The 72,089-nt window shown below is 48.0% G+C and overlaps 1 protein-coding gene across 3 annotated transcripts; it reads left to right on the forward strand.

Moving 5' to 3' along the window:
- The first annotated feature begins 16,227 nt into the window (after positions 1 to 16,227).
- On the forward strand, positions 16,228 to 29,827 carry LOC141084945 (RNA-binding protein FXR1-like). 3 transcript variants are annotated; one of them, XM_073569893.1, is made up of 3 exons: positions 16,228 to 23,801; positions 25,728 to 27,023; positions 27,208 to 29,827. In XM_073569893.1, the coding sequence occupies exon 1, from the start codon at positions 19,215 to 19,217 to the stop codon at positions 20,259 to 20,261; it is 1,047 nt and encodes a 348-aa protein (XP_073425994.1). In that variant the 5' UTR covers positions 16,228 to 19,214; the 3' UTR covers positions 20,262 to 23,801; positions 25,728 to 27,023; positions 27,208 to 29,827. The 3 variants fall into 3 exon arrangements, with proteins under 3 accessions (XP_073425994.1, XP_073425991.1, XP_073425999.1); XM_073569890.1 differs by having other exon boundaries at positions 25,728 to 26,134; positions 26,884 to 29,827; XM_073569898.1 differs by having other exon boundaries at positions 25,728 to 29,827.
- The last annotated feature ends 42,262 nt before the right edge of the window (positions 29,828 to 72,089 follow it).

The following is a 72,089-nucleotide window of genomic DNA, read 5'->3' on the forward strand; positions in this document are numbered from 1 at the left end:
TAATCTTTGGGCAGTCAACCACTCCAATCTCTCCAAACCTCTAGTTTGATCAGATATGTAAGCGGCCTCTGAATCTTTCAAACGTTTCTCCATCTCATCATCCTCCCCCGACGTCACCCGTTTGATGTAGGAGATCGTAGAAGGCAAGCAACCTCTCAAGTACGCCTTAAGGGTGTCCCAAAATAAGTTAACATTCCGGGGTTGGAGGAGATGAAGCTGTGTAATTGGTCAATTGTTCTGTCAGGTGACTTTACCAACTTCAACCAGAAAGGATTTAATTTCCATACCATCCTACCACTTGGTGGGCCATATTTAAGTTTAAGAATGATCGGACTATGATCTGAAATCCCTCTACTACCATGCTCAATGTTATCTACCCACATTGCCAGACCGCTAGATCCAAAAATGCAATCAATGCGGGATAAGGAACGCTTAGTGGATGAATGGCAAGTATATTCCCTTATCTCAGGGTGGCGCGTTCTCCATATGTCTAGCCATCCACTACCTTCTATAAACTGTGACAATTGGGATGTAGCTGTCGCCGGGATCCCACTTTGTATCCCATCATCCAGTCTCAACCTATCAAGGCGACTATTCATAACCAAATTAAAGTCCCCCATGCAAATGACATCTGCATCTGGATAATGCAGAGCAAAACGCAATGCCTTCTGGAGAATTGACGTACCAGCTGGAGGGGGATTATAAACACATAAAATAACATTTCCTAGAGTTGATCAGTGCATACACAAATACGAAACATCCCTCAGAGTCTCTCCGGGCCTCCCGAACCTCCCATCTAACGTCCTTGTGTATCAGTAGTGAGACTCCCCTGGAATAGCTGGTATGAAATGCGTGTATAGACCACTGAACCCATGGTTTTTGTACGCTCCGGACTGTATCTCTGGTCAGGTGTGTCTCGACCAGAGCCACAATGTGAGGGTGATAGTGCCTGATTTGTGAGAATACGTTAATCTTTTTCTGGGGGTTTTGATACCCCTCACATTCTATGTCATGCATATTAATTCAGAACCCATCTCTATTCATCTGGGCATGTTGCGCACCGATGCCCGGGCAGAATTCAGGGACACCACATAAATAGCAGGACTTCCATTGGCTGCAACTTTTACCTAAGTAACACTTAAAGCTAAAACTAAAGCTTTTGAAAAAAGAAGAAAAAAGCAGAACGTAAATCTAATGACATAGGAGCAAGGTCCTACGCCCCTATTGAAAAATAAACAAGGGGATCACTGAACGCAGTGTCCGGTATTGTAGTTATCTGGGTGCTCGCCAGGAGAGCTCCAATTAAGCCTGTAATTAAAGGATCCAGATGAAAGTAGGCACATTAGGATTCCTTCGCAGGAGATCCTCTATGGGACCGCAGCCACTCGGTAGCCTCCATTGGATCCGTGAAAAACACGGAGGAACCCCTGTGGACAATCCGAAGTCGAGCCGGATAAATCATCGAATATACAATGTTCCTTTCCCTGAGCCGCTTCTTGATGTCGATGAATGGTGCACGTTGCTTCTGAAGTTCCATGGAGAAATCCGGGAAGATTGAGATCACAGCATTGTTGAACTTGATGGGACTCTTTTGTCGTGCAAGGCGTAGAATGGTGTCTCTGTCTTTACAGTTGAGGAGACGTGCCAGGAAGGGTCGAGGTGGGCCTCCCGGAGGTAGAGGCTTTGTGGCAACTCTGTGGGCTCTCTCAACAGTGAACACCGACGAGAATTCGTCTCCCAGAGAGGCCTTAAGCCAGCCCTCCAGGAATTGCTCAGGGTGCTGACCTTCAGCTCGTTCTGGCAGACAGATGACTTGGATGTTATTCTGATGCATTCTGTTCTCTATGTCGTCTGCTTTCTGCTTCCAGGCGTTCATAGAGCCCGCTACCTTGGTTAACTTGGCCTCCATAGGCGTAATAGTATCCTCCACCTGGGACACTCTTGTCTCCACCTCTGTGATGCATCCCCTCATGGCCTGCATATCATGACGGAGTCTCCCCACCTCATTGTAGACATCTTCTATTTTCTCCGTCAGAGATGTCCTAGTGAGGGAGATAGCCTGCATCAACTGTTCAGATGCCTGCTTAAGAGTCATTTCTTCCTGTTCAGTCTCCTCTCCGCTCCCTGAGGGACGATTTTTACGCTGAGGCTGTGAAGAGGTATTCCTCAGAGAACGTGCACTCTCAGCATGGTCGGGTCTGACAAATTCCTTTAATTTTTCTGCTGCCGTCGATCCTTTAGATCGATTCATGGTTAAGAGCAGTGAGATACACTGGTGTAACTAGAAATGTACAGTCCAGGATTCCTTCCACAGCAGTTGTATATACAGCAGGGACCAGGTTAACTATTTATGGCCCAGGAGCAGTATCCGTACACACGGAAACACCGTATCACTGAGGCTTCTTATGGCAGGGGGAGAGAAATCCGCCCTCAGAGACAGTAGCAGTGAGAGGGAGAGAAAGTTCTCCCACAGTAGTGCCACCAACAGGCCAGCGGTACAGTTAATAAGAGGGAGGGAGTAATGCAGGGCCCATCTTTCAGGGCACTCACCGCATATCCCTCTGATTCTGTAGGATACAGGTCGCTGCCTGGTGATGTTGCAACGCTGGAAGCTGAACGCCGCCGCTCCTTCTGATAGAGCGCGCGTCCAAGATGGCCGCCGTCTCGTGTGGGCCCCGCCGTCCACCCCGGCTTTTCAGGCTTCACGCTCACCGGAGCCGTCCTACGCCCTCCCGCGGAGTTCCTGGGGGGTCCCGGTACCTAGAGACACCAAGCGCTGCCAGATATGCAGCGATAGACAAGCGATATTTGCAGGATAGATGCAGGATGGGCAGGAGCTCTTGCAGCGCGCGTCTGCCCTCCGCCACTACATAGCCACGCCCCTACCACAATAAATTTTAAACAAAACAATTCAGATGCAGTTGAAGTTCAGGCTTTCAGCTTTCATTTGAGGATTTTCACATTAAAATTGGATGAAGGGTTTAGGAGTTTCAGCTCCTTAACATGTGCCACCCTGTTTTTAAAGGGACCAAAAGTAATTGGACAAATGACTCCAAGGCTATTTCATGGACAGGTGTGGGCAATCCCTTCGTTATGTCATTCTCAAGCTGATAAAAAGCCTGGAGTTGATTTGAGGTGTGGTGCTTGCATTTGGAAGGTTTTGCTGTGAAGGAAATGCGGTCAAAGGAGCTCTCCATGCAGGTGAAACAAGCCATCCTTAAACTGCAAAAGCAGAAAAAAACCATCCGAGAAATTGTTACATTAGGAGTGGAAAAATCTACAGTTTGGTACATCCTGAGAAAGAAAGAAAGCACTGGTGAACTCATTAATACAAAAAGACCTGGGCGCCCACGGAAGACAGCAGTTGTGGATGATCACAGAATAATCTCCATGGTAAAGAGAAACCCCTTCACAACAGCCAACCAAGTGAACAACACTCTCCAGGAGGTAGGCGTATCAATATCCAAATCTACCATAAAGAGAAGACTGCATGAAAGTAAATACAGAGGGTTCACTGCACGGTGCAAGCCACTCATAAAGCATCAAGAATAAAAAGGCTAGACTGGACTTTGTTAAAAAAAAACATCTAAAAAAGCCAGCACAGTTCTGGAAGAACATTCTTTGGACAGATGAAACCAAGATCAACCTCTACCAGAATGATGGAAAGAGAAAAGTATGGCAAAGGCGTGGTACAGCTCATGATCCAAAGCATACCACATCATCTGTAAAACACGGCGAAGGCAGTGTGATGGCTTGGGCATGCATGGCTGCCAGTGGCACGGGGTCACTAGTGTTTATTGATAATGTGACACAGGACAGAGGCAGCCGATTGAATTCTTAGGTATTCAGAGCCATTGTCATGATCCATGCTGGATCATGACTGATATAATGCAAAGTAACCTTTTTTTTTCCTTGAGCTGTGTGATCGGAGTTGGGTTTGCCCCCGGTGGCCATTAGGATTATTACACGGTGGTGTCTTTTGTTCTGTTTGCCCCGGTGGCCAGTATGGTGATTGCACTGGTGTTTTTAGAGATAGTTTTCCCCCGGTGGTGGTTAGTGTAATTGCACGGTGTGTTTTCTCAATAAAGGTGTGTCAGTTGTTCTGACTCACGTTGGTGATATTGTTTGTCTTTTCCAACCATGCTGGGTGAAGGAAGGAGCTGAGGAGAGTCCAGGACAGCTCAGTCAGAGTCCTGGAGTGGCAGCTATGGTGTCAGTGAGGAGTTCGTGTTAAGCATGGTGGAGTGGCAGCTATGGTGTCAGTGAAGAATTCTTGCAAAGCTTGGTGGAGTGGCAGCTATGGTGTAGAGCTGCACTCAGTTGCTGACTCTTTTGCTGGAAGCTGCACTCAGGTGCTGGACTCCGTTGCTGGACAGCTGCACTCAGGTGCTGGACTCCGTTGCTGGACAGCTGCACCCAGGTGTTGGACACGGTGGGAGGAAGATGCACTCTGGTGTTGGACTCTGTTGCCTGGAGCAAGTGCATCAGAGCAAAGCTAAGTATTTCCCTGTTTGTCACTTTTCCTCATGTTGGTGTTTGAACAGCGGTGGGGCCAGTGCCTGCACCACCGAGCTCCCTAGTAAGGAATAGGTGTAGGGTGTGCTAGGGTGAACAGGTATCCTGATCAGCGACAGGTGAGGAGCCTGTATAGGGAACGTTAGGAGTGTTAGGGACACTGACTCGGGAGTGCAGGAGGTCCCAACATCCCCCGTTCCCTATCGCAGGGCCCACCATTGTAAATGTTTCCCTATCCCCTGTGTCTTGTATTAGTTACCAGCCTGCGGGCCGCATCACACTGGACAATTACACGTGCCGTGTCCAGTTGTATTAGTTACCGGACCGCTGGCCGTGTCACACAGGACGGGGCGCGTGACAGCCATACTGTGTGCTCAGATCCAGCCAAATGCAGCCAAACTGATTGGTCGTCGTTTCATACTACAGATGGACAATGACCCAAAACATAAAGCAAAAGCAACCCTGGAGTTTATTAAAGCAAAGAAGTGGAATATTCTTGAATGGCCAAGTCAGTCACCTGATCTCAACCCAATTGAGCATGCATTTCACTTGTTAAAGACTAAACTTCAGACAGAGAGGCCCACAAACAAACAGCAACTGAAATCCACCGCAGTGAAGGCCTGACAGAGCATCAAAAAGGAGGAAACAGCGTCTGGTGATGTCCATGAGTTCAAGACTTCAGGGAGTCATTGCCAACAAAGGGTTTTCAACCAAGTACTAGAAATGAACATTTTATTTACAATTATTTAATCTGTCCAATTACTTTTAGTCCCTTTAAAAACAGGGTGGCACATGTTAAGGAGCTGAAACTCCTAAGCCCTTCATCCAATTTTAATGTGGATACCCTCAAATGAAAGCTGAAAGTCTGAACTTCAACTGCATCTGAATTGTGTTGTTTAAAATTCATTGTGGTAGTGTCTAGAACCAAAATTAGAAAAATGTTGTCTCTGTCCAAATATATATGGACCTAACTGTATATAGAAGGAAAGAAGGAGTCAGCTTAATAGGCAGTCATATTTACACTCACCCAGTAAAGCCTGCAACATGGTACCGGTTCTGGAGGTGGTGACAAAGCTCCGGTTCTGGGTAGATCATCCTTTCTACCACAATGACCCTTGTTTGTGGATCCCAACTCTCTAGAGCGTCCATTGCTGCTCCGATTGCTGCTGTGCGGCTGCACCTCCTCCGCAGGTGGGTGTACTTCACGCCCTGGGGACGACATTCTTAGCACAGTGGCAGCTAAGCGCCTCCGACTTTTTAACCCCTTCATGACCCAGCCTATTTTGACCTTAATGACCTGGCCATTTTTTGCAATTCTGACCAATGTCCATTTATGAGGTAATAACTCAGGAATAGTGTTGAGCATTCCGATACCGCAAGTATCGGGTATCGGCCGATATTCACTGTATCGGAATTCCGATACTGAGTTCCGATACTTTTATCATATCGAATACCGGAATCGGAAGTTCCCATAATGCTATGAGCCAGTTTGATTTGATTCAGCCAATGACAATCCTCAGAAGTGTGGGCACATCCTGTTAGGCATGTAGGCATGTTAACTAATGGCATGGCTGTGATTGGCTGCTGAAATGATGTCATGATGCACTATAAAAGCCGCCGCAGCCGCCATTTCTGGTTCACTCTGCTGTAATTCAGTTAGGGACAGGCTGCTGTTCAAGACTGTGAGGGACAGTTAGTGATTTTACCAAGGCTACATTCTCAATAAGTGTAGCTTTCTTTTGCCTTGCAGTAGTGTTCACAGCTGTCTGCAAGGTCTGTGTGAGTGCAGCTCACGCTGAGTAGTGTGTCCTGCAGCCACGTCTGGTTGTGGTTGTAGGATGCTCAGTGTGTCACTGCCTCATACATATTTTTCATTTTTTGCTGCTCATTTTTCATTCTATTAGTGTGCACTGTGCATCCATCCGTATCCATATACGTTGGCTGCAAACACTATAGGAGTAGACAGCGGAGCCTCTCTGCAGCCTTTCAGTGCTAGTGCCCAGTTTGCTGCACTGTTCACGGCTGTCTGAGAGGTCTCTGACTGTGTGTGAGTGCAGCTCACGCTGAATATTGTGTCCTTCAGCTACGTCTGGTTGTAGGCCGCTCAGCGTGCGTCACTGCCTCACACATATTTTTCTTTTATTGCAGCTCATTTTTTATTCTCCTATTAGTGTGCATCCATCCGTATCCATATACAGTGGTTGCAAACACTATAGGAGTAGACAGCGGAGCATCTCTGCAGCCTTTCAGTGCTAGTGCCCAGTTTGCTGCACTGTTCACGGCTGTCTGAGAGGTCTCTGACTGTGTGAGAGCAGCTCACGCTGAGTAGTGTGTCCTTCAGCTACGTCTGGTTGTAGGCCGCTCAGCGTGCGTCACTGCCTCACTCATATTTTTCTTTTATTGCAGCTCATTTTTATTCTCCTATTAGTGTGCATCCATCCATATCCATCTAAATTGGTTGGTTGAAAACACTATAGAGGAGTCTTTTTTCTGGCTTGTGCCCTTCATCTGCAGCCAGATTAGTATTACCCTATTTTTTGGAGCCTCATCTTTTGCATTGTAGGTTACCTTCCTGCATTGTAATAGCTCCAAAAAGTTAGTGATACTATCGCTTTCAAATCTTCGGTCACATCCTTTTAGTTTTTTTTTTAAAAAATTAAAAAAAATAAAGTTCACCAAACACTCCATTTCACAGTTGTGTAGGCCACATTAGCTCCTATTAAAGTGTAGTCCACACACACACTTCATAAAATTAGTGTTTCTTATATCTGTTACCAGCTGTTCAGAAATAAGCACACTAAGCCCCCCCTTTGTACTTTTCTGCCTATCTTTATCAGTCTACCAAGATGAAGAAGGCAGGGAGTAAGGGGCGTGGGCGTGGAGTTTCAGCAGGGAGAGGACGTGGGGATTCTGCAGGAAGAGAACGTGGGGATTCTGCAGGGAGAGGACGTGGGGATTCTGTGCCTGCTGCTGGCACAAGTGAGTCAGCATCCCCCAGTTTCACCAGGCAACAGTCCTTTATGCGCAGCTTTGTAGGACCTCGCTGTACCCCACTGCTGCGGGAGGAACAAATTGAAGCCGTTGTCGGATGGATGGCAGCTAACGCATCGACTTCAATGACTTCCACGTCCTCTCAGGGCCAGAGCACTGAAGAGCAACCATCTGTCTCTTCACCACCTGCCAAAGTGCCCAGGCAGTCAGAGAGCCCTGGACAGGAGCCATCACAGTCTGTAATTCTGTTCTCTGAATCTGTTGGCTTGGAAAGAGGCGGCCAGCCAAGCATCATTCAAGAATGTGAAGAAGAGGGAGTATGCAGTGATGCGCAACTTCTTTGTCCCTCTGAATCAGAAGAGGCGGGTGGGCCAGTGCCTATGGTCAGCACACCTCAGTACGCATCAGATGACTCAGGTGCCACTTTCTGGTGCATACGGTGCTGGCGAGACAACCCAGGAGAAGCAGGTGTTTGAAGAGGGGAGTGTAGATGATGAGGTCCTTGACCCATCATGGCGTGAGGAACAGGAAGGTGGTGGGAGCAGCTCTGAGGAAGAGATTCCCCGAACGGCCAAAACAGGCCTTCGATTCCACGCAGATGGCGAGTGCAGATGATGCACTAGTCAGCATGACTGTCCCCCTTATCTGCCTGCTTCAAAAACACTGCAAGCACTAAGGAAGGAGGTTTTGGAAGAGGTGGAGGATGAGGAGTCACAAATGCCATCTGCTTCTGGACAGTCTGCGCTACGTGGTTCCTCACAAAGGCCTAGGCAGGGGACACTTTGTGAGGAGGATGAGGAGGAGTCAATGGAGGAGGAAGACATCTCTCCAGAGGAGGAAGGTACACAATGCTCTAGTCAGTACGTACAGCGAGGGTGGGGTGATGCAGAGCAGGCAGAGATGACGACTCAAGCAGGGGACAGTAGTGGGAATGTGGACAGAGCTGGAGACCTTGCCGGACACACATCAGGGGATCAACTGACGTGACTGAGCCCCAGTAACTCAGGAACAAGTGTGGATTGTGCAGACACCACTTCAGAGCAGTAAATGGCAGGGTTGGAGGCCAGGGGAAATACTAGAGACAGTGGAGCCAGAGGCCATGGTGGAGCACGGTTACAATCAGTAGTAGTCTACAACCTATATAAAACTTGCTGCAAGTTGGACTCCGCCTGCTGCATGATTTGATCCTGGGCTTCAACACAGCCAGTTGTCGCTCGGAAGTGCTGTCCGCACAGAGAAAAACACTATCTCCTGTGTTAGTGGGGTTCAGTAACGTCAGCTGTTCCCCTGCTGAGTGGACGACAAAGTCTCCTGCTGCCTCCACATTCACAAACCATCAGGCCTCAGCCTGATCCATGCTTAATCCTGGGCTCCAACAACACCAGTTGGTGTTCAGAAGTGCCGTCTTCACAGAAAAACACACTAGCTTCTGTGTTAGTGGGGTTCAGTAACGTCAGCTGTTCCCCTGCTGTGTGGACGACAAAGTCTCCTGCTGCCTCCACATTCACAAACCATCATGCCTCAGCCTGCTCCATGCTTAATCCTGGGCTCCAACAACGCCAGTTGGTGTTCAGAAGTGCCGTCTTCACAGAGAAAAACACACTAGCTCCTGTGTTAGTGGGGTTCAGTAACGTCAGCTGTTCCCCTGCTGTGTGGACGACAAAGTCTCCTGCTGCCTCCACATTTACAAACCATCAGGCCTCAGCCTGCTTCATGCTTAATCCTGGGCTCCAACAACGCCAGTTGGTGTTCAGAAGTGCCGTCTTCACAGAGAAAAACACACTAGCTTCTGTGTTAGTGGGGTTCAGTAACGTCTTCTGTTCCCCTGCTGTGTGGACGACAAAGTCTCCTGCTGCCTCCACATTCACAAACCATCAGGCCTCAGCCTGCTCCATGCTTAATCCTGGGCTCCAACAACGCCAGTTGGTGTTCAGAAGTGCCGTCTTCACAGAGAAAAACACACTAGCTTCTGTGTTAGTGGGGTTCAGTAACGTCTTCTGTTCCCCTGCTGTGTGAACGACAAAGTCTCCTGCTGCCTCCACATTCACAAACCATCAGGCCTCAGCCTGCTCCATGCTTAATCCTGGGCTCCAACAACGCCAGTTGGTGTTCAGAAGTGCCGTCTTCACAGAGAAAAACACACTAGCTCCTGTGTTAGTGGGGTTCAGTAACGTCAGCTGTTCCCCTGCTGTGTGGATGACAAAGTCTCCTGCTGCCTCCACATTCACAAACCATCAGGTCTCAGCCTGCTCCATGCTTAATCCTGGGCTCCAACAACGCCAGTTGGTGTTCAGAAGTGCCGTCTTCACAGAGAAAAACACACTAGCTCCTGTGTTAGTGGGGTTCAGTAACGTCAGCTGTTCCCCTGCTGTGTGGATGACAAAGTCTCCTGCTGCCTCCACATTTACAAACCATCAGGCCTCAGCCTGCTCCATGCTTAATCCTGGGCTCCAACAACGCCAGTTGGTGTTCAGAAGTGCCGTCTTCACAGAGAAAAACACACTAGCTTCTGTGTTAGTGGGGTTCAGTAACGTCAGCTGTTCCCCTGCTGTGTGGACGACAAAGTCTCCTGCTTCCTCCACATTCACAAACCATCAGGCCTCAGCCTGCTCCATGCTTAATCCTGGGCTCCAACAACGCCAGTTGGTGTTCAGAAGTGCCGTCTTCACAGAGAAAAACACACTAGCTCCTGTGTTAGTGGGGTTCAGTAACGTCAGCTGTTCCCCTGCTGTGTGGACGACAAAGTCTCCTGCTGCCTCCACATTTGCAAACCATCAGGCCTCAGGCTGCCCCATGCTTAATCCTGGGCTCCAACAACGCCAGTTGGTGTTCAGAACTGCCGTCTTCACAGAGAAAAACACACTATCTCCTGTGTTAGTGGGGTTCAGTAACGTCAGCTGTTCCCCTGCTGTGTGGACGACAAAGTCTCCTGCTGCCTCCACATTCACAAACCATCATGCCTCAGCCTGCTCCATGCTTAATCCTGGGCTCCAACAACGCCATTTGGTTTTCAGAAGTGCCGTCTTCACAGAGAAAAACACACTAGTTTCTGTGTCAGTGGGGTTCAGTAACGCCAGCTGCTCCCCTGCTGTGTGGATGGCAAAGTCTCCTGCTGCCTACACAGTCACACTACTACTGATTTTTAACTGCGCTCCACTTAGGCCTCTGGCTCCACTGTCTATAGTATTTCCCCTGGCCTCCAACCTCGCCAGTTGCTGCTCCGAAGTGGTGTCTGCACAATCCACACTTGTTCCTGTGTTCCTGGGGCTCAGTCACGTCAGTTGATCCCCTGATGTGTGTCCGGCAAGGTCTCCTGCTCTGTCCACATTCCCATTACTAGTAGTGGGAATGTGGACAGAGCAGGAGACCTTGCCGGTCACACATCAGGGGATCAACTGACGTGACTAAGCCCCTGTAACCCAGGAACAAGTGTGGATTGTGCAGATGCCACTTCTGAGCAGCAACTGGCGGGGTTGGAGGCCAGGGGAAATACTAGAGACAGTGGAGCCAGAGGCCTAAGTGGAGCACGGTTACAATCAGTAGTAGTGTACAACCGATATAAAACTTGCTTCAAGTAGGCCTCAGCCTGCTCCATGATTGATTCTGGGCTTCAACACAGCCAGTTGGTGCTCGGTAGTGCCATCTGCACAGAGAAAAACACATGCTCTAGTGTTAGTGGGGTTCAGTAATGCCAGCTGCTCCCCTGCTGTGTGGACGACAAAGTCTCCTGCTGCCTCCAAAATCACACTACATCTTACTTTTAACTCGCTCCAAGAAGGCCTCAGCCTGCTGCATGATTGACCCTGGGCTCCAACATCGCCAGTTGCTGCTCAGAAGTTTTTTTGGCACGGGTACTCCCTCCTGCCCTGCCTGGTTCCAGCACGCCTGCTGTTTCCGGGTAGTGTCAACGTCACTTTGCCACCAATACATGGTCCTGTCGTGTTGCGGTCGGGTTAGCCGAGTCTATGGTGCCTGCAGTTTAGGTGTTTCCTATGTGGGCTGCGGGTTCTGGTAATAAAGGCTGGTTCCGTAGTGCCAATAGGACAAGCACCCCCTGTAGGACTGTGGGTTTCGGTAACTGCGGCCGGCTCGCGGCCTTGCAACGTTGTTTTTCAGGGGTAGCTTCTGCTACCTATCCGGTTCCAGCACCGTCAGCTGGTTCTCGGCAGTGCCTTTGGCCTAGGTGCCTCCTCGGTATCCGAGTTCCAGCAACGTCTGCTGGTCCTTCGTAGTGCTTTGTAGCACAGGTACCTCCTGCTTAGTAACCGTGTTCCAGCACTGTCAGCTGGTCCATGGTTGTGCCATTGGCTCTTGTTCCTTCTGCTGCCACTCTGGGTACCAGCACCGTCAGCTGGTTCACGGTAGTTCCATTGACTCTTGTAGCTTCTGCTACCCATCTGGGTTCCAGCACCGTCAGCTGGTTCTCGGTAGTTACATTGACTCTTGTAGCTTCTGCTACCCATCCGGGTTCCAGCACCGTCAGCTGGCTCTCGGCAGTGCCTTTGGCCTAGGTGCCTCCTTCTCGGTATCCGAGTTCCAGCAACGTCTGCTGGTCCTTGGTACTGCTTTATAGCACAGGTACCTCCTGCTTAGTAACCGTGTTCCAGCACTGTCAGCTGGTCCACGGTTGTGCCATTGGCTCTTGTTCCTTCTGTTGCCACTCTGGGTACCAGCACCATCAGCTGGATCTCGGTAATTCCATTGACTCTTGTAGCTTCTGCTACCCATCCGGGTTCCAGCACCGTCAGCTGGTCCTCGGCAGTATCTTTGGCACGGGTACTGCCTCCTGCCCAACCTGGTTCCAGCACGCCTGCTGTTTCCGGGTAGTGTCAACGTCACTTTGCCACCAATACATAGTCCTGTCGTGTTTGCGGTCGGGTTAGCCGAGTCTATGGTGCCTGCAGTTTAGGTGCTTCCTATGTGGGCTGTGGGTTCTGGTAGTAAAGGCTGGTTCCGTAGTGCCAATAGGACAAGCACCCCCTGTAGGACTGTGGGTTTCGGTAACTGCGGCCGGCTCACGGCCTTGCAACGTTGTTTTTCAGGGGTAGCTTCTGCTACTCATCTGGGTTCCAGCACCGTCAGCTGGTTCTCGGCAGTGCCTTTGGCCTAGGTGCCTCCTTCTCGGAATCCGAGTTCCAGCAACGTCTGCTGGTCCTTGGTAGTGCTTTATAGCACAGGTACCTCCTGCTTAGTAACCGTGTTCCAGCACTGTCAGCTGGTCCACGGTTGTGCCATTGGCTCTTGTTCCTTCTGCTGCCACTCTGGGTACCAGCACCGTCAGCTGGTTCTCGGTAGTTACATTGACTCTTGTAGCTTCTGCTACCCATCCGGGTTCCAACACCGTCAGCTGGTTCTCGGCAGTGCTTTTGGCCTAGGTGCCTCCTTCTCGGTATCCGAGTTCCAGCAACGTCTGCTGGTCCTTGGTAGTGCTTTATAGCACAGGTACCTCCTGCTTAGTAACCCTGTTCCAACACTGTCAGCTGGTCCACGGTTGTGCCATTGGCTCTTGTTCCTTCTGCTGCCCATCCGGGTTCCAGTACCAGCAGCTGGTTCTCGGCAGTTCCTCAGCCTTCTTGTACCTTCTGCTACTTTTCAAAGTTCTCGCTTGTGGAAATGGTTTTTGGTTCTCACTCTGGATCTCCCTGACGACGACCCTGAAGACGACGACCCTGAAGACCACACCGAAGAAGACCAAAAAGATGACCCTGAAGAAGATGACCAAGATGACAAAGAACATGAAGACAACCACCAAGATGCAGAACAACAAGCGACAGAAGACCAAGAAGCAGAAGAACAAAAAGCAGAAGGACCAAAAGCAGAAGAACATTAAGCATAAGACTAAAAATCAGAGCAAAAGATATTATCTAAATTCTAAGCAGAAGAAGACTAAGCAGTGTATGGGGGTGAGTCCGTTCCTCCTCGTGGTGCCCCTGGAAAATGCCTGCTGCTGCAGGCCAAACTGAACGCGGACAAATCCTGTTGTAAATCTTTTGTGACAGGCAGAACGGAAGGTGTAATCTTCAAACTTTTATAGATAACAACTACAGGAATGCCTGTCACAAATAAGAATATGATGAAGAAGAAGAATAGGAAGAAGATGAATAAGAAGAATATGAAGAATGTACAAAAAAAGAATAATAGGAAGAAGATGAAGAATGTAAAAAAAAAGAATAATAGGAAGAAGGTGAAGAAGAAGAAGAAGATGAATAAGGTGAAGAAGAAGTTGATGAAAAAGATGCTGCTGCTGAGGATGATGAATGAGAAAGTGTTGGAGAAGTAAAAAAGAAGGTGAAGAGCATGGAAGTAGTGAAACATACATATCTAACAAAATATACAAAAGGTTAACATAGTCAATATCTTTGTAACGCCGAACATCTTTAAAAACAAAATTTATTCCTGCTATTCCATTTGATTGGGCTAAACCTCTATGCCTTTAATGTCTCCTTCACCTCCCCCAATACATTCTACATTATTCTTAGTTGTTTTTCGTCATGTAGAATTAAACTACAAGGAAAGAAAGGGTTTTTTTTAATTCTGATATTTCTGTTCAATTGACTTGAATGGGACTTCCGGGATCGGAATCGGCGATACCCGATACTTTTTTCATATCGGCCGATCCAATCCGATCCGATATTTTTCAATGTCGGGTGGTATCGCTCAACACTACTCAGGAATGCTTCAACGGATCCTAGCGATTCTGAGATTTGTTTTTTTCGTGACATATTGGGCTTCTTGTTAGTGGTAAATTTAGATCAATAATTTTTGCGTATATTTGTGAAAAAATAGGAAACTTGGCGAAAATTTTGAAAATTTCGCAATTTTCAAATTTTGAATTTTTATTCTGTTAAACCATAGCGTTATGTGACACAAAATAGTTAATAAATAACATTTTCCACATGTCTATTTTACATCAGCACAATTTTGGAACCAAATTTTTTTTTTTAGGAAGTTATAAGGGTTAAAAGTTGACCAGCCATTTCCCTTTTTTACAACAAAATTTACAAAACCATTTTTTTTTAGGGACCACCTCACATTTGAAGTCAGTTTGAGGGGTCTATATGGCTGAAAATATCCAAACGTGACACCATTATAAAAACTACACCCCTCAAGCTGATCAAAACCACATTCAAGACGTTTGTTAACTCATAAGGTGTCTCACATCAGCAGAAGCAACATGGAAGGAAAAAATGAACATTTAATTTTTATTCACAAAAATGATCTTTTAGCAACAATTTTTTTATTTTCCCAAGGGTAAAAGGAGAAAGTGGACCCCAAAAGTTGTCCAATTTGTCCTGAGTACGCTGAAACCCCATATGTGGGGGGGAACCACTGTTTGGGCGCACGGCAGGACTCTGAATGGAAGGAGCGCCATTTGATTTTTTGAATGGAAAATTAGCTCCAGTCTTTAGCGGACACCATGTCGTGTTTGGAGAGCCCCTGTGTGGCTAAACTTTGGAGCTCCCCCACAACTGACCCCATTTTGGAAACTAGACCCCCTAAGGAATTTACCTAGATGCATAGTGAGCACTTTAAACCCCCAGGTGCTTCACAAATTGATCCATAAAAATGAAAAAGTATTTTTTTCACAAAAATTTTCTTTAAGCCTCAATTTTTTCATTTTCACATGGGCAACAGGATAAAATGGATCCTAAAATTTGTTGGGAAATTTCTCCTGAGTACACCAATACCTCATATGTAGTCATAAACCACTGTTTGGATGCATGGCAGGGCTCGGAAGGGAATGAGCGCCATTTGACTTTTTGAATGGAAAATTAGCTCCAATCGTTAGTGAACACCATGTCGCGTATGGAGAGCCCCGTGTGCCTAAACATTGGAGCTCCCTCACAAGTGACCCCATTTTGGAAACTAGACCCCCCAAGGAACTTATTTAGATGTGTGGTGAGCACTCTGAATCCCCAAGTACTTCACAGAAGTTTATAACGCAAAGCCGTGAAAATAAAAAATAATTTTTTTCCTCAATAATGATTTTTTTAGCCCGCAATTTTTTATTTTCACAAGGGTAACAGGAGAAATTGGACCCAAAAAGTTGTTGTCCAGTTTGTCCTGAGTACGCTGGTACCCCATATGTGGGGGGGTACCACTGTTTGGGCACACGTCGGGGCTCGGGAGGGAGCACCGTTTGACTTCTTGAACGAAAATTTGCTGGAATCAATTGTGGCGCCATGTCGCATTTGGAGACCCCTGATGTGCCTAAACTGTGGAAACCCATCAATTCTAACTCAACCCTAACCCCAACACACCCCTAACCACAATATTAACCCCAACACACCTCTAATCCCAACCCTAACCACAAGCCTAACCATAATCCCAACCCTAACCCTAGTTCCAGCCCTAACCCTAATTCTAACTCTAATGTCCCTACCTATGGGGATTATAAACGGGGGGTTAATTTACTATTTATTTTGATCACTGTGATAGAGTTTATCACAGTGACCAAAATGTCCCTGAAAAAATGAATGAATCTGCCGAAAATGGACACCGGGAGGGACAGCGGGCCTCAGAAGGTACCGGGGGGGGTGAAGTGGGGGAGCGAAGGGGAGGGGGAGCAGATGCTGACGGCGGCGGCAGATCGCCGCCATCAGTCAGTGGCGAGGCCAATTGCCCCCGTCAGTCGGTGAGGGGGGGGGTCGGATCTCTGTCTCCAGCCATGCCCGATGCTATTGCAGCATCGGACATGGCTGGATTGTAATATTTCATTGGTGAAATATTACAATTGCTCTGATTGGCTGTTTCACTTTTAACAGCCAATCAGAGCGATCGTAGCCACGGGGGGGCTGAGCCACCCACCCGGGGTGAAGTGCAAAGGGTCCTGTGGCTGCGGGTCGGGTGACCTTTCAGTGACCCAGGTCACCGGACCCGCAGGAACGCGATCCCCCCATGACACAAGTCGGATTGGCACCGACTTTCATGGCGCATACGCTGTGTCACAGATCAGGAAGGGGTTAAATCTTCCACCCGCTTGGATCGTCTCCCCGGCCCCCTTCCCGCAGAAGTGCTCAAGCTGCTTCCGGGTCAGGCACGCCAGTCCCAGTTACTGCGCTTGCGTGGCCGCCCGGAAGCTGTACACACGCCGGCAAATGATGGCAGATGATCTCCCCGCACGTGCTCTCATGAGACCAGGCAGACCTCCCTGGACCCGGTTTTCATGGAAATGGTCAGACGAGGGGGGAGGCTGACAGGCAGAGGCTCCCCCGGCGCTGCTTCTGGTGCCACAGCCCCTACCGTTCTCGCAGACACCACACAGGCGCCATGGATCTGACCCAGGTATGCCTCTTTTCCACAGGTACTCCATAGTGTCCAATAGGCACAGGAAACCAACTGAGGAGGAGAGTTAGACCACCCTCTTTTATTCTGTAGGTTTCCTGTTCCTATGGGCGGATTACCTCATGTGGGTGCTGTCGTGGCGAGGGGTAAAAGGGCAAAGAGCACTGACGCATTGCAGTACTTTATTGTGACCCAGTCAGGGCAGAGAAGTACATCTGCGTAGGAGCGCGATGCCGAGGAGATTGTGTGGATGACGAAGGGACGCGTCATCCACATGAAGCAAGCAGGAGGAAGGTGATCGTAAGAAGATCGGAGGTGCCGGACCAAGAACAGTGACACCCCTTGGACCAGACCGCCCTGCAGGTGAGTGTAATACGGTATTTTTGTTGTCTTGCAGGTTGGGTTGAGGGCAGATATTCAACATTATATACAGCACTACAACTCCCTTGTTTCCCACATCAGAGGAGAGTCCCTATCTCCCTCTTCTACAAGTGACCTCTGAAGGAATATCCGCAGGCACCTTAATCATATTACCCTAGGGTACCCTCCTTGAGTTAAAGGAGCTGTGGTGTAATAACCACTGTGTCCACTAGGGGGCGCTGTGTGGATGTCCAAGAGAACGGATGAGGCAGAATCCTGAAGGATAGTTATGTATCTCAAAGTGGGTGGCTTTGAGATGGAGACTTGTGTATGTGTGATCAGCAATATCATTGCTGAGGTGTTGTTTCTAAGTGTAAGGGAGAAATCTTCAGGTAGCTAGAGAGATGGGTGGGTTCTGGTTACCTACAAATCCACCCAGGGGTGTGTCTGAAAACGCCTATAGTAAAAGGCTTTGTAAGTGTGTGAAGGACCTGTGATGAGGTCATAGCCATGTGACCCAGTGGGCATGGCTACGGGCCATATAAGGTGGCCAGGGTAGATCACAAGGTGTGAATGCTGGGACCTGATTGGTCCAGTTTGGAAGGTCCTGTGAAGAAAAGGATCTCCTGGCTAACAGCCTGTGGAGCGGCTGTGTGTGTTATGGCGGCCAGTGTCTGAGAGTCCCTGAGGAGTGAGTGGATGTCTGCAGCCTGGAGAAACAGCCATATGGGAACCCCGACGTGGGTGAGATAACACTGGGGCTGAATAGCCTGTTTAATGAACGCTATGCTGTAATGTGAAGCTATAAAATGGACGCTAAGCTGTTGTATATTGCTGCTGTGGTTTATGATGGTGAATAAACCTCACGGACTGATATGGTTTTATGGAAAACCCGTACCGGATGTGATTTATTTGCTGCCAAGTGAGTGTCCCCCCAACCATGAATGACAGCGCTACCTCACATTTGATGGAGAAGCTATGGGCAATGGTGTAGCCTTGTTGCTGGGAGCAACGGATAAGGACTGCAAAATTCGGTGGCAAAGAGCAACGCTGAGCCAGGAGGGCTGACGGTTGTGGAAGTCATGTGATGTGCTGCTGACCGGCCATGTGTGAGCAGAGCCTGTGACAGCCTGCAAGTGGGGAAGCCACTGTCCGGCTGTGGTTCTGGAAACCGTGGGGCGGCCTAGTGAGTAAGGCACTGTCCGGATCGGTGAGCCCAGTGCGGCCGCTTCCCCAGGAGAAAGAGACTGGTAATTGCTAGGGTGCCTCTGCGGAGAAGAGGTACCTGAGGACCTGTGTGGGCAACACAGGAGAAACGGACTGGTGTTCGTGTGGTACTGACCTGGGTCAATGAGTAAAACGGTGACCCGTGTTGCCGACACAGGTATCGGACAGGTGTTCGTGTGGTACTGACCTGGGTCAGTGAGGAAGACAGTGTACCTGGAGGGTTCAGTGAGGAAAGGTCCTGGAGGGTCAGCCCTGAGAGAAGAGTCGGATCCCAGGAGCATATGGTGTGACCTTGGACCTGGTGAGGCGCGAGTGTTGGGCAGTCTCAGGCGGAGACAGATGTCCTGAAGAGCACCCGCCGGGCCCCTGGACCTGGTGAGGCCAGTGTGTGGGGAGACCCTGGGAGGAGGGTCGCTCCCTGAATCGCACCCGGTGCGCCCTGTATGTTGGACGGTCTCAGGTGGAGACAGGAGCGTCCTGAATAGCACACAGTCAGGACACGTGAGTTTGTGTGGTGTGTTTTTTTTTTTTTTTTTTCTTCTTTTCTCAACTCAGCCTGCAGTGGCTCAGTGGGAGTCAAGAAGGTGACAAGCGGCTTGATGTGGCTCAGTGGGGTCACGAAGGTGACAAGCGGCTTCCGGTGGATCGACGGGTCCACGAAGACGGCGCAGCAGGAGCTGCAGTGACACCAGCCGCTGTGTGTGAACAGCAGCCGGTGGTTCCGGTGATCGGTGACAACAGGAGCTGTGGTGATGCCAACAAAGACTTGTGTGGTATCGTAAGAGACACAAACTGTGTGGTGTGAACTGTGGTCTGAGAAGACCGGTATAACAGACATGGGGAGATCCCGAAAGGGGGTGGAGTCCCAAATTGGGGTGGTAACCAAAAAAGAAGTGGAGTCCCAAAAGGATGTGGAGTCTCAGAGGGAGGTGGTAACCCAAGTTGGGGTGGTGGTCCAGAAAGGGGCCGAGTTTGAAGAAATGGCAGCACTGGTTGCCTCAGTGGATATGTCTGGGAAACTGCAGTGTTCATGTATGTCATTTCCAGAATATGGGATATTCTTTCCAAGTGATGACTGGCCGCAAGTGTGTACCGTGATGCTACACCGGAAAGGGATATCGGGACGGTTGGACTCAAAGAGTCAGGTGACTCTGGTAGGAACTCCTCTCACTTTCTGTCTGACCGAGAAAATGGTCCAGGTTCGCTGTGCACATGGGGTCACAGTGAACTATGCGGTAGACAGAATAATGTTTGAGGGGCTTGGAGGCAGTGAGTGCCAAGGGGGCAGTATACCATCAGACGTAGTGTATGCCTTGGAGTGGGGCCGGGACTTTGTCAGGTTTGATGATATATGCCACGAGCGTGGAGACGTTCCTACTGTTGGGCTAACCCATACGAAGACGGTGACGGCTCCTGACGGGGAGAGGTCAGAAGTGGAAGTGACCAGAAAAAGGGGTATGTCAGCCCAACGGACGGACCTGACATCTCGTGACAAAACTGACGCTGACCTGGTGGATAAGACGGCTGAAGTAGTCACACGGTTAGTGAGTAACTGGAGGGATGACTCAATCTCGGGGGGTGACTGTGGCTCTGAGAAAGAAAGGGAGCACAGAATAGAAGGGCTAGAGAAAGAAGTCTCTGAGCTCAAAGGGCACATGGTAACATGGCACGGAATGAATAAGGCCCTCAGAGAAGAGGTGGATGAAAATGTCAAACGAGAAAGAGTACTGAGACAAACGGCCGAGCACAGGGTCGAGGAGCTCGAGAAAAAAGTCTTGGAGCTCAGACCTGTCCACCTGGCAAAGTGTGAACAAGAACCTCAAGGAAGAGATGGAGGAACTCGGAGGAGTAGTAAAAAGTCTTCTGCGAGAGAAATTGGATGAAGACTTACCGCGGGTGAGCGCGAGTGATAATAAGACAGAACTGCCAGTAGCCATCATGGCAAAGGGTCATGAAGTGATCCCATCGTGTGAAGTTGGTGAGGTAAGAACTAAAGAAGACAGTCACCCGGTCGGGGCAACTGTAGTGGGGGAAGTGTCCGTGGTAAGGCCAGAGCCTCCTGGCCTGGAAGAGAGCAAGACCACGTGCTTCAAGACTGTGATTGATGTTCCAGAACACATGCAAGAAGCCTGTGCTGAGGAAGGTGTGCATGAGGCTTTCAAAGAGGCGGTCAAAGCCTGTAAGGTGCACTGGGCACCTGAGACTCGGCAGTTGGCGATAGTATCAGCCAGAGAAGATACATCAAACCGAGTAGCTGTCCTGAAAGAGATGCATCTAAAATGTCTCCACGCCAAACAGCTGGTCAGACGGAGTAATGTGAAGGCTGCTCGACGCCTGAAGTTTGCCAGGGAGGCTATGGATCGGAGGGGTTTGCGGAAAGATGTGGTTCCGGTACCCAAAGCTCTGATTGGGAGAATCATTGGAAGATCCGGGAAGGTGTTGCAAGACCTCGTGAATATCTCCGGTGTGGTGAGGGTGAGGATCCCTCCTGATAATGAAGACCCGATATCCAGTGAAGTGGGTAGAATTCCCATCATCGTGGTTGGCTCCATGGAGAGCCTGAGAGACTTTCGGATGCTCGTGAAGTATCGAATGGGGTACCTGCAAGAAATTGAGCAGTTGAGGCTGGACCATCAGCGAATTATTAAAGAAGTACGGAATACCAGGTGGCGGCTGCCTCCAACCCAAGATGTAAGGACCCGAAGAGTTCCTCCAAGTAGTGACATGGCAGGTGGCCGAAGAATGTCAGCAAGTGGCAGTTCGACGGGCCGTGCGAGGCTGAGTGACCGCAGTTCCTGTGATACGCTGAATGGGTCAGACTCAGGCCAGACAGTAGGACCGATTAAGACATGACCGTACCAACCGGGAGAGCCGGTCAGTGGGAGAACGGTCAGCTGATGAAGCGCACTCTAGGGGGGTGGTGACTAAACAGTGTCTGATGACGCAGACAGACTGCAACTGGAGGGTCAAAGACAATGACAGATATTTTGACCGCTGGGGGCGGGGGAGGCCTAACGTAGAAATGAGGCCGGATGACAGAGGGAGACGGTTCTCTCGACCTATGGGGCAAGGTGTAATGAGTGCCCGGTCTCGAGATCCTGGTGTAAGATTGTGTGTTCAACCCCACAAGTTTGAACAGAGGGGCGGGGTATGTGGTGTAATGTCCACTAGGGGGCGCTGTGTGGATGTCCCAAGAGAACGGATGAGTGGCAGAATCCTGAAGGATAGTTATGTATCTCAAAGTGGGTGGCTTTGAGATGGAGACTTGTGTATGTGTGATCAGCAATATCATTGCTGAGGTGTTGTTTCTAAGTGTAAGGGAGAAGTCTTCAGGTAGCTAGAGAGATGGGCGAGTTCTGGTTACCTACAAATCCACCCAGGGGTGTGTCTGAAAACGCCTATAGTAAAAGGCTTTGTAAGTGTGTGAAGGACCTGTGATGAGGTCATAGCCATGTGACCCAGTGGGCGTGGCTACGGGCCATATAAGGTGGCCAGTGTAGGCATGCGTTGGCGATGTGCCGTCATTCAGTGATGGAGCCTCGGACGCGGGCTGCAGCTATCGGGTATAGCATAGCACGATCGCGTTATGCTATACAGATAACGCAGCACATCAACGCAATGTGAACCTAGCCTTAGGAACATAATATGTTGAGTCCACCGTAAGATCAAGGATTCGATCATGCAAGGCATTTGGGCCCGTTGTCCTACGAGAATGCTTTTATACGAGTACGGGGCGCTGCCACCATTGCTGGAATGTCTGAGACGGCAATCTATATTCCTCAGGGTTTAACATTTGGCTTGCAGGTAAGACATGGTGGTAGACTGCACTATCGCAGTGTAAGGTTCTTAGTCTCTTTGGACATGTTTTTGAAACTTAGGTTTTTCCATCGGCCATTTTGCTTTCTGTCCTGCTGCAGCTATCTTGCCCCCAGTTAGTATGGAGTTTCCAGCTTTAATGTTCCTGCCCCGATTCTCTCCCTCTTGCCTTTTAAGCAGGCTCAGCTGAACAATCTGTGCTTCAGAATCAAGTCTGCTGTTAGCCTGTGACCTGGCTCCTGGAAGCCTTGGACTTGGTACTCCGGCCACCGCCTGCTGATGAACTTGGGAACACTTGTGGACACTGGAAACCTGCTGCCTGCTAAATCCACAGTTACAAGGGAAGTAACAGAGAGAGACCCCGAACCTGATGTGGAACTTCTGCTGTGCTAAAAGTTTACTCTGGCCTGCTCTGTCTCCTGCCTTGTATCTGCAAACTGTGTGAACCCTTTTGATTACTTGTTTGAAGTAATACAAGTCCTTTCTAATCGCACCTGTGTCTCCTGTGTTTTCCTCGCACCCAAGCACAAGACGCTATATGAACTGTACGCTATACATCACAAGATTCTGATACCAACGTTAGTGTCTGCTGGGTCTGGGAAGGCCGTGTCTGCTGTGGCCGTGGATGTCAGATATCCATTTATATCTTCTGTGATGACAGTGGTTGTGACTTCTCACAACCATTCCAGGTGAGCGCATTCCCTTCTTTTTACTCAGGTGAGTTACCACAGGTAAACACTATTGTGTGCTTTTTTTTTTTTTCTCCTTCCAGTACTTCTGCCTTAAAGGATCTGGAAGATGGAGGCTCGCATAAAGGAGTTGTGTGGAGTGACAGATACAATCATTGCGGATGTACAGACTCTAAAGACTCGCATTGCAAGCCTAAGAGTCCAGGCTCCAGCCATAACCCCGAGTTCTGGGATCCCCAAGTTAACCCCTTTTCGTTTTAGCGGTGAACGTGAAAAATTCAGGGGATTTATTAACCAATGCAATCTGTTTTTCTCTGCACATGCTTCACAATTTCCCACTGAACGATCCAAAGTGCTTACTATAATCATGTTACTCTCCAACAAGGCTCTGATGTGGGCAAACCCTCTGATTGAGACTGAGGATGAATGTTTAATTCATCTTGATGCTTTCATTTCAGCCATGGGGCAGGTGTTTGACCCCAACCGAGGTGCAACAGCTGAAGCAGCCATGTTAACTTTGCGCCAAGGTAAGCACTCAGTAGCCGAATATGCCTTTGATTTCAGGAGATGGGCTCTCGATACCACTTGGGACAGTTCCGCCAAAAAATCTATTTTTCGGAAAGGACTGTCTCCTATGATTAAGGATGAACTTGCTCGTGCCGACCCTCCCACGACATTAGGTGACTTTATTAACTACTGCGTCCATATTGATACTCGCCTTACTGAACGCAGACAGGAGAGATGGTTCGAAAATAATCACACTAACCTTTTCCCACCTTCCTTCCCAGCTAAAGAACCTTTTGAGTAGGATCACACAGGAATCAGAACCTGAACCCATGCAGGTGGACTCTGTACAGAGACGGGTTAGTGATGAACGCAAAGAACATCGCTTAAAAGAGAACCTATGATTCTACTGTGGTAAGTCAGGGCACTTCATTATAAACTGCCCCAGCCGTTCCCGTAAGACTACTGCGGCAGTCATTCACTGTGAGTGTTGCGAGAGGAGATCTGTCATGTTTGAGCCTCAGGCTCCAGAAAGATCTGCAGCCATAGATATTGATTTCTTGGACTTAAATTCCGTTATTTCTGAGGCCGATGACTGTGTAAATGCTGCAATTTTCCAAGATTCCTCAGCGGTGTCTCAGCTGAGCTGTAAGAAGAACAATTCTCATTGCTTTTTTTCCATCAAGCTCTGGGTTGACTCGGTTTTGGTGCCTAGCTCTGCTATGATCGACTCAGGGGCAAGCGGCAATTTTATGGATATCTCCTTTGCTCAGAAACATGGGATACGTTCAGTGAAGAAGGCTACTCCAGTACAGATGGAGACCGTGGATGGCTCCCTGCTAACCTCTGGACCAGAGGATCAGGAAACGGAGCCTTCGAAGGTCCTTATGGGTAAAGATCATCAGGAAAAACTATCTTTTATGCTTATCTCTTCTCCCCACTTTCCCATTATTCTAGAGCTACCATGGCTGCAGGCTCAGAACCCTACAATTAAAGGGAATCTGTCTCCCTTTTTATTTGTCCTTTCAGCTGCCGGCACAGACATCGGGGGCTTATCTACAGCATTCTGTAATGCTGTAGATAAGCCCCCGATGTCTATGCCGGCAGCTAATAGGGCAAAAAAAGGTGACAGATTCCCTTTAACTGGGATACCAAGGAACTACACTTTCCAGAGATTCAGATGAGTCCAGAAGTTTCAGCTTGCTCTGTTCCTAAAAGGACCATGTCAGTCCCTGAACTACCAGCTGTATACCAGGAGTATGCGGATGTGTGTGACAAGAAGAACGCGGACCTGCTTCCCCCTCACCGTCCATACGATTGTCCAATTGAATTATTGCCTGGAGCAGAGATACCTTTTGGTAAGATCTACCCCCTGGCAAGGCCCGAGCTAAAGGCTCTGAAGGACTATATAGACAAAAATCTAGCCAAGGGCTTCATACGCCACTCTTCATCTCCGGCAGGTGCACCCATCTTTTTTGTGAAGAAGAAAGATGGATCTCTTAGACCCTGCATAGACTATCGGTAACTCAATAAGGTGACAATTAGAAACCGTTATCCATTGCCATTCATCCCTGAGTTATTGGAGATAGTGCGGCATGCCAAAATTTTCTCTAAGCTGGATCTCCGTGGGGCCTATAATTTAGTTCGTTTTGGACCATGGGCTAAATGGAAGACTGCATTCAGGTCACGCTACGGACACTTTGAATATCTAGTCATGCCATTTGGTCTGTGTAACGCCCCAGCCACTTTCCAACACTTAGTGAATGACATTTTCAGGGATCTCTTAGATACTTTCGTGGTGATTTATGTGGATGATATTTTAATTTTTTCTAATTCCACATAGGAACATCATGGACATGTGAGAATGGTCTTAGAACTCCTAAGACAGAACCATCTTTACATCAAACTTGAATAGTGTGAATTTCACAGGACCGAGATTCCATTTCTGGAGTATGTAATGTCTACACAAGGCATTAGTATGGTTGTAAGCAAGACCCAAGCCATCAAGAATTGGCCAGTACCTAGGAATGTGAAGGAGGTGCAGCGCTTCTATCGGGTTTGCCAATTTCTATAGGCGTTTATATTAGGAATTTCTCTGAGGTAGTGTCACCTATCACACAACTTACCCGGAAGGAGTCTAGCTTCACTTGGACCCCTCAAGCCCAAGAAGCATTTTCATGTCTAAAGGATAAATTTACCACAGCACCTATCCTAGTGCATCCCAACCCTGAACTTGCCTTCATAATAGGGGTGGATGCTTCAGATTGTGCCATCGGAGCTATACTCTCTCAGAGAACAGGAGAGAATAATGTCTTGCATCTCTGTGCTTTCTTTTCCCAGCGGCTGTGAGGAACTACGATGTGGGCAATAGAGAATTGTTGGCAATTATTGCTGCCTTCAAGGAATGGAGACACCTTCTTCAGGGAGCTGCACAGCAAATAGTCGTCCTGACAGACCACCGTAACCTTGAATTTATCAGGTCGGCTAAGTGCCTGACTCCTCGCCAGGCTTGTTGGAATCTTTTTCTAAACCAGTTTAATTTTGTAATCTCTTATAGGCCAGGATCGCGCAATGGAAAGGCTGATGCACTCTCTAGGATTCATGCAACAGAGACCCGTCCACTTACTCCTCCTAAGACTATTCTTCCTGACTCTAGATTCCTGGGAGTGATTCATAATCGAGACCTACTTAAGGACATCAAGGACGCATACCCTTCGGATTCTTTGCTGGCACAACCTCCAAGGGACGTAAGTCTTGTCTATAAGAATGGAGTGTGGATTCAGGGGCAACGCCTGTATATACCTGAAACAGTCAGATTAAGAGTATTGCAACTCATCCATGATTCTAAGATAGCTGGGCATAGAGGAGTTCTAAAGACACAAGAGTTTCTTTCTCGTTTCTTTTGGTGGCCCACTTACAGAAAGGATGTTCTAAATTACGTCACTTCATGCGAAGTCTGTGCAAGATGCAAAACACCACGGTCCTCGCCAACGGGTCTATTGCAACCCCTTCCCACCTCCCACCCCGTCCCGCCCGTGGGGATCCATTTCTATGGACTTCATTGTGGAGTTACCAACCTCTCAAGGGAAGAACACCATTCTAGTGGTGGTGGATCGGTTAGCAAAGGCAGCTCATTTTATTCCCTGTGTAATGATTCAGAATGTGTTTCGCTTGCATGGAGTACCGGATGAGGTAATTTCAGATCGAGGGGTGCAATTCACTTCAAGGTTAGGGCAGAATTTCTGTGCTGCATTGGACATTAAAGTAAACCTTTCTTCTGCTTTTCATCCCCAGTCTAATGGACAGACAGAACGGACCAATCAGACCCTGGAGCAGTGTCTCCACTGCTTTATCTGCCACCTACAGGATGATTGGGTCGATCTACTTCCACTGGCTGAGTTCTCCTATAACAACTCTCAGAGTGCTTCCACTAAGCAGTCTCCTTTTTACGCCAATCTAGGTTATCATCCTAACATTCTTCCTCGATTTCCCATAGATACGCCCTTGCCGGCTGTGGCTGAAAGAATCACGTCTTTACAAAAGAATATTTATCTTTTAATGGAAAATCTGGAATTGGCTCAAGAAAGGTATAAGAAAGCAGCAGATAAATTTTGTAAACCTGCACTAGCTTTCAAGGTAGGAGACTTGGTCTGGCTGTCAACCAGAAATCTTAAGTTAAAAATCCCATTATCCAAATTGGGACATAAGTACATTGGACCCTATAAAATCAGTAAAATTATAAGTGCTGTTGCTTGTCGTCTTCAACTACCCAGAACTATGAGAATCCACCCTGTCTTTCATGTTTCCCTACTAATGGCAGCAACACCCAACCCGTTTCCTGGACGTTCTTCTCCCCGCCCTAACCCAGTGCTGGTCGATGGTCAGGAGGAATTTGTGGTGGAAAGGATTCTGGATTCCAGATTCTACAGAAATCAGTTACAATACCTGATTAAATGGCAGGGCTACCCAGTTGAAGACAACTCATGGGAACCAACCAATAACATTAATGCTCCTCGCTTACTCCGCCAGTTTCATCAGAGGTACCCAGACAAGCCTGGTCTGAGGTCATCCAGAGGCTGCCCCAAAGGAGGGAGTAATGTAAGGTTCTCAGTCTCTTTGGACATGTTTTTGAAACTTAGGTTTTTCCGTCGGCCATTTTGCTTTCTGTCCTGCTGCAGCTATCTTGCCCTCAGTTATTATGGAGTCAGAGGCGTATCTAGGCTTCCTGGCACCCGGGGCAAGAATTTGGTTCGGCGCCCCCCCCCCCCCCCCCACACTAAGTACATATGCGACTTGCACACTTAGCCATGTACCCACGAGCTGCTCTCCCTAATGCTCTCAAAGTTCAGTAAAAAACTGAAAGCAGGAAGAGAAGCTCGTTGTCACAGGACCATAACTATGAAAATCGCATATGAGTGACGTGTCCATGTGATGACTACTGGAACCTGCCTGCAATGTCAGGATTCAGCTCTGCTTCTGAATTCTCACAACGAATGCACTGCACACTTTTAGGATTCTCCCTTGCCGATGTACAGTCATGTCAGCACAAGTATGTGATTTATATACTTCTGGCCACCTTCCAACTAGACGTGCCCGGCCTCGCTCCGTTCATTTTCATTGAGTGAGGCCACACATGTCTAGTCAGCATGTGACCGCATGTATGTAAATTACCAGCACGAGAGAATCCTGAGAGCGTTCAGTGAGCACTGTGAGAATTCAGAAGTCTGCAGTCACATAGAATGACTGCAGACTCCGTACAAACCTGGACAACCCCTTTAATGTTCCTAAAAAATAAAAACATGAGAATAAGTCAGTAGCACAAATAACATTTACATCCAAGTACCTTATAGATGACGTCTCTGGAGTCGTTCTCCTTTTCTTCTTCTTGTCCAGACCCCATGATGAGTTTTCTCATCCACATCTCGTCTCTGCAGACTTCCATCTTCTCCAGTCTTCTGCAGCAAATCTCCACACGATGCCCTTAAAGATAGAAGTGTCATTATAATGCTCCTGAATAAAAATGTCTGCAATATACTGTCGCCTCACACTATTCCCCTCCCTCCTCTAACATCCCTCTGTTCACCATACTGTCTCATCATATATTTACCCCCTCACTCTCTATACCGTCTGCTCACACATACCCCTGACTCCCTATACTGTGTCCACATACATTAACCCGTTCGCTCCCCATACTGTCTGCACCCAACCCCCATACTGTTTCCTCATACATACTGTGTCCTCAAATCTACCCACACACATTAAATCCCACCATCCCCACTCCAAATCCCTCAGACACATTATGTACCCCACACATTAAATAACACCCATCCCCACTCCCAAATCCCCCCCACACATTATGTACCCCCCACTCCAAATCCCCCACATATTAACCCCCCCAAACAATAACCCCCATCCCAACTCATTAACCCCCCCGTCCATACTCCCAAATCCCCCAACACATTATGTACCCCCCTACTCCAAATCCCCCACACGTTAACCCCCATCCCCACTCATTAACCCCCACACATTAACCCCATCCCCACTCTTTAACCCCCCCACACATTAATCCCCACATTAATCTCATCTCCACTCATTAACCCCCCCACATTAACCTCATCTCTACTCATTAACCCCCCCACGCATTAACCCCATCCCCACTCATTAACCCCCATCTTCGGTGGTTTCTTCAGCTCCACATTGGAGCACACTTACCACCAGCGCTTAGCGTTCATTCTGGGCGCCGGGGAGTGACGTCAGCAGCGTGATCACATGACATGTCACGCTGCTGACGTCGCTCTGGCCCGGCGGTCAGAGCTGCAATTGTACTGGCGTCTATACAGACGCCAGTACAATTGTTCCCTGGGAGCCGGCACGCGCACCTTCTCTGCGCCAGCTGTCAGCTTGACAGCTGACACAGAGAACCGCCGACTCTCAGGCCAGGGGGGGCGGCAGAACGCAGCCGCCAAGGAGGACACTGCGGACCGCTGCATTAGACGGCCCGGACTGCGCCCCCTGCCGGCTGCGCCCGGGGCAACTGCCCCGGCTGCCCCCCCCCTAGATACGCCCCTGTATGGAGTTTCCAGCTTTAATGTTCCCGCCCTGATCCTCTCCCTCTTGCCTTTTAAGCAGCCTCAGCTGATCAATCTGTGCTTCAGAATCAAGTCTGCTGTTAGCCTGTGACCTGGCGCCTGGAAGCCTTGGACTTGGTACTCCAGCCACCTCCTGCTGATGAACTTAGGAACACTTGTGGAAACTGGAAACTTGCTGCCTGCTAAATCCACATTTACAAGGGAAGTAAGAGAGAGACTCTGAACCTGTTGTGGAACTTCTGCTGTGCTAAAAGTTTACTCTGGCCTGCTGTGTCTCCTGCCTTGTATCTGCAAACTGTGTGAACCCTTTTGATTACTTGTATGAAGTAATACAAGTCCTTTCTAATCACACCTGTGTCTCCTGTGTTTTCCTCGCACCCAAGCACAAGACGCTATATGAACTATACGCTATACATCACACGCAGTCATCCTAATGACTTTAACCTCCTTTATGACTGCGCTGGATCTAACAGCTGTGGATGTGTTGGACTGGCCTACCCTACCAAGTCCCGCCCCCCCATCAGATGATCCTCCTCCATGTCCTCAGCGATAGCTTCAGTAATATGAAACCTTGACATGTTGTTCCAGTGCCTGCACCAAATGTCACAAAGTGAAGACTTACACTGTATATGTCAATTGATTCTTTACTGGTCTAAAAACCTTTCCAGTTCACCACCTGACAGCACCAGGGATGACGTCCTTCTTATCCTCATTGGGACAGGAAACAACGAGAGGTTAAAAGGACCCTCCCCTTACCACCATTCAGTGTTTTTCCTGTCGCACTGAGGATAGGAACGACAAGAACTCCTATTCCTGGCTGTACGGGGCAGATGGTGAGGACCGAGGGGCCCAGCCTACCCGCGTGCGTGCGTTCCAGCGGAGGATCCGGTAATGCGCACATCTGGCCGCTTCTCCCCTACACTTCCGGGTCGCGGTCAGCTTCAGCCTATACTGCAGAAACGTCTCCTCTGCAGGCCGGGCAGAGGTCTTCTGGGTCACGGTCAACGGTGCGCTCCAGCGTGCATTCTAGGAAGCCGGCGCTACAAGGAGGGTATTGTATAAGTAGGGTCATTTGTGGCGTGCAGGCTACCCTACTGTAATCAGGGACTGCTGCCATTAGCTAGTATGGAGGACCCAAGTAAAGCAGATGTTGGCTCAGAACAAGGCCATGGGCACGTGAGTAGACTTCCAAAGCATTACCAACATTAACCCCTTCCCTACACTTAGAAACACATAGCCTGTACTCTATATTCTAGGGGGAGAAAACTACCTTGACAGCTGCTAAGAAGGATAGCAAAAAATAAGAAATGCCCCATCTGTGCTACTAAGCTACCCAAGACCTGGCAGACGCACCTCTGCGATGCTTGTACTATGAAGATTGGCGGTGAGGAACAAACCTTAATGGCCAATATGAGATCCATAAGGCAGGAGGTCTAAGCATCTATTTCGGGCCAAGAATATTAACAGACCACACAACCGGAACCTCAGGGATCTCGTAAGAGACCAGGAGGAAGTGGGGAAGTGATACCTCTTTTCATCCGAGGACACAGATGAACTCCTCCGTGCAGTGCTTGATACTATGCAGGTGGAGGAAACCCTGAAAGCCCTCTCTGTACAGGACGAGATGTTCGGTGGTCTACGTTCCCAGATGAGTAGGGTGTTTTCAGTGAATGCCCACATCCGCTCCATGATCCTGGAGAAATGGGAGGGCGCCGAAAAAAGACTGGTGATCCTAAGAGACTTCAGACTCCGGTTACCTTTTGATTCAGATGATGTGAAGGCCTGGGAGGAGGTTCCAAATAGATGTTCCCGTGGGCAAAGTGGCAAAAAGAACTTCTATACCGTTTGAGGACTCCTCTGTCATGATCCATGCTGGATCAGGACTGATATAAAGCACAGGTAACCTTTTTTTTCTTCCTAAGCTGTGCTTAAGGTGTTTTTGCCCCCGGTGGCCAATAGGATTATTGCACTGTGGTGTCGTTTGTTCTATGTTTGCCCCTGGTGGTGGTGAGCGTCATTGCACTCTAGTTTCGTTAGTTAAGTGCACATGATTATAATGCAGGTATGATTGCTGGCTCTGCTATAAAAGAGTCATAGGTGTTGCAATCAGTGTTGGTGATAGTGTTCATTTCAACCATCCTTGGTGGAGGAAGGATCTAGAGAGAGGTCCTGGCAGCTCAGTCAGAGCCCTGGTAGCTCTGACAGAGCTTGGTGGCAGCGATTCAGGAGGAGAGCCGCATGCTGGTGGTGGACTCTGTTGCCAGGAGCAAGTGCAACAGAGTAAAGCTAAGTGGTGTCTCCCCGTTTGTGTTTTCTCCTTAGTGTGTATTAGTACAGCGGTGGGACCAGTGCCTGCGCCACCCAGCTCCCTAGCAAGGGATAGGTGTAGGGTGTGCTAGGGCGACAGGTTCGTGTTCGGCGCCCGATGCGGAACCGGCATAGGGAACGTTAGGAGCGTTAGGGACACTGACTCAGGGGAGTGCAGGGGGTCTCCACGTCCCCTCTCCCTATCGCAGGGCCCACCGTTGTAACTGTTTCCCTACCCCTTGTCTTGTTTTAGTTACCGGCCTGCTAGCCGTGTCACACAGGACGGGCCCACGTGACATCCTCCAGCCTGAAGGAGCCTATGGAATGGAAAGCAGATGGGCTTCTGAAAACAACCTGGGAAACCTCAGCAGCCATCAGTGGCTCGCTCTATGCACTTATGGGTAGATGACTTGGAAGAGCATTTAAGAGCCAAGACTCCCAGAAACACTAATGTATTCTTAAATCCTTGCCCCTCCTAATGCTAGCGACCGGCATCTGCTGAGTCAGTAGGATTCGCAGTCAGGAACAGGTCATTATCCAACACAGCTAGAAGGGCTATCTGGCTAAAGACCAGGTCAGGGGACACTCAATCTAAGAATAAACTTTGCTCCATTCCCTTCTCGGGGGGTAAAGTTTTTGGGCCTGTTCTGGACGACGTTTTGGAAAAGGCCTCAGATAAAAAGAAGGGGTCTCCGAGGAGAAGCCAAAGAAATACCAGCCCTTTCGTAGGCCCCGGCCTAGTCACAAGTCAGACTACAAAGGAAAGCGGAAGACGGGTAGATGGAGTTACCCCAAAGGAGGGAAGGCAAGAGACTCCATCTTTTCAGGCTCAGGTTCACTTAGAAAATGACGCCGTCAGAATAGGGGGTCGGCTAAGAGGGTTCCTGGAGGGCTGGGGAATAGTATCTCAACATCCGTGAGTTTTACAGACCGTCTCCCAAGGTTACAAGATAGAATTCGCCCGTCTACCCCCAGAGAGGTTTGTGATAACCAACCCTTGCCTTCCCTCATCCTCCCCAATGTTGTCAGACATTCAGGTCCTATTGAGAATTGGGGCTATAGTCCCGGTTCCCATTCTCGTCCGTCACTACCAGTTTTGGTGTTTTACCTTTGGCCTGGCTTCGCCTATCAGAGAAATTGTGACATCACAATTGTACCTTATTTTAGACGACTTCCTGATAGTGGCCAATTCCAAAGATCAGCTCAGGGCTGATTGCCATATGTCGATCTCCACACTGCAGAATCTAGGATGGATCATAAACTGGGAAAAATTGAGCCTGGTGCCAGAGTCAAGGATAAAATTTCTGGGGGTCTTGCTAGACTCCCACCTGAGAGCATCTTTTTTAGCAGAAGAAAAACAGTCGATGATGGTAGAAAGGATTTACCAGTTCGCAAGAGACCCCTGCTCTTTCAGGGAAGCGATGAAGATTCTGGGCCTGATGACATCTTGCATCCCCTGCGTGAAGTGGAGTCAGTTCCACTCTTGAGAACTACAGAAAGCGGACCTGTCAACCTGGGACAGAAGTCAGCTCTCGCTGGACAAGGGAATGCCCCTATGCACCCGGGTGAGGAAATCCCTGTGTTGGTGGACCATTCCGGGAAACCTCCAGATGAGCATTCCATGGATTCACTCCCCGTGTGTCATCATCAACACCGACGCAAGTCAGCCAGGCTGGGGCAGTCATGTGGAAGGGAGATACTTCCAAGGAGATTGGAGCCCAGAGATAAAGACCAAATCCTCGAATTTTAGAGAGTTATACGCAGTGTGGAAAGTGCTTCTCCAAGTTCAGTCACTGGTCAAAGGCAAGCATATAAAACTTTTATCTGACAACACGACGGCAGTGGCATTTCTACGTCACCAAGGAAGACCAAAGCATCCATCACTACAGCATCTAGCAAAGTGGATCTTCAGTTGGGCAGAAAAATCTGTCCTATCCATCTCGGCAGTACATCTAGAAGGATCCAAGAACCAGGTGGCGGATTTTCTGAGTAGAAAGAAAGTAGTCTCCACAGAGTGGGAATTGAACAGCAATGTGTTCAACATGTTGTGCCAATGCTAGGGAAGACCAGAGACAATGCAGAAGTCAGAACCTTTTTCTCCCTAGATCCTCTGGATGGTTCAGCAGGGCTCGATGCTCTATCCCAACCATGGGAAGAGGGCCTCTTATATGCATTCCCACCACTTCCTCTGATTCCGAGAATTCTCAGTAAAATACACGACGAAAGGGCGACGGTTATCTTAGTGGTGCCCTTCTGGCCGAAGAGGGGCTGGTTTCCTCTGCTGAGGAAGATGACGACAGAAGACCCCATCCTACTGCCAAGGAGGGGAGGATCTCCTCCACCAAGGCCCCGGTCATCCATCACAACCCAGACGCTCTCCAACTCTCAGCCTGGATCCTGAACGGCAGGTCCTAAAGTTCAGAGGTGTGTCCGAGGAGGTGATCTCCACACTTAAAATTATTATTATTATTATTTCTATAGCGCCAACATATTCTGCAGCACTTTACATTATAGAGGGGACTTCTACAGACAATAGACATTACAGCATAACAATAAACACACAGATCAAAACAGATACCAAGAGGAGTGAGGGCCCTGCTCGCAAGCTTACAATCTATAAGGAAAAACGGGAGACACGAAAGGTGGATGGTAACAATTGCTTTTATTGTTTGGACCAGCCATAGTGTAAGAATCAGGTGCTCCTGTTGCTGCATGAACCAGTTAACAGTCTAAATATGTAACAGTACAGACACAGAGGGCTATTAAATGCATAAAGCATGTGAGAACATGATGCGTAGAACTTGGTTATGGTAAAAAATTTTGAATGAGCCACACAGGGATATTTAGGTTACTGCGTTGAGGCGATAGGCCAGTCTGAACAAATGCGTTTTTAGTGCATGCTTAAAACTGTGGGGATTGGGGATTAATCGTATTAACCTGGGTAGTGCATTCCAAAGAATTGGTGCAGCACATGAAAAGTCTTGGAGATGGGAGTGGGAGGTTCTGATTATTGAGGATGTTAACCTCAGGTCATTAGCAGAACGGAGGGCACGGGTAGGGTGGTAGGCTGAGATGAGGGAGGAGATTGTAGGGTGGTGCTGAGCCATGGAGTGCTTTGTGGGTGAGGGTAATAAGTTTATACTGAATTATGGAGTGGATGGGTAACCAGTGTAAGGACTGGCAAAAGGTAGAGGCATCGGTATAGCGATTGGTGAGGAATATGATCCTAGCTGCAGCATTCAGGAGAGTTTGGTAAGAGGGAGACCAATTATAGAGAGTTAAAATAGTTCAGACGAGAATGAATAAGAGAAACAATAAGAGGTTTTGCAGAGTTGAAAGTAAGAATGGGTCGAATTCTAGAAATGTTTTTGAGGTGCAGATAACAAGAGCGAGCCAGTGATCGGATGTGGGGGGTGAATGAAAGCTCGGAATCAAGTATGACCCCAAGACAACGGGCATTTTGCTGGGGAGTAATGGTGGAACCACACACGGAAATGGCAATGTCGGGCATAGGTAGGTTAGTAGAGGGAGGAAACACGAGGAGTTCAGTTTTTGACAGGTTCAGTTTCAGATAGAGGGAGGACATGATGTTAGAGACAGCGGTAAGACAATCACTGGTGTTTTCCAAAAAAAGCAGTCGTGATATCAGGAGAAGTGTATAATTGGGTGTCATCAGCATAGAGATTGGTACTGGAACCCAAATCTACTGATTGCTTGACCAATAGGGGCAGTATACAAAGAAAAGAGGAGGGGCCTAGAACCGATCCTTGAGGAACCCCAACAGTAAGGGGAAAATGAGAGGAGGAGGAGCCAGCAAAAGATACAGTAAAGGAGTGGTCAGAGAGATTGGAGGAGAACCAGGAGAGAACGGTGTCCTTGAGGCTGATGGAACGGAGCATAAAGTAGTGAGGAGGAGCTGATAATCCACAGTGTCGAATGCTGCGGAGAGATCCAAGAGAATTAGCATGGAGTAGAGACCATTAGATTTAGCTGTTAGAAAACCATTAGAGATTTTAGTGAGGGAAGTTTTAGTAGAGTGAAGAGAACGGAAACCGAATTGTAGAGGGTCGAGGAGAGAGTTATCTAAGAGATAGCGGATAAGTCGGGCGTGAACCAGGCGTTCCAGGAGTTTAGAGATGAAGGGAAGAATAGAGACAGGTCTATAGTTAGTGGCATAGTTTTGGTCGAGATACTGGAAGAGAGAGAGAGAGAGGTTGAGGATTTGTGCACACGTGTGGAATTGCCGCTGAAGTTTCCACGGCAATTCCGCAACTCCCTGCCGCAGGAAATCCGCATGCGGAATTCCTGCGAAAACCTAGCATTTTGCAAGCTTAATTAGCTTGCAGAATGCTATCGTTTTCCAAGTGATCTGTAGCATCACTTGGAAAACTGATTGACAGGTTGGTCACGCTCGTCAAGCATAGTGTTTGACAAGTGTGAGCAACTTTTTACTATTGAGGCTGCCTATGCGGCATCAATAGTAAAAAAGATACACTACCATTCAAAAGTTTAGGGTCACTTAGAAATTTCCTTATTTTTGAAAGAAAAGCACAGTTTTTTCCAATGAAGCTAACATTAAATGAATCAGAAATACACTCTATACATTGCTAATGTGGTAAATGACTATTCTAGCTGCAAACATCTGGTTTGTAATGCAAAATCTTCATAGGTGTATAGAGGCCCATTTCCAACAACCATCACTCCAGTGTTCCTACTGTACTTTGTGTTTGCTAACTGTGTAAGAAGGCTAATGGATGGTTAGAATACCCTTGAAAACCATTTTGCAAGTATGTGTTAGGCGCCGGGTTCCGGGCGCTGCACAGCGGGAATCCCGAGCCTTGCCATCTGCGGTCTCCCATTCCTCTCCAGCTGCAGTGGAGCCTGCTCAGCAGACTCCACAATCCCGACGTTCCGCACACACCAGCATCGTGGGTTCGGTTGCTGTTGCCACCTCTGGTCCAGTTATGGCAATGCAGCCTGTCCAGCAGCAAAAGACTCCAGAGTCTAAGTTCTCCCTTCGCTCCACTGAGCATGCTCAGGAGACGATCTCCCATTGGGGATCGGGAGTCACATGCTCAGGTCCTTCTCCAGTTCCGATTGGTCATCGGGAGGATCAGGAAGGTCCCGGAAGGGCACGGCTATAAAAGGCGCGCACGGCCGCCCCGCTATGCTCTATGATAGACTCTGAGGCTAATGCATTTAGTGTATGTGTGATGATGGATGAATGAGCCTGGTGACTGATGCATTATAATTCCCCCCTCCTTGGATATTACGTATGTGTTAGGGTGAGGGATTAGAGTCAGTATGTTAGCTCTACACTGCATAGCGCCACAGTGTTGCTCCACATCCACCGCTAGCGCCTTGGGTGTCGGCCAGTATAGGCCTCCTTCGCCACTGCTATTGCAGCGTCCGCTAGTTACGCCGTACGCTTTAGTAGCGCTATCCAGCCCGGTTATTAGGCTGGTTAGTGGCGACCGTAAGGGCAGATACTGCACGCGTTGCAGCAGTGGTTCACACCCTGTGACGTTAACAGGTTGCGGTTGTTCGCCGGCAGGAACGTGTTACGTGAAGTAACGGCGCACGTGTCCGTTTGCACTGGCTCAGTGGTTACACACCGGTGTCCGGCTTTACTCCTACATGCCTTTCCCTCATTGTTTAGCAGCAGTTGGTCACCTATGCACGGTGGGCCCTGGGCTGCAAACGCACCCTATATATTATTTCATCTTATTATTTGGTGCGGTCCGTCAGCTCCGTAACAGTATGTTAGCACAGCTGAAAACAGTTTGGCTGATTAGAGAAGCTATAAACCTGACCTTCCTTTAAGCTAGTTGAGAATCTGGAAAATTACATTTGTTGGTTCCATTAAACTCTCAAATTGGCCAGAAAAAAAGAACTTTCATGTGAAACTCGACTGTCTACAGTATTCTTGTTCTTAGAAATGAAGGCTATTCCATGCGAGAAATTGCCAAGAAACTGAAGATTTCCTACAGTGGTGTGTACTACTCCCTTCAGAGGAGAGCACAAACAGGCTCTAACCAGAGTAGAAAGAGAAGAGGGAGGCCCCGCTGCACAACTGAGCAACAAGACAAGTACATTAGAGTCTGTAGTTTGAGAAATCAACGCCTCACAGGTCCTCAACTGGCAGCTTAATTAAATGCAAAACGCCAGTGTCAACACCAGTGTACATGCAAAACGCCAGTGTCAACGTCTGCAGTGAAGAGGCAACTCCGGGATGCTGGCCTTCAGGGCAGAGTGGCAAAGAAAAAGCGATACCTGAGACTGGCTAATAAAAGGAAAATATTAATATGAGCAAAATGCATAATTAGCATATTTCCCAGAGGAGCATTGCGGCTTTAAGTCTCCTCACTTCGACATGCTTAGCATGTCATTCTCCGCAAGGAGAAATTATACTTCTTGGATATGAGCAAAAGAACACAGAGACATTGGACAGAGGAAGGTAGAAAAAAAGTGTTATGGACAGACGAATCCAAGTTTGAGGTGTTTGGGTCACATAGAAGAACATTTGTCAGACGCAGAACAACTGAAAAGATGCTGGAAGAGTGCCTGACGCCATCTGTCAAGTATGGTGGAGGTAATGTGATGGTCTAGGGTTGCTTTGGTGCTTGTAAGTGGGAGATTTGTACAAGGTAAAAGGGATTTTGAATAAGGAAGGCTATCACTCCATTTTGCAACGCCGTGCCATACCCTATGGACAGCGCTTGATTGGAGCCAATTTCATCCTACAACAGGACAATGACCCAAAGCACACCTCCAAATTATGCAAGAACTATTTAGGGAAGAAGCAGGCAGCTGGTATTCAATCTGTAATGGAGTGGCCAGCGCAGTCACTAGATCTCAACCTCATTGAGCTGTTGTGGGAGCAGTTTGACCGTATGGTACGCAAAAAGTGCCCATCAAGCCAAACCAACTTGTGGGAGGGGCTTCTGGAAGCACTGGATGAAATTTCTCCATATTACCTTAGCAAATTAACTGCTAGAATGCCAAAGGTCTGCAATGCTGTAATTGCTGCAAAAGGAGCAGTCTTTGACGAGAGCAAAGTTTGAAGGAGAAAATTATTATTTCAAATAAAAATCTTTTTTTCTAACCTTGTCAATGTCTGGACTAGATTTTAAATTAATTTGACAACTCATTTGATTAATAAAAGTACGAGTTTTCATGGAAAACACAAAATTGTCTGGGTGACTCCAAACTTTTGAATGGTAGTGTATAATGTTAAAAATAATTTAAAAAAATAAAATATTGTGATATTCTCACCTACTGGCGACCCCCGCAGCGTTCCCAGGCCTCAGCGATGCTCCCGGCAAGTCCCTTTCCTAGTGCTGCCTTGCAACAATGACCCCAGATGACGTAGCATCACGCAAGACTTCTACATCGTCACAGGTCATTGTCGCAAAGGCATCACTGGGACCGGAAGATGCCGGGAGCGTAGCTGACAGGCGGGAACGCTGCGGGGGCCGCCGGAAGGTGAGAATATCACGATTTTTATTTTAATTCTTTTTTTTAACAGGGATATGGTACCGAGGGCCTGGAGGAGAGTCTCCTTTCCACCAGACCCTGGGTACCATCCACACATTTTCCGCTTACTTTGTGCATGGTGGGCTTAGCCACATGCGGAAAGTAAGCGGAACAATGCATTCCTATGTGTGCGGAATCCCCGCGATTCCGCAAAAAAAATGAGTATGCTGCGTATTTTTCCGCGATGCGGTAAAAAAAACGCAGCATCAGCACAGCATGTGCGGAATGCCATTGATTACAATGGGTTGTGGATTTTTTGCGTTTATGCAGCGTTCTCGCAGCAAAAGAACGCTAAAAATCCACAACGTGTGCACACAGCCTAAATATTTTTGTTAGGTGAGTGCTGACAGCAGGGGAAAGGGACTGGAGGAGATGTGATGGAATGGGGTCACTGGTGCAAGTGGTAGGGCGAGAAGATGCAAGGAGCCTGATTACTTCTTCTGTTACTGGTTCAAAATCAGAGTGAGCTAGTTGCAGTGGGGGAAGGAGGACAGTGCATGGTATGAGGGAATTGGGAGATAATTTCCTGTCGGATATGGTCAATTTTTTCTTTGAAATAATTAGCCAGATCGTCAGCATGGAGATCCGTGGTTGGGGCACTTCAAGCAAGTAGGAAACCAGTGACCTCCGCCATTTACAACAAAATATGGAAACGATTCTGCAGTTATTGTGGAGAGGTGCCAGTAGATACTACCCATCCAAACATTCCTAAAATTCTTGAATTCCTGCAGTCAGGATTCAAGAACGGCCTTAGACCCAGTACCTTGAGGATCCAGATCTCGGCCCTTAGTGTATTCTTTGACTCTGATCTGTCCTTGCACCTCTGGATAGCTAGGTTTTCCAGAGCCGTACAGAGGCTGAAGCCTTTCATATGGAGGTTGTTTCCACCATGCGATCTTAATCTAGTCCTTAATGCCCTGTATAAACGCCCATATGATCTGTTAGAGGATATGGATATTAGCAAGCTTTCATTCAAAACGGCCTTCTTGGTTGCTATTACGTCAGCAAAAAGACTAGGCACTGCAAGCGATATCCATTCATAACCTGTACTTACAAGTGTGTGAAGATCATTTAGTTTTGAGACTTGACCCAGCTTTTCTCCCTAAGGTTGTCTCAAACATAAATCAGTAAGTTGTTCTTCCCTCATTCTGCCAACACCCTAGAAACCCCAAAAAAGAGCCTATCAAAACCTAGATGTTAGGGAGACGGTTCTCAAATACCTAAAAGCAACGGAAGGTTGGAGGCAGGACAAAAATTTGTTTGTACAGTTCGGGGGTCCAACTAAAGTTAGAAAAGCAGCCAAATCAACGATCGCTATTTGGATCAGATCCACGATAAGTCTAGGCTACGAAGCACAGGGAAGTTCTCCCTCGGATGTTCTCAGAGCCCATTCCACTAGAGCTATGGCCACTTCATGGGCAGAAAGAGAGGGGGCATCAGCAGACCAAATCTGCAGGGCCGCAACTTGGTCTAGTCTTAGTACCTTTTTCTAAGCATTATAAACTGGACGTAGTCTCAGGGCAGTTAGCCTTCGGTAGGAAGCTCCTTCATGCAGTAGTCCCACCCTAGACTATCATTCTTTGGTACTTCTCCATGGTGCTGTCAGGTGGTGAACTGGAAAACGGTAATTAGACCTACCGGTGATTGTATTTCCAGGAATCCATCCTGACAGCACTACTAGTTCCCTCCCTATTGCAAATATTCTATACTTGTGACGTAACATATGTATAAGATTGTTTAATAAAATTTCTTTGCATCCATCCAGATGTGGTACTTGGTAAAAACACTGAAGGGTGGTAAGAGGAGGGTCCTTTTAACCTCTCGTTTCCTGTCCCAATGAAGTTAAGAAGGATGTCCTCCATGGTGCTGTCAGGATGGATTCCTGGAAATACAATTACCGGTAGGTCTAATTACCATTTTCTCTAGTAACCCACCACGACAGGACACCAGGAGGGTGTTACCCCTTTCCTAATAGGGACAGGAAATGACAGAAGTTAAATAACCCCTCCCTCATCCTCCCTCTCCGTGTTCTTTCCTGTTCCTACTAGGCATGCAGAGGTCATCCTAGGTGTACTGTGCCAGCAGTGGTCACCAGGGAAAAAGCTGAAAGCTAGAGAGCAGCCTTGCCTCTCTTCCCCGAGCGCTGCTCCTGTCTCTATGGGACTCGGGACTCCCTCCTCCAGTCTGCACCTTCGGGCAAGGTCTGGGGGGAATTCTTTGGCTGGAGGCCTCTCAGAGTTCTCCAGCCCCTCTCCTCCGGTGTTGTGGATAAGTATGTCGCGCGGCACATAGACTTCCGATCTGAAGCGGGCATCAGGATGTGATGTCAGATGCCGGCCAACTTCAGCATACAAGGAGAACCTTTGCGTTCCATGCTGGAATGCGTGATGCATTACAGTCCGGATGGTGTCGGTGGACACACACACACACACACCTGGACATTGGAGGGAGGAGGTCCTCTAATCAGAGGATAGGTGCTGCAGTCCGGTCGCCTATGTAAGAGTCCTGGAAGACATCTGTGGCAGGATCACTGTATGGTAAAAACAGCATGGAGATGTCAACTTCCTCTCGCTCTGCATCTGCAGATCCCAGCACCATCACTGTCCCAGTAAGTACTCTGGCACTGGGTGTCCAATCCCCTGGTGCAGGTTAGAATCTTCTGGTTCCTTCTCCCCTTTATTGTAGGGGGACAAGGAATCTGCATCAGGAAGCAAGTCCAAGACTTCACGGATATGTGCAGTCTTTGCAAAAAAATTGGCCTCTTCTTATAAGAAGACATTATGCAAAGAGTGCACGGAGAAAGTCATCAGGGAAGAGCAATCATCCTTGATGGAAGAGATTAAAGGCCTAATCCAACAGGGGATTAAAACCTTCCTGGCCGCCCTTTCCCAGCCCACACCCTCACCTAGTGTCCCTCCAGAAGCAAAAAGGAGGAAGCTTAATCTAGAGGAAGAAGGGAATGATGACTGAGAATTATGAAGCATCGATCCCAGACGAGCCTCTGGAAGAGGGCGAATTATTCCTAGACCCAGAGGTTTCCCAGCAGGAGAGATATTACTTTTCCTCGGGGGATATAGAGGAACTCCTCACGGCAGTAAGGAGGACCATGGAGACTGAGCAGGAGAAGATGGCCCACATGGTACAGGAAGAAATGTTCGGAGGACTCCGTTCTAAGAAGCAAGTGTTTCTCATTCATAAAAATATCTGGGACCTGGCCCTAGAAGAGTGGGAATCCCCAGAAAAGAGGCTGACCACCCCATCAGAGATGGACAGGTTCCCTGTAGACGATGAAACAGATTCATTCTGGTCAGAAATTCCAAGGGCAGATGTCCAGAATGCTAGGGTAGCTAAGAAGACCACACTACCATTTGAGGATGCCTCCCAGTTAAAGGACCTTCTGGAACATTAGATGGATGGGCTACTAAGAAAATCATGGGAAAATTTGGCATCTTTATTGAATACCAATGCAGTATCTACCTGTGTGGCTCGATCAATGTACCGTTGGCTGGGACAACTTGAGGAACTCCTGTCTACAGGTACTCCCAGAGAAGGCATCCTAGCTTCCCTACCTCTCCTCCAAAAGTCGACGGGTTTTCTAGCAGAAGCCTCTGCAGAATCGGTGAGAGTTGCAGCAAGATCATCAGGGTTGTCAAACTTGGTAAGACGAGAAATCTGGCTGAGATCTTGGACTGGGGATATGACCTCAAAAATGAAGTTGTGCTCTATCCCCTTCAAAGGGAAATATATATTTGGTCCTGCCCTAGATGAGCTGTTAGAAAAGGCTTCAGACAAGAAGAAGACTTTGTCAGAACTTAGAAATACTAGGAAAAGACTCTTCCGCTCCCAACAGGAACATACACCTCAGTACAAAGGGAAGGGCAAGTCAGGGCGCTGGAGCTACCCAAAAGGGGGAAAGAAGAATCTTTTTCTTCTCCACTCCCAGAGACAAAAGAAGCAATGACGCCATCACGGTGGGAGGTCGCATATCAAATTTCCTTCTGCAGTGGCAAAAAAATCTGCTCAGATCAATGGACCCTAAGATCAGTCAATGAAGGAATAAGGATAGAGTTTGTCTCATATCCTCAAGACACAATAAAAACAACGCGACTCGCCTCTCCAGAGCGACAGTCCACCCTGATAGCGGGAGTAGAAGATATACTACTTTATATAGTTAATTTTAGGACTAATTGAGGCTAGGTACCATCATATAATTGATCATACTGTATGTGACCATTTTGTATATTGTTTCATTGGTTCATGTTTATATATACTGTATATATCATTGCCTGTATTAGGTGTGGAAGCAGGGTTTATGCGGGTTGTTTGATTGTTTTTAAATGTTTTTATCCATGTTGTCAATAAAGCTTTTCTTCTTTTATAATGGATTAGTGGTGTGCACTTCATATAGTGGCCTTGCTTTTCCTTTTTTCGTTGGTCATTTCGCATGACCACTGATCTGTACCCCTGTATCAGCTTATTGAGTTATTAGCTGTGCACCATAAAATCATTACTACTGCTGTCCCATAGAGACATCTCCACTCTGTTCAGCATGATTTTCATAACCCTCATACCAAGGACTATACTTTTTATTCTCCGACCCACAATTCAAACAGTCAAATTGATTTTTTTTGTTGTCCTGGTAACCACTTCCATCCATTGGAGATATAGTCTTCTCCGATCATGTACCTATTTTCCTTTCTCTAACCCTCCGAGATAATGGTCTTGTACCTGGCGGTTAAATGATAACCTACTGAAAGACATGTTTTCTGCGACTGAAATTAGAGACTTCATTGACGCCTTCTCGATTCACTCCTCAGACCCTTAACCCCCTATGTACTCGGTGGGAAACAATGAAATGTGTTATTCGGGGAATTTTAATCAAACACTATACAAAACTGAAAATAGAGAGCAGATTCATTTACTAGGGACTCGACATGGACACTAACCCATACTTCTCTGGCAGAAATGGCCAGAGCTAGAGAAGATCGCAAAGGTCTTCTAGGCCAAAAATACTTGAAATATAAAGACCGACACAGTAGATCCTTTTACAAACATGCAGATAAATGTGGACATTCACTTTCCAGGTTTCTTCAACCACCGAACACGATCACCTATGTTACTCGAACTAAAAGCGCTGATGGTACAGAAACTAATAATCCAGTAGAAATGCTAGAAACATTTAGGACATACTATGCACAACTTTACGGGTTGAGCTGGAGAAGAGTGGATTAAAATCTGCGCTGCTAGTAGTGCCATTATGAGCCAGAGACGGGATATGTACAAATACGGTTTATTGGTCAATGTATTTCGATGTGACTTACTTCTTCATCAGGACAAACCACTATAGAATCTCTAGAGACTGATATTAGTGCCCAGAAGTTTCTTCTGTAATCACTCAGCCTCTGAATGGTAAATGTCAGGGACCTGATCTTCACACCAGCTTTTTATAAACATTCCAGGAGTTGCTTACTCGCTTCCTTTCCAGGGTTTTCAATTCTTTAGCTGATAATTCTGTTTTTGTACCTCAATCATTACAGGCCCACCTGAGTTTTACCAAAACCACAAAAAGATCCATCTTTACTTTCTAGCTTCAAACCTATCTCACTGATCAATGCAGACATTAAATTGGCTTTTAACCCCTTTACCCCCAAGGGTGCTTTGCATGTTAATGACCAGACGAAAATTTTGCAATTTTTACAACACCATTTTTTTTTAAGGGAACACATCACATTTGAAGTCACTTTGAGGGGTCTATATGATAGAAAATACCCAAAAGTGACACCATTCTAAAAATTGCACCCCTGCAGGTGCTCAAAACCACATTCAAGACGTTTATTAAGCCTTCAGGTGCTTCACAGGAATTTTTGGAATGTTTAAAAAAAAAATGAACATTTAACTTTTTTTCACAGAAAATGTACTGTAGAACCATTTTTTTTTATTTTATCAAGGGTAACAGGAGAAATTGGACCACAAAAGTCGTTGTGCAAGTTGTCCTGAGTACCCTGATACCCCATATATGCAGGTAAACCACTGTTTGGGCGCATGGCAGAGCTCGGAAGGGAAGGAGCACTGGTTGACTTTTCATTGCAAAATTGGCTGGAATTGAGATCGGATGCCATGTCACGTTTGGAGAGCCCCTGATGTGCCTAAACAGTGGAAACCCCCCACAAGTGACACCATTTTGGAAAGTAGACCACCCAAGGAACTTATGTAGATGTGTGGTGAGCACTTTGAACCCCCAAGTGTTTCACAGAAGTTTATAACGTAGAGCCGTAAAAATAAAAAAGTCATTTTTTTCACAAAAATGATCTTTTTGTCCCCAATTTTTTATTTTCGCAAGGATAACAAGAGAAATTGGACCCTATAAGCTGTTGTGCAATTTGTCCTGATTATGCTGATACCCCACATGTGGGAGTAAACCACTGTTTGGGCGCATGGCAGAGCTCGGAAGGGAAGGAGCGCCAGATTTTACTGTTATGGTTTGCAGGTGCCATGACACACTGGGAGAACCCATGAGGTGCCAAAACAGCAGAACCCCCCATAAGTTACCCCAATTTATGAACTACACCTCTCAGTGAATTCATCTAGGGGTGCAGTGATCATATTGACACCATGGGTGTGCCACAGAATTTTATACCATTGGGCAGTGAGGACAAAATAACTATATTTTTACCACCAAAATTTTGTTTTAGCCAAAGATTTTACATTTTCACACAAGAAGTGGGTAAAAATGGCAACAAAATTTGTCCCACAAATTCTACTGCACGTGGCAATACCCCATATGTGGCAGCACAGTACTACTTAGCCATGCAGAGAGACTCGGGAGGAAGGGAGCGCTATTTGCCTATTCAAGTGAACGGGTCTGTGCACATGTCAGTGTGTTTCCACGCACCGTGTGTTCATGGGCAAAACACACGGACATGTCCGTTTTTGAATGTCAGCACGGGCCATAAAACTTCCCACACACGTAACACACATTGGTGTCATCCATGTCACACACATCTGCGCCGGGGAAGAAGTGTTACAGTAAGCGCTGTTCCCGGGCGCAGCGTGCTGAACACGACTTGTCATTCTTCCCTGCTCTGCTGGCGATTGGCGCGAGCAGGGCAGATTGATGAGAGTTACATTTAAGTAATAAAGGGACAGCAGGTGGCGGCTGATGGGACTATTACTCTTTTCAGCCTACCCCTGCTGCTGCTAATAACAGTGACACTGGGCTCCGTTCCGAGCCGGGCTGAGCTGCGGTGACTTTGGTGAGATCCCCGTGAGTGCTCACTGTGCTAGCGGATATCTGAACACAGCTCAGCCTTGCTGGGAAAGGAGCTCAGTGACCAGAGGTAACATCTATGACATCACCTCCGGTTATTGACGCTGCATTCCCCAGCATCTCATTCACCAGTCGTTTTCAGCCGGGAAGGTCGCATCTTGGCACCGTCCAGGTTGGAAAACTGTATATCCCCCAGACATGGATTACGGCGTGGGACACAACGATGGACAGGTATAGTATTGTCACGCCGGCGCCACCATTACCGGCGCCGGCGCCACCATTACCGGCGTCGCCTGTCTCACCGGGTCCCACTGCTGCTCCCAGGGTCCCTCCTCAGATCCCTGCTTACCGCTCTGGCTGCCGCACTCCACCTCCAGCGACAAATTCTTTCTTCTCTCGGATGGATCATAAATTACTTGGAATCAAAACCGACTCCATTGAAATGTCAGACCTTCCTAGGCATAACCTTTATAGCCAGATAGCTGGGGGCTTACCGAAAGAGTGGGGGCATCAAAGAGGTGATCCCGGGGCCAGATGTCCACCCCGATGCGCGTTTCACTGGCACAACGCCCCTTTCTCAAGGGGATGGTGTGCTCAAGGCACAGGACCTTCAAATAACCCATGTGATGTGTCACATGGGACGTGATACCCAATGAGAGTCAGTTAAGCGGCGCATGCGCCGTGTGAGCGCCAGGTTCTCAAAGCGGCAAGGGCATCATGCCTCCAGGTGCACGCGTGGACCGCAAGCAACCCAGCGAGTGTCAGAGGCATAAAGATGCGCTGCAGCAAGAGGACAAGGGGCACATCACAGCGGATGCGCACACCGCCCATAGAGGCTGCAATAAATAACATCCAAATGTGATATATTCAAAGGACATCACCCAAATATAACGGGATAGATGATAAAATCCCAAATCCATGGAAAAATCCAAATAAATAAGGACCCCAAAAAACCTATAAGGCAGCCCAACCGTACAGTAACATGTAAAAATATGAGAGGTGTACAACATATATGCAAAATATAACACATCACATGCCCATAGTAACGTCATATAAACGGCTGCACAGAAGGTGAATCATGGAATGTTATGGCGATTCATTTTATGTGGAAATAGAAAAACATGGGATGTAATAATTCCTTATACAGACATGTCATAGAATCACACATGTCCATAGTAACATCATGTAGATAGAAGTACAGGAAATAGATCATGGGATATGATGTAGATCCATCTTGTATTGCAAAATGGAGACAACCACATGGGATGTAATAGGTTCTGATGCGAAGGTGTCTTAAAGTCGCTAAAAAGTCAAAATGTGAAACAAAAAATTTAAAAAATGTAAAAACAATAAAAGAAGGACATCATATAGCAAAGAGACCCCAATTGCAGGAGAACAAAAGGGACATATTATAGGAATCGTATTTTTACATGTTACTCTACCGTTGGGCCGCCTTATAGGTTTTTTGGGGTCCTTATTTATTTGGATTTTTCCATGGATTTGGGATTTTATCATCTATTCCGTTATATTTGGGTGATGTCCTTTGAATATATCACATTTGGATGTTATTTATTGCAGCCTCTATGGGCGATGTACACATCCGCTGTGTTGTGACCCTTTTCCTCTTGATGCAGCGCATCTTTATGCCTCTGATGCTCACCGGGTTGCTTGCGGTCCGCGTGTGTGCCTGGAGGCATGATGACCTTGCTGCTTTGAGGACCTGGCGCTCACAAGGCACATGTGCCGCTTAACTGCCACTCATTGGCTATCACGCCCCATGTGACACATCACCTGGGTTATTTGAAGGTCCTGTGCCTTGAGCACACCATCCCCTTGAGAAAGCGGCGTTGTGCCAGCGAAACACGCATCAGGGTGGACATTTGGCCCCGGGATCACCTCTTTGATGCCCCCACTCTTTCGGTAAGCCCCCAGCTATCTGGCTATAATGACTTCTTTGCCTTATAGGGGCGTTGACTATACTTGCTGGTCACTGGACCATGACTTCTCTATTTGTAGTCGTGGTATCTCTTTAGGGGTGTTTCCAGTCCTGTCTGTACTAATCTTGGCTGCACTTTTGGTTACTTGGTTATTGTGTGATGTTTTAATGAAATATGAATAAAATTTATACTATTTTCATGACTTTATATCATCTGTTGCACCTTCTCTGGTTCCGCATGTATTTTGGAGTTAGTGAAGCTTATTGTAGGGAGGCACATCACTGGGTGTCTTTCTCCCTCGTATTAGCATGCAACTGGGTTCTGTTGTTAACATTTAGTATCACAGTTGGTGCTCATAACATTGATGTATAGAGCAAACTATTCCTCATTAAATGTAATGCACACAGGGGTTTTATACATCCAATAGGTAGAAAATACTAAGAAATACGATATATAATGCTCAGAAATTTAGGTGAAGTTGATAGCAGTAGATATTGCCTGGGATAAGTCCCATGGTACAGAAGTATACTTAGTACTAAAGTGGATAGTGCCCCTTTAAGTGCTAGTGATAAAGTAAATATTGAGGGAGAGAGGAGAGCTCTAGAGACAAAAGGTATACATGACCTTGTTTGCAGAATAGTGTCCCCGATGCGCTTCTTCCTTAGGGGTTAATGGGAGTTGGTTAATGCCTACTCAAACCAAGCTCAGTTTTTGCATTCTGTGCAAGCCGGGGAGTGGCCTCCCTCTCCTGAGCTGGAAATTGTATTTAAAGGCTTCCCCTGACTGGTGTCCACTGGTTGGTGCCCGGTCCTTTTGTCTCCCCTTATTCACACACTGAGGTCAACTTTAACACATGGTAAGGTTTTTAATATTAGACAGTGTAAGACCGCCCCGATCAGAGTCACCTTGTCAACGGTGGGACGGCTTTTATGCTATTTTTGATAAAAAAAACAGTATTACTAAGAACTCTGTATTATTTAAATGCACTTTTGCTTTTTACTTATTTAGTTATAGCAGGGTTTTTGCTAATTTTGTCTTTTGTAGGGTTTGTAGGCTTTAAGGCCAATGTGAACATGCGTTTATAGGCTGCATGTGTACCAACTCAAACCAAGCTCAATTTTTATGTTTATTCAGTAAGTAGTATATATTTTTTATTATCTGTCATTGTAGTCTTTTTCTCCACTTCTGGGACTAATATTTACTATAGTGACTCACGTCACATCTCAACTCATTGGGATCCTCAATGCTTAAAGTGACAGTCTTTGGCAACTGATCCATATCTTCAGGTGGAAAGCATGGCTTTCTGTATTACATACCAACAGAGGAAGATGATGAGACGTCTGAGTCTACCTCAGCACTTTCAAAATCTTTAGAGTCCTCATGAGAACTAGAAGTCAGAGTATAGACCTTTTCCAGAGGATTTGCTAGAAACATCCCATTTCTGAGAAGATTTCAACCTTTCTTTCTTTAGGATATTACAAATCTCTCCCTTAATTATTTGTTATATTTCAGTTTTTCTTTTTTTAATAAATTTGCAAAAATTTCTACATTTGCTTTTTTTCATTCAAGATGGGGTGCCAAGTGTACATTAATGAGAAAAAAAAAGGAACTTTTTGAATTTACCAAATGGCTGCAATGAAACAAAGAGTGAAAAATTTAAAGGAGTCTGAATACTTTCCATACCCACTGTATAAGCACCCAGTTGTGATTTACAAACCACACACTTCTTAAACTTGGTCTTAACCGAGGATTTCCTTAGTTTGTCTCCCTAAAGGTAGTAAGAGTAGAACACAGTTTGTCTCCCTAAAGGTAGTAAGAGTAGAACACAAGGAACATGATTGGCTTCAAGGAATGGTATGGGTGAGTGGCTGCGAGCCAAACCTACAGTAAGTGGATGGAGTAGCCAGGTAACAGTTCACTTTGCCTGGACTTTCCATCCGGTTAGCTGAAGGGTCCATAAAGAAGCCTCATTCTTACCATTGGACATGCCTTTTAAATAGTCTTGACGATCCTGGGTTAGCTGCCCCTTCCCTTACACCACAGTGTAGTCAGTCACCAGAGGAGCCCTGTTTGCTCAAATTTGACTTCCCGGCTACTTCTAGGTTTGTACCATGACCACTGTAACGCCTACCCAAAAGTAGCATGTTAAGGGAGACCCCCTCCCCCCCCCCAAGAACTGTAGGAAACAAATCTGGATGCTCTAAGGTGGAAGTCGAGCTGTGGTGGGGGAAAACTAACCTTCACAAGTCAGGCAGGAAAACTATGCTCATCATCAAGAAATACCTGGTAATAAACAGGTCCCTGCACATATGACAAGAAACCACTAAGTGGTGGAAGGCTCCAAAGGATTGCTTTCTTAGGAGACAGACCCTCATGGATGATTCAAAATTGATTGGGTTAATTTTATGCTGAATCTGTTCTTATTAAGTTTTTAAACAATAAACAAATAATAGTAAGTCACATTGGAGCATGAAGTTATAAATATTTGATAGAGTAACATTGTACATTAATTTTCAATACATGGATCATCCAATAGTAATATTAAAAGTCTCAAGCACCAAAGCTACTAGAAATAGTAAACAAAAAGAAAAACAAACACGAAAAAAAGTAAAGGAAAAAAAAGAAAAGGGGTTGAAGAGAAAGGGTGCCACATAGGTAAGACCCACTCAGTAGCTCAGGAAAAAGGGTCTAGTGTCCAAATCCCTAAATTCTTCCCATATGTGCTATATCTGCCAGCTGAAAGTTTTTCCATCACCTAAAGAAATGACATTCCCTGTTGCCACTCCATGGCAGGGATGGTGAAGGACCACCAATAGCGTAGAATAACTGTTCTAGTGGCTATAAGGCAGTCTCGCAAAATGTCTTTTTTTTTTCTGTGATTTAATAGATCCAGGAAGAATGGAAATCAGGGACTTTTTGCCACTGTCTGACCACTGATCTGGAAAATTTTATCCCAGAAAGGTTGATTATTCAGACAGTTCCACCAGATGTGGGACATTGTCCCTATGTCGGTTCCACAGTGCCAACAAATATCAAGTATGCTAGGAAAGATCTTGTGCAGTTTTGAGAGGCATAAATACCACCTAGAGTATTTTAAAATTGTTCTCCTGCCCTCTGCACACAAAGCACATCTTATGAGAGAACAGGAAATCCTTTTGCCATTCCTGTGATGACATTTCCATGCCAAGTTCTTTCTCCCATTCCTCGATGTAGCTCACCACTATTACCATCTTGGTTTAAGATATTGTAAATCACATACATAGCGTGACTGGGGTGGACTCCAAAAGTAACAAGGCCTCAAACTACAAGTGCTTCTCACTAAATTTGAATATCATCAAAAAGGTAATTTATTTCAGTTCTTCAATACAAAAAGTGAAACTCATATATAGAGTCATTACAGAGTGATCTATTTCAAGTGTTTATTTCTGTTAATGTTGATGATTATGGCTTATGGCCAATGAAAACCCAAAAGTCATTATCTCAGTAAATTAGAATAATTAGCTAAAAACAACTGCAAAGGCTTCCTATGCGTTTAAAAAGGTCCCTTAGTCTGTTTCAGTAGGCTCCACAATCTTTGGGAAGACTGCTGACTTGACAGATGTCCAGAAGGTGGTCATTGACACATTCCACAACAAGGGTAAGCCACAAAAGGTTATTGCTAAAGAAGCTGGCTGTTCACAGAGTGATGTATCCAAGGAAAATAATGGAAAGATGAGTGGAAGGAAAAAGTGTAGTAGAAAAAGGTGCACAAGCAACCAGGATAGCTGTAGCCTTGAAAGGTTTGTTAAGAAAAGGCCATTCAAAAATTTGGGGGAGATTCACAAGGAGGGGACTGCTGCTGGAGTCATTGTTTCCACCACACAGACGTATCCAGGGCATGGGCTACAAGTGTCGCATTCCTTGTGTCTAGCCATTCATGACCAATAGACAATGCCAGAAGCGTCTTACCTGGGCCAAGGAGAAAAAGAACTGGACTGTTGCTCAGTGGTCCAAGGTGTTATTTTCAGAGGAAAGTAAATTTTGCATTTCATTTGGAAGTCAAGGTACCAGAGTCTGAGGGAAGAGTGGAGAGGCACACAATCCAAGCTGGCAAAAAAAAGGAAAAAGCAGCACCAGGTGATTTCCATAAAAATTCAAATTTTGTCTTTTATTTAATCCATTGTTTGTAAAAAGTTAAAAACATACAAGTCATAGAATGTCAAAGGGCAAACATCCCCCACATGCCTGACGTGTTTAGGACTTTATGTCCTCACTCATAGGCATCTTTCAGGTGACATCAAGCCCACGGCTTAGTAATGGCGAGGTCTATAAGACATCCATCCATTACTAATCCTATAGTTGTATTGCAAATAAACACAGACACCCAGAATAAAGTCCTTTATTTTAAAAAAATGACGCAGACTCCTTTATTAATCTCAATTAAACCATACTTACAACCACGCCTAATCCAAGCAAAGCCCTTGATCTCCTGTAATAAACATAAAATAAAAAAGCAACAATATACCTGTTATGGGTAGCAAAAGTGGACCCTCTGGGTCACGGTACCGGGATCCCTGGAGTGAGCTGGCCAGGTGGTGCCGACCCCTATACAGGGACCGTTAGGAGCAGGCCCGAAGGAGTCGAATACCATGACAGCTGGTACCAAGAGGGGCGGCTCAAGAACGGAAGAGACAGGCAAGGCAGAGGGTCAGGAGAGACTGGAGTCAGGAGTGACCGGAGTCAGGAGCGACTGGAGTCAGGAGGTGACCGGAGTCAGGAGTGACTGGAGTCAGAGGTGACCAGAGTCAGGAGCGACAGGAGACAGGTGTGACCAGACGGGGCCAGAGTACCATAATGAAACGAACATGATAATCAGGCGCCTCCATGAGGGAGGAGCCACCTGATATACCCTGTGCAGGAGCTAGATTGGTGCTTGCTGCACAGGGGTGGTACAGAAGGGGTTAAGAGCAGGGAAGGGCGCGCGCCCACGGCCTAAGGCGCATACCTGTAGCAGGAGCAGGACAGGAAGAGGACCCCACGTGCTGAATCCCCCGGGCTGCAGGACGGGAGGCTGGAGGTGGAGTGCGGCAGCCAGAGCGGTAAGCAGGGATCTGAGGAGGGACCCTGGGAGCAGCAGTGGGACCCGGTGAGACAGGCGACGCCGGTAATGGTGGCGCCGGCGCCGGTAATGGTGGCGCCGGCGTGACAATACTATACCTGTCCATCGTTGTGTCCCACGCCGTAATCCATGTCTGGGGGATATACAGTTTTCCAACCTGGACGGTGCCAAGATGCGACCTTCCCGGCTGAAAACGACTGGTGAATGAGATGCTGGGGAATGCAGCGTCAATAACCGGAGGTGATGTCATAGATGTTACCTCTGGTCACTGAGCTCCTTTCCCAGCAAGGCTGAGCTGTGTTCAGATATCCGCTAGCACAGTGAGCACTCACGGGGATCTCACCAAAGTCACCGCAGCTCAGCCCGGCTCGGAACGGAGCCCAGTGTCACTGTTATTAGCAGCAGCAGGGGTAGGCTGAAAAGAGTAATAGTCCCATCAGCCGCCACCTGCTGTCCCTTTATTACTTAAATGTAACTCTCATCAATCTGCCCTGCTCGCGCCAATCGCCAGCAGAGCAGGGAAGAATGACAAGTCGTGTTCAGCACGCTGCGCCCGGGAACAGCGCTTACTGTAACACTTCTTCCCCGGCGCAGATGTGTGTGACATGGATGACACCAATGTGTGTTACGTGTGTGGGAAGTTTTATGGCCCGTGCTGACATTCAAAAACGAACATGTCAGTGTGTTTTGCCCATGAACACACGGTGCGTGGAAACACACTGACATGTGCACAGACCCGTTCACTTGAATAGGCAAATAGCGCTCCCTTCCTCCCGAGTCTCTCTGCATGGCTAAGTAGTACTGTGCTGCCACATATGGGGTATTGCCACGTGCAGTAGAATTTGTGGGACAAATTTTGTTGCCATTTTTACCCACTTGTGTGAAAATGTAAAATCTTTGGCTAAAACAAAATTTTGGTGGTAAAAATATAGTTATTTTGTCCTCACTGCCCAATGGTATAAAATTCTGTGGCACACCCATGGTGTCAATATGATCACTGCACCCCTAGATGAATTCACTGAGAGGTGTAGTTCGTAAATTGGGGTAACTTATGGGGGGTTCTGCTGTTTTGGCACCTCATGGGTTCTCCCAGTGGGTCATGGCACCTGCAAACCATAACAGTAAAATCTGGCGCTCCTTCCCTTCCGAGCTCTGCCATGCGCCCAAACAGTGGTTTACTCCCACCTTTTTAAACGCATAGGAAGCCTTTGCAGTTGTTTTTAGCTAATTATTCTAATTTACTGAGATAATGACTTTTGGGTTTTCATTGGCCATAAGCCATAATCATCAACATTAACAGAAATAAACACTTGAAATAGATCACTCTGTAATGACTCTATATATGAGTTTCACTTTTTGTATTGAAGAACTGAAATAAATTACCTTTTTGATGATATTCAAATTTAGTGAGAAGCACTTGTAGTTTGAGGCCTTGTTACTTTTGGAGTCCACCCCAGTCACGCTATGTATGTGATTTACAATATCTTAAACCAAGATGGTAATAGTGGTGAGCTACATCGAGGAATGGGAGAAAGAACTTGGCATGGAAATGTCATCACAGGAATGGCAAAAGGATTTCCTGTTCTCTCATAAGATGTGCTTTGTGTGCAGAGGGCAGGAGAACAATTTTAAAATACTCTAGGTGGTATTTATGCCTCTCAAAACTGCACAAGATCTTTCCTAGCATACTTGATATTTGTTGGCACTGTGGAACCGACATTGGGACAATGTCCCACATCTGGTGGAACTGTCTGAATAATCAACCTTTCTGGGATAAAATTTTCCAGATCAGTGGTCAGACAGTGGCAAAAAGTCCCTGATTTCCATTCTTCCTGGATCTATTAAATCACAGAAAAAAAAAAGACATTTTGCGAGACTGCCTTATAGCCACTAGAACAGTTATTCTACGCTATTGGTGGTCCTTCACCATCCCTGCCATGGAGTGGCAACAGGGAATGTCATTTCTTTAGGTGATGGAAAAACTTTCAGCTGGCAGATATAGCACATATGGGAAGAATTTAGGGATTTGGACACTAGACCCTTTTTCCTGAGCTACTGAGTGGGTCTTACCTATGTGGCACCCTTTCTCTTCAACCCCTTTTCTTTTTTTTCCTTTACTTTTTTTCGTGTTTGTTTTTCTTTTTGTTTACTATTTCTAGTAGCTTTGGCGCTTGAGACCTTTAATATTACTATTGGATGATCCATGTATTGAGAATTAATGTACAATGTTACTCTATCAAATATTTATAACTTCATGCTCCAATGTGACTTACTATTATTTGTTTATTGTTTAAAAACTTAATAAGAACAGATTCAGCATAAAATTAACCCAATCAATTTTGAATCATCCATGAGGGTCTGTCTCCTAAGAAAGCAATCCTTTGGAGCCTTCCACCACTTAGTGGTTTCTTGTCATATGTGCAGGGACCTGTTTATTACCAGGTATTTCTTGATGATGAGCATAGTTTTCCTGCCTGACTTGTGAAGGTTAGTTTTCCCCCACCACAGCTCGACTTCCACCTTAGAGCATCCAGATTTGTTTCCTACAGTTCTTGGGGGGGGGAGGGGGTCTCCCTTAACATGCTACTTTTGGGTAGGCGTTACAGTGGTCATGGTACAAACCTAGAAGTAGCCGGGAAGTCAAATTTGAGCAAACAGGGCTCCTCTGGTGACTGACTACACTGTGGTGTAAGGGAAGGGGCAGCTAACCCAGGATCGTCAAGACTATTTAAAAGGCATGTCCAATGGTAAGAATGAGGCTTCTTTATGGACCCTTCAGCTAACCGGATGGAAAGTCCAGGCAAAGTGAACTGTGACCTGGCTACTCCATCCACTTACTGTAGGTTTGGCTCGCAGCCACTCACTCATACCATTCCTTGAAGCCAATCATGTTCCTTGTGTTCTACTCTTACTACCTTTAGGGAGACAAACTGTGTTCTACTCTTACTACCTTTAGGGAGACAAACTAAGGAAATCCTCGGTTAAGACCAAGTTTAAGAAGTGTGTGGTTTGTAAATCACAACTGGGTGCTTATACAGTGGGTACGGAAAGTATTCAGACTCCTTTAAATTTTTCACTCTTTGTTTCATTGCAGCCATTTGGTAAATTCAAAAAGTTCCTTTTTTTTTCTCATTAATGTACACTTGGCACCCCATCTTGAATGAAAAAAAGCAAATGTAGAAATTTTTGCAAATTTATTAAAAAAAGAAAAACTGAAATATAACAAATAATTAAGGGAGAGATTTGTAATATCCTAAAGAAAGAAAGGTTGAAATCTTCTCAGAAATGGGATGTTTCTAGCACATCCTCTGGAAAAGGTCTATACTCTGACTTCTAGTTCTCATGAGGACTCGAAAGATTTTGAAAGTGCTGAGGTAGACTCAGACGTCTCATCATCTTCCTCTGTTGGTATGTAATACAGAAAGCCATGCTTTCCACCTGAAGATATGGATCAGTTGCCAAAGACTGTCAGGTCCACTTTAAGCATTGAGGATCCCAATGAGTTGAGATGTGACGTGAGTCACTATAGTAAATATTAGTCCCAGAAGTGGAGAAAAAGACTACAATGACAGATAATAAAAATATATACTACTTACTGAATAAACATAAAAATTGAGCTTGGTTTGAGTTGGTACACATGCAGCCTATAAACGCATGTTCACATTGGCCTTAAAGCCTACAAACCCTACAAAAGACAAAATTAGCAAAAACCCTGCTATAACTAAATAAGTAAAAAGCAAAAGTGCATTTAAATAATACAGAGTTCTTAGTAATACTGTTTTTTATCAAAAATAGCATAAAAGCCGTCCCACCGTTGACAAGGTGACTCTGATCGGGGCGGTCTTACACTGTCTAATATTAAAAACCTTACCATGTGTTAAAGTTGACCTCAGTGTGTGAATAAGGGGAGACAAAAGGACCGGGCACCAACCAGTGGACACCAGTCAGGGGAAGCCTTTAAATACAATTTCCAGCTCAGGAGAGGGAGGCCACTCCCCGGCTTGCACAGAATGCAAAAACTGAGCTTGGTTTGAGTAGGCATTAACCAACTCCCATAAACCCCTAAGGAAGAAGCGCATCGGGGACACTATTCTGCAAACAAGGTCATGTATACCTTTTGTCTCTAGAGCTCTCCTCTCTCCCTCAATATTTACTTTATCACTAGCACTTAAAGGGGCACTATCCACTTTAGTACTAAGTATACTTCTGTACCATGGGACTTATCCCAGGCAATATCTACTGCTATCAACTTCACCTAAATTTCTGAGCATTATATATCGTATTTCTTAGTATTTTCTACCTATTGGATGTATAAAACCCCTGTGTGCATTACATTTAATGAGGAATAGTTTGCTCTATACATCAATGTTATGAGCACCAACTGTGATACTAAATGTTAACAACAGAACCCAGTTGCATGCTAATACGAGGGAGAAAGACACCCAGTGATGTGCCTCCCTACAATAAGCTTCACTAACTCCAAAATACATGCGGAACCAGAGAAGGTGCAACAGATGATATAAAGTCATGAAAATAGTATAAATTTTATTCATATTTCATTAAAACATCACACAATAACCAAGTAACCAAAAGTGCAGCCAAGATTAGTACAGACAGGACTGGAAACACCCCTAAAGAGATACCACGACTACAAATAGAGAAGTCATGGTCCAGTGACCAGCAAGTATAGTCAACGCCCCTATAAGGCAAAGAAGTCATTATAGCCAGATAGCTGGGGGCTTACCGAAAGAGTGGGGGCATCAAAGAGGTGATCCCGGGGCCAAATGTCCACCCTGATGCGTGTTTCGCTGGCACAACGCCGCTTTCTCAAGGGGATGGTGTGCTCAAGGCACAGGACCTTCAAATAACCCAGGTGATGTGTCACATGGGGCGTGATAGCCAATGAGTGGCAGTTAAGCGGCACATGTGCCGTGTGAGCGCCAGGTCCTCAAAGCAGCAAGGTCATCATGCCTCCAGGCACACACGCGGACCGCAAGCAACCCGGTGAGCATCAGAGGCATAAAGATGCGCTGCAGCAAGAGGAAAAGGGTCACAACACAGCGGATGTGTACATCGCCCATAGAGGCTGCAATAAATAACATCCAAATGTGATATATTCAAAGGACATCACCCAAATATAACGGAATAGATGATAAAATCCCAAATCCATGGAAAAATCCAAATAAATAAGGACCCCAAAAAACCTATAAGGCGGCCCAACGGTAGAGTAACATGTAAAAATACGAAATGTATACATATATGCAAAATATAACACATCACATGCCCATAGTAACGTCATATAAACGGCTGCACAGAAGGTGAATCATGGAATGTTATGGCGATTCATTTTATGTGGAAATAGAAAAACATGGGATGTAATAATTCCTTATACAGACATGTCATAGAATCACACATGTCCATAGTAACATCATGTAGATAGAAGTACAGGAAATAGATCATGGGATATGATGTAGATCCATCTTGTATTGCAAAATGGAGACAACCACATGGGATGTAATAGGTCCTACTAGGGAACTTCGGATACGTGTCCGCAAACACGTGCGTGATATTGGCGCTGCGAAGACCATTTTGAACCCCTCTGACTTAAAAACAATCCCGCGACATTTTAAGGCCTGTGAGGCTGGGACACTTAGAATTCGCAGAATTGATATCCTCCATCTTGGAGTTAGAGGAGGAAGTAATAAAAAGATCCTTGCTCAGATGGAAGCAAGGTGGATAGTTAGGCTTGACTCCACGGTCCCAAAAGGCTTTAATGAATATTTGAGTTTTTCCTCCTTCCTATAATATGTCCCTCTTGTTCTCCTGCAATTGGGGTCTCTTTGCTATATGATGTCCTTCTTTTATTGTTTTTAAATTTTTTAAATTTTTTGTTTCACATTTTGACTTTTTAGCGACTTTAAGACACCTTCGCATCAGAACCTATTACATCCCATGTGGTTGTCTCCATTTTGCCAGACAAGATGGATCTACATCATACCAAATTATCTATTTCCTGTACTTCTATCTACATGATGTATAAGGAATTATTACATCCCATGTCTTTCTATTTCCACATTAAATGGATCGCCATTAAATGGATCGCCATTATATTCCATGATTCACCTTCTGTGCCGCCGTTTATATGACGTTACTATGGGCATGTGATGTGTTATATTTTGTATATATGTTGTACACCTCTCATATTTTTACATGTTACTGTACGGTTGGGCTGCCTTATAGGTTTTTTGGGGTCCTTATTTATTTGGATTTTTCCATGGATTTGGGATATTATCATCTATCCCGTTATATTTGGGTGATGTCCTTTGAATATATCACATTTGGATGTTATTTATTGCAGCCTCTATGGGCGGTGTGCGCATCCGCTGTGATGTACCCCTTGTCCTCTTGCTGCAGCGCATCTTTATGCCTCTGACACTCGCTGGGTTGCTTGCGGTCCACGCGTGCACCTGGAGGCATGATGCCCTTGCCGCTTTGAGAACCTGGCGCTCACACGGCGCATGCGCCGCTTAACTGACTCTCATTGGGTATCACGTCCCATGTGACACATCACATGGGTTATTTGAAGGTCCTGTGCCTTGAGCACACCATCCCCTTGAGAAAGGGGCGTTGTGCCAGTGAAACGCGCATCGGGGTGGACATCTGGCCCCGGGATCACCTCTTTGATGCCCCCACTCTTTCGGTAAGCCCCCAGCTATCTGGCTATAAAGTCTTCTTTGCCTTATAGGGGCGCTGACTATACTTGCTGGTCACTGGACCATGACTTCTCTATTTGTAGTGGTGGTATCTCTTTAGGGGTGTTTCCCGTCCTGTCTGTACTAATCTTGGCAGTACTTTTGGTTACTTGGTTATTGTGTGATGTTTTAATGAAATATGAATAAAATTTATACTATTTTCATGACTTTATATCATCTGTTGCTCCTTTCTTTCTGTGATACTAAATGTGCCTGATTGAAAAACTTACTTTCCCTGATGTTGAGTTTGACATTATTGTCCCTTTTATTTTGACCTCAGCAGTATTGTTTTAAAATTTGTATCCACTTGGACTTATACAAATTATTGCTTAAAGGGAATCTGTCACCTTTTTTTTTCGACTTTGAGCTGCCGCCACTGACATCAGGGGCTTATCTACAACATTCTGTAATTTGTGCATTTTCTGTAATTTTCCAAATCCGCACGGAAAAATACGCAGCACCATCCACAACGTGTGCACATGGCCTTATATAAACTTAAAAGGACTAAACAAGTTTCTGAAATACAAAATGAAGACAATAAGGTCAGTAGTTGATCTATTTTAAGGACTAGCTTATGGCGATACTGGACATTCAAGATGTCTGCCACGATATATCATTTCACATTGAGTGTCAAAAATTCTTAAGAGTAGCTATTGTTTTTCAAGGAAGATTGTCCCATTTCCAATATAAAGCTGTGCCCTTCAGAATCTCATTGACTCCCCAAATATTCACAAATATTCAGTATGCCAAGTAGCGGCCTTCATAGAAAATGAGGGATTTGCTACTAATCCCGTACTAATTTTTTTTTAATCATATCTCCAACAGAACAAAAGTGACTGGAAGACATGGAACGGGTACGACAAATTCTTTCTTCTCTCGGATGGATCATAAATTACTTGGAATCAAAACCGACTCCATTGAAATGTCAGACCTTCCTAGGCATAACCTTAAACTCCTTTTATATGAATTGTTTCCTGCCACAGGAAAAGATTCACATAGTTAATAAAAAACTTGATCTCATGTAAGGGAATGAAACACCGAAGGAGCCGAGGGGGAGTTGCCCTTCCCAGCTCCGTGCCCGGAACCATTGAGCAGGGCATTAGGTTCCCCGGTGGACGCTTTAGAGGACTGGACTGAAGCCAGGAACAGGAAGAGGGCAGGACTGGGAGCGGGAAAACTGTGCACGTTTTCTGCAGAGCAATGCAGAGACCGGAGGAGAGAGGACGCTGACGCAGGAGGGGAGAGGATATGGGTACAGCCGCTGGAGTCAGAGAGACCACGGACACAGGCGGTGGGCAGTGAGTACGAGAAGCGTGGTACTTCACTGCCAGGAAGGCTGCTGACTCCCCTCCTTGATGAGACTTTGCCTCACAGAGAGACTGTGTATCTCGACCAGACGCTCCCCCGCAGAGAGACCGGGTTATGTGCTGAGACACTCCCTACTGACCGAGGGGCGTTCAGTGACGGGACAGTGACCTGTAAAGAGAGACTGTCTAAGGCAGAGCCCCTGATCTCGGTGGGAGAACACCGCTGTCTTATCAGAGAGAAGGGCTTGGAGCAAAGAGGGATACCGTCAGCTTCATACCCCTTTGGCTCCCGCGTTAACCACTCATACTCCAGCTGGACTACACCCCTGTAGGGCTGAGGGGAACCAGAAGTGAACCCGCAGAACCGCGACGACGAACCTCCTCTGCGCGAGCTGGTCAAGTGGGCCACCCAATAAACAGGGAGCGTCTGGGGCAAGCCCAGGGGAGACTATCGCCGTGGAAGCGGATACCCGGGGACAGATAGTAGGAGAAAGACAACCGGAGACCACAGGGGGCTGCGGCAGGTCCAGCAGGGGAAGGCTTGAGGACAGGAACGGACGAGGCTGGTAGCGGCAGGTAAAGGCAGGAATGGACTGGCACTAGGAAGGAGCACAGGGAGGTTACAAGGAGGTACAGAAGCACAGGGCGCAGGACAGAGTGCAAGGCTGGGAGGACGCAGGGAAGCGTGGACCTGAATCAGAGGTGCAAAACACAAATGATAGGCACCGGGCAGGAGGCGAAGGCGAGGCTACCTGATATAGGGCAGCTGGCAGGACTTCCGGTTCAGGGTCCGCCAGGTTCACCGAAACAGGGGGTGGAGTGGCTGCAGCACAAGCAGGGAAGGTGTGTGGTGGGGTCACTGGCGCGCCGGACGAGCACCGAGAGCCGGCCGCAGGAGCGGAAGTGAAGGAACTGGGTGACGTGCGCCCACCTCGGGAGCGCGCCGGGATTCGGGAGGAGGAGCAGTAGGAGCGGACGGCGCGACAGCAGGCGGCGTGACCCACAGGCATGTGGAACTGGTTGAGTATGACAGGTTTCAGAAGGGAAACGTGAAAAGAATTGGGAATTCGTAGCGAGGTGGGGAGTTTTAACTTATAGGCAACATCGTTGATGCGAGCTAAGACCTCAAAGGGACCGATATACCGAGGACCTAGCTTATACGAGGGAACTTTAAGATGAACAAACTTGGAGGACAGCCATACTTTATCCCCAGGATGGTACAACGGGAATCCAGGCGCCTTTTGTCAGCGTGTTTCTTTATCCTGTCCCGGGCTCGTACAAGCGCGGATTTGGTCTCCTGCCAGACCCTGGAGAACTCCTCAGTCAGAAGATTGGCCGCCGGCACACCCGAGACAAGGGGTACCGGTAGAGGTACACTAGGATATTGCCCATAGACGATGAAAAAAGGTGACATAGATGAGGACTCGCTGGTGTGGTTGTTGTAGGCATATTCGGCCCACAGGAGCAGGTGGGACCAGTCGTTTTGGTGAACGTTGGAGAAGTGACGGAGATAGGTTACCAAAATTTGGTTTGTGCGTTCAGCCTGACCGTTAGTTTGGGGGTGGTAGGCAGAGGAGAAGTCCAAAGTCACGTCCATCAGTTTGCACAGAGCCCGTCAAAACCGTGAAGCAAACTGGACTCCTCTATCCGAAACGATATGCTGAGGAAAGCCGTGAATCCGGAAAATATGGGTAATGAAAATTCTTGCCAATTCGGGAGCAGAGGGTAGTCCAGGCAGGAAGATGAAATGGGCCATCTTGGAAAATCGATCCACGACCACAAGGATGACTGTGTGACCCGAAGACCGAGGCAAATCGGTAATAAAATCCATAGCGATGTGTTGCCAGGGGGCTGAAGGAACTGGAAGCGGGTGAAGAAGGCCAGCAGGTAACATAGTAACATAGTTTTGAAGGCTGAAGGAAAACCTTATGTCCATCTAGTTCAGCTTATTTTTAGTGCAGCTGTTCTGCATTGTTGATCCTGGGGAAGGCAAAAAACCCACAGAGTAGAAGCCAATTTTCTCCATAGGGAAAAAAATTCCTTCCCCTAAGCTGGGTCAACCGCCTTCTGCCATGTACGTGAAGCGCCTCGACGCGTTTCGCCCCATCTGGGCTCATCAGGAGGGCCGGTCTCAATAAAAATAGTGTCCTAATGTGGTATAGTAGGATCCCTAGTGGCTGCAGGGTTCATCAGGGTCCATAGGGACAGCCACCGTTGAGCGGGGGCGCCATAACGTTCCCCCTAGGGTGCCAACCTCCGCGGCAAGGAAGGATTGAGCATTAGACGTCAATAGGGACTCCTAGGAAACCCCCATTACATGTTTTTTGTATTTGGGTACTAATTGGACACGTTGTTGTTTTGTTTTGTTCACTTTGTGGTGTGACCTTTGGTCTTTTAATAATAAAGCATCGTTTTTAGGGTTTTTTCATATGATTTTTTGGTTTGAGACCCTCTACATTTGATAGTTATTTTTGCTAGCAATTCAGGTTTACAGGAGCAACCACAATGACCTTGTTAGGATCCACGATGTGTGAAGGCTCCTCCTCACAGTCGGTGACCAAAAAGGATCTGGATAGAGCATCCGCTTTGAGGTTCTTATCACTGGGACAGAAATGGAGTTCGAAATCGAACCGGGCAAAGAACAGTGACCACCTGGCTTGTCGAGGATTAATCCCGTCCCGCCAGTTCATCCTTAATTCGGCCCGAGAGTCCCCGCCAAAAAGCTACCAAGGCCTCATTGTTCCATCCTAGCTCGGAGGCCAGGGTACGGAAGCGAATGGCGTACTGGCCTACGGAGAGCGTGCCCTGATGCAGGTTAAAAAGTGATTCAGTGGCATAGGCTAGGCGGCCCGGCTCTTCAAACACTTTACGGAAAGAGTCAAGAAAGATGGAGAGTTGGGAGACCAAGGGGTCATCACGCTCCCAGAGAGGGTTTACCCAGGCCAAAGCCTCACCTTCCAAATGGGACACGACAAAGGCCCCCTTGGCTCTGTCGGTGGGGTACTGTTACGGCAGCAGCTTAAAATGGAGCTGGCATTGATTTAAAAAACCCCTGCACGACTTGGGATCACCACTATAACGCGGGGGTTTTGCCAAACGAGGCGGCGGGTGAGGGACCGCAGCCTGGGCCGGGGTTGAGGCCGTGGATTGCAGAGCAAGGAGACGGTTATCTATGGATGCCATATACAGTAGTTCAGTATATGGGCCTGGGTGTCGCGCTGCTGAGCCAGCTCCTGTTGGAGGCTGCCCAGCTGGGAGGCAGTCCCAGAATCAGAGGCCTATAGGGTCAACAAGCGGGACTCCATGGACTTGAGGAAGGACATTATCCTTGCTTGATTCTCCCGTAGGAATAGGAGCTCCTTTTGGGTTGGGGTCGGGGTACCAGCGGGGTCCATGGCCTGACTATACTGTAGGGCTGAGGGGAACCAGAAGTGAACCCGCAGAACCGCGACGACGAACCTCCTCTGGGCGAGCTGGCCAAGTGGGCCACCCCCTATACAGGGAGCGTCTGGGGCAAGCCCAGGGGAGACAATCGCCGCGGAAGCTGATACCCGGGGACAGATAGTAAGAGAAAGACAACCAGAGACCACAGGGGGCAGCGGCAGGTCCAGCAGGGGAAGACTTGAAGACAGGAACGGACAAGGCTGGTAGCGGCAGGTACAGCAGGGGAAGGCTTGAGGACAGGAACAGACGAGGCTGGTAGCGGCAGGTAAAGGCAGGAATGGACTGGCACTAGGAAGGAACACAGGGAGGTTATAAGGAGGTACAGAAGCACTGGGCGCAGGACAGAGTGCAAGGCTGGGAGGACGCAGGGAAGCGTGGATCTGAATCAGAAGTGCAAAACACAAATGATAGTCAGGCACCGGGCAGGAGGCGAGGCTACCTGATATAGGGCAGCTGGCAGGACTTCCGGGTCAGGGTCCGCCAGGTACACCGAGACAGGGTGTGGAGCGGCTGCAGCACAAGCAGGGAAGGTGTGTGGCAGGGTGTGTGGCAGGGTCACTGGCAAGCAGTGCGCAGGCACGCCCGACGAGCACCAAGAGCCGGCCGCAGGAGAGGAAGTGAAGGAGCTGGGTGACGTGCGCCCACCTCGGGAGCACGCCGGGAGAGGCGAGTGCGCCAGGATTCGGGAGGAGGAGCAATAGGAGCGGGCTGCGTGACAGCAGGCGGTGTGACAACCCCAGAGACAGAGGACAGGAAGCACCGCTGGTGCCTCGGTGCCAACGTTGGACAAGAGTGATCCCTCCAATCAAGACCCCCGAGGACAGATAAGTTTGTCTCATAGGAAAATAACTTCTACTGTTTGTACTCCGTTCACATCATATTCACTTTTATAATGTTTGTTTTACCAGTTTATCCCCTGTAAATAAACCTCCCCTTTTACTGTTGGTCTGCCTGCTCTGTGGTGACATATACCTCTCCGGCACGTTATTACATTTGGCGTAGTCGGCAGGATGTCACACGAAGCCGCGGACGGAGCCAAGCAGTCAGGGAAGGCCCCAAGACTAGCATTTCTCTGGGAGCCATGTTGAATGATGTGCCGAGGTTTACGGGGAACAATGTGATGTTATGGAACTGGACTAAGAGAATTCAGGGTTTACTGCGGTTGCACCCCTTGGCACCATCACTAGAGGCAGAAATAGCATTGATGGCTTTGGAGGGGGAGGCACGGGACTCTGTCATGCATAGACCCCCCAGGAAAGAAATACTTTGGACAAGGTGCTGCGTATTCTAGAGGAGACCCATGGGGACCCGTATGCGACTGTTCCATCGGGTGCAAAGAGAGGGGGAGACCGTGACCCAGTTTATGAACGCCCTACAAGAGCTCCACACTGCTATTAAAAGAAAGGATGGGGTAGGCGTAGGGTCAGTAGATGTGGTGCTCAGGGATCAGATGGTGACAGGGTTACGTGACAGAATGATGAAGCAGGCTATGCGAGAGTGCCTGCGGGTGAAGCCAGACATGACCTTCTCTGAAGTAGGTGGTGAGGCGCGCACGCGCGAACAAGAGGAGGATGAGACAGGTTCAGTGGGAATGGTGCGGAGCAGGGAGGCAACCACCACTGAAGACAAAGTCCCCCGATGGGTGGAAGACCTGAGGATGGAGATCAGTCAGTTCTGCGAAGAAATGGCGACTTCCAGGAGGACCCAGGCAGAGAGGCCCTGTCCACTGATGTGAGGAAGAGGAGCTGTTCCCCGAAGAGAAGCTGCAGCTACCCCGAGAAGAAGTCCCGTCACATGCTATACTTGCGGAGAGCCCGGTCATATCGCCTGGTGGTGTCCCCAGCGGAGCCGACCATCCCCGTGGCTTCCGTTAAACTAGGTGGCTCCGAGCACGAGGGACACTGCCCGGAGGGTGAAGAGCAGAGGAGAAGGGAAAATAGTCCCACCAGCCTTGTTTCCATGTGCCCCCTGGTCTGGGCAGAAATCAATGGGCGAGCTGTGCGATGCCTCGTAGACACCGGTTCGCAAGTGACCACCATGCCCGAAAATTTTTTTTGTAGACACTTCACAGAGGCGCTGCGGCCTGAATGGGGCCCAGTCATTAAACTTACGGCGACCAATCACCTACCCATCCCGGTCGCAGGGGTGGTGTGGCTGAACATAGAAGTCTGTGGAAAAGATGTGGGAAGAAAAGGAGTAGTGTTGGCAGAAGGAGAAGCCGCTAGGGATCATACCGTGACCCTGGGCATGAACGTGCTTAAAGACCAAGGAAGCATACTGCTCAACGAGACCCCAGACCAATTCTTACGACAGTGGAGTGACCAGACTCCACAGAAGAGGGTCTTTCAACAACTGATTCGGGCTGCACGGGTCCGGGAAATATGCAGCAGCGGAAAAGAACTAGGCAAAATCATCGTCCCTGCTTCTTTGAATCGAGTGTTACCCCCTGGACAGACCATGCTTCCCCTGCCTGTGCGAGCAGGAGTCCCACCAGAAGGAGCAGAGGTACAGGTGGAACCTAGCCCAGCTGATCAATTGCCGTCAGGGATACTAGTCGCACGGACCTTGGCCACTGTGCGGAACGGCACCGTCCTCATGCATTGTGTGAACTTGGGAGAGACTGACGTGACCCTGGCTCCCAGAGCAGAATTGGCCCACATTCTAGGTGTACCAGACGAGCTGGTGCCCTCCAAAACAGTGCTGCTGACTGCCAAGGCAGAAGACCCATGGTTGGAGACTGTAAAGGCGGAGGTCACCCCAGATCCCAGGGTGCTACAAGAAGGCCGACATATTCTAGACCAAATGCGGGCAGAACTCTCAGAAATGCCCTCTCATCAGGTTCCCCAGGTGGAGGCCTTGCTAGGGAAGTACCAGGAGGTGTTCGTAAAGGATGAAGATGATTTTGGGCGCACGACGGCCATCACCCATGAGATACCCACTAGGGACGCAGCACTGATACAGGAGAGATATCGCCAGATACCCCCACAAATGTATCAGGAGGTAAAAGGAATGCTGTCACAGATGCTGAAGAAGGGAGTGATCCGTGAGAGCCAGAGCCCGAGGGCTGCCCCCATCGTCTTGGTGCGGAAAAAGGATGGAACGTTTCCGTGTGGATTACCGCCAGCTCAACGCACAGTGCGAGATTCATATCCACTACCACGGATAGAGGAGTCCCTGTCGGCATTGGGAAATGCCTGGTATTTTTCTACACTGGACCTGGCCAGCGGGTACTGGCAAGTACCCATGTCTGAACAAGACCAAGCCAAGACAGCCTTCATTCTTCCGATGGGACTATTTGAGTTCGACCGCATGCCCTTCGGGCTAGCCAACTCCCCGGGAACATTTCAGCATCCCATGGAGCGGTGTCTGGGAGACTTGAACTTCGAAGCCACCCTGATTTACCTATCTATAATAATAAATGCCCTAAGCACAGTGGCGGATTATAATGAGGTCAATTTGGGCAGTTGCCCCGGGCCCAGTGGGGTTAAGGGGCCCACAGCCCAGGCCAGTAAATTGCCCCATTATAATCCGCCACCGCGCAGGGCCGGATTATAGGCAGGGCAGGCGGGGCTTCAGCCCCGGGGCCCCCACCACAAGAGCTTCTAAGGGGGCCCCCACCACATTCCTGCTGGCTGCTGCAATGGCACTCCATCTTCTCCCCACCTAAAAGTGAGTGACCGTGGGGGCGGCATTATGTGCTCTGCTACCAGCAGCATCTACAAGTAGCGTGAACGCTGATGCTGCTGGTAGCGTGCAAAGGCTTGTGATGAGATCACAGGAGGTAAGGTGTCAGGGCCCCGATCATGTGACCCCTGTCTCCTCCCCTCCTGTGACCTCATCACAGGTCCTGTGCGCACAGCACAGAGCACTGAGAGCAGCCATGTATGTGGAGTGCGGCTCTGCGGGTGGAGGTCGGTGCTGGAGGCTCCATTATTCTCTATGTGGAGTGCGGCTCTGCGGGTGGAGGTCGGTGCTGGAGGCCCCATTATTCTCTATGTGGAGTGCGGGTGGTGGTCAGTGCTGGAGGCTCCATTATTCTCTATGTGGAGTGCGGCTCTGCGGGTGGAGGTCGGTGCTGGAGGCTCCATTCTCTATGTGGAGTGTGGCTCTGCGGGTGGAGGTCAGTGCTGGAGGCTCCATTATTCTCTATGTGGAGTGCGGCTCTGCGGGTGGAGGTCGGTGCTGGAGGCTCCATTATTCTCTATGTGGAGTGCGGCTCTGCGGGTGGAGGTCGGTGCTGGAGGCTCCATTATTCTCTATGTGGAGTGGGGCTCTGCGGGTGGAGGTCGGTGCTGGAGGCTCCATTATTCTCTATGTGGAGTGCGGCTCTGCGGGTGGAGGTAGGTGCTGGAGGCTCCATTATTCTCTATGTAGAGTGCGGCTCTGCGGGTGGAGGTCGGTGCTGGAGGCCCCATTATTCTCTATGTGGAGTGCGGCTCTGCGGGTGGAGGTCGGTGCTGGAGGCTCCATTATTCTCTATGTGGAGTGGGGCTCTGCGGGTGGAGGTCGGTGCTGGAGGCTCCATTATTCTCTATGTGGAGTGCGGCTCTGCAGGTGGAGGTCAGTGCTGGAGGCCCCATTATTCTCTATGTGGAGTGCGGCTCTGCGGGTGGAGGTAGGTGCTGGAGGCTCCATTATTCTCTATGTGGAGTGTGGCTCTGCGGGTGGAGGTCGGTGCTGGAGGCTCCATTATTCTCTATGTGGAGTGCGGGTGGAGGTCGGTGCTGGAGGCTCCATTATTCTCTATGTGGAGTGCGGCTCTGCAGGTGGAGGTCAGTGCTGGAGGCCCCATTATTCTCTATGTGGAGTGCGGCTCTGCGGGTGGAGGTAGGTGCTGGGGGCTCCATTATTCTCTATGTGAAGTGTGGCTCTGCGGGTGGAGGTCGGTGCTGGAGGCTCCATTATTCTCTATGTGGAGTGCGGGTGGAGGTCGGTGATGGAGGCTCCATTATTCTCTATGTGGAGTGCGGCTCTGCGGGTGGAGGTCGGTGCTGGAGGCTCCATTATTCTCTATGTGGAGTGCGGCTCTGCGGGTGGAGGTCGGTGCTGGAGGCCCCATTATTCTCTATGTAGAGTGTGGCTCTGCGGGTGGAGGTCGGTGCTGGAGGCCCCATTATTCTCTATGTGGAGTGTGGCTCTGCGGGTGGAGGTCGGTGCTGGAGGCCCCATTATTCTCTATGTAGAGTGTGGCTCTGCGGGTGGAGGTCGGTGCTGGAGGCCCCATTATTCTCTATGTAGAGTGTGGCTCTACGATTCGTGACCCCCGTCACGTGACGAGGGGGGCCCACAGAGTCTGAACTGCCCCGGGCCCTGGCTACCCTTAATCCACCCCTGCCTAAGCAGCTTCTGGTTGTAACAACTTCCACCCAGTTGTAACCGGTGACGTCACCGCACACCTCTTTCCATGTTAACCCTCAACACACACACTCCTCTCACCTTTCACCATCTCCACTCACTCTTTCACTCAACATACGACCCTTTCTCTCACTCCGTCTCTCATACTCACGCCGTCATCGCCGATGATTCACGATCCCCGACATCTTCTTCCGCCGGCGCCATCCTGGATCCAGACGTCCTCCACGCCGGCAACATGTTCTTGCGGCGACGCCATTTTGGATCGGCGAAATCCCGCGATAGTCAAGATGGCATCGCCGCAAGAACATGTCGCCGGCGTGGAGGACGTCGGGATCCAAAATGGCGTCGGCGAAATCTCGCGAGATTTCGCCGATGCCATCTTGGATCCCGACGGCATCCATGCCGGCGACATGTTCCTGCGGCGACGCTATTTTGGATCGGCGAAATCCCGCGATAGTCAAGATGGCGTCGCCGCAAGAACATGTCGCCGGTGAGGACGACGTCGGGATCCAAAATGGCGTCGGCGAAAACTCGCGAGATTTCGTCGACGCCATTTTGGATCCCGACGTCGTCCACGCCGGCGACATGTTCTTCCGGCGACGCCATCTTGAGTATCGCGGGATTTCACGATACTCAAGATGGCGTCGCCGCAAGAACATGTCGCCGGCGTGGACAACGTCTGGATCCAGGATGGCGCCGGCGGAAGAAGATGTCCGGGATCGTGGAGCAGCGTCGATGACGGCATGAGTATGAGAGACGGAGTGAGAGAAGGGGTCGTATGTGGAGTGAAAGAGTGAGTGGAGATGGTGAAAGGTGAGAGGAGTGTGTGTGTTGAGGGTTAACATGGAAAGAGGTGTGATGCTATCGCATCCTCCCGATGCGATAGCATCGGGCCATAATCTAGTACGATGTAATCATCTTTGCTCCCACCGTTGAAGAACATCTCCGGAGACTGGAGCAATTTCTGAGTCGGCTTCAAAAATATGGTTTGAAGGTGAAACCCCAGAAGTGCCACCTCTTCCGAACACAAATCGATTATCTGGGGCATGTGGTCTCCGCCGAGGGAGTGAAACCCTCGCAGGAGAAGATCGCTGCAGTGCAGGAGTGGCCGACCCCAAAAACCGTGAAGGATGTGCGAGCATTCCTTGGACTCATGGGATACTTCTGGCGCATGTCACATGGACCCACCTTGTGTGACACGACCCGCAGGTCGGTAACTGAAACAGCAAGACACGGGGAAAGGGGCAACATTTACAATGGTGGGCCCTGCGATAGGGAACGGGGACGTGGAGACCTCCTGCACTCCCCTGAGTCAGTGTCCCTCCACTCCTAACGATCCCTAGGCCGGTTCCGCACCGGGCGCCGATCAGGATACCTGTCACCCTAGCACACCCTACACCTATCCCTTGCTAGGGAGCTGGGTGGTGCAGGCAATGGCCCCACCGCTGTACTAATACACACCAGGGAAAAATACAAACAGGGGAAACACCAAAAAGACTTATCTTGCTCTGCTGCAGCACCAGGCAGCAGAGTGCATCACCGGATTAACTTTTCACAGCGGCTCGACACCTCAGCCAGCTGCTCCCTTCACCGTGGTTGGAATCCCAAAA

This window comes from Dendrobates tinctorius, unplaced genomic scaffold, assembly GCF_039654945.1.
Source record: "Dendrobates tinctorius isolate UK_male_01 unplaced genomic scaffold, ASM3965494v1 ptg000006l, whole genome shotgun sequence".
NCBI lineage: Eukaryota > Metazoa > Chordata > Amphibia > Anura > Dendrobatidae > Dendrobates > Dendrobates tinctorius.

What these genes read in the sequence shown, in the direction of transcription:
- LOC141084945 (XM_073569893.1), top strand. Translation starts at nt 19,215, where the DNA reads ATGGGGAGATCCCGAAAGGGGGTGGAGTCCCAAATTGGGGTGGTAACC.